This window comes from Eptatretus burgeri, chromosome 1, assembly GCF_056783735.1.
Source record: "Eptatretus burgeri isolate ZD-2024b chromosome 1, Ebu_testis_v1, whole genome shotgun sequence".
Taxonomy (NCBI): Eukaryota; Metazoa; Chordata; class Myxini; order Myxiniformes; family Myxinidae; genus Eptatretus; species Eptatretus burgeri.
In genome coordinates this window covers 140,176,760-140,240,143 of record NC_140961.1, presented here as the reverse complement: position 1 = coordinate 140,240,143, position 63,384 = coordinate 140,176,760, and the positions used below count along the sequence as shown (strand labels likewise).

Sequence of the window (63,384 nt, the reverse complement as noted above, 5' to 3'; positions counted from 1 at the left end):
CCTACCTTGCTAGACATGTCCCCTACCTTGCTATACATGTCCCCTTCCTTGCTATACATGTCCCCTTCCTTGCTATACATGTCCCCTTCCTTGCTATACATGTTCCCTTCCTTGCTATACATGTCCCCTTCCTTGCTATACATGTCCCCTACCTTGCTATACATGTCCCCTACCTTGCTATACATGTCCCCTACCTTGCTATACATGTCCCCTACCTTGCTATACATGTCCCCTTCCTTGCTATACATGTCCCCTTCCTTGCTATACATGTCCCCTTCCTTGCTATACATGTTCCCTTCCTTGTTATACATGTCCACTACCATGCAAAACATGTCCCCGACCTTGCAAAACATGTCCCTGACCTTGCTATACATGTCCCCTACCTTGCAAAACATGTCCCTGACCTTGCTATACATGTCCCCTACCTTGCTATACATGTCCCCTACCTTGCTATACATGTCCCCTACCTTGCTATACATGTCCCCTACCTTGCTATACATGTCCCCTACCTTGCTATGCATGTCCCCTACCTTGCTATACATGTCCCCTACCTTGCTATACATGTCCCCTACCTTGCTATACATGTCCCCTACCTTGCTATACATGTCCCCTGCCTTGCTATAAATGTCCCCTACCTATCCAAATTAATGTTCGGGAGATAAAAATTTGTTTGTGTTTAACGTACACTCAAGCCGACACCGGAACCATAATGAAGAAGAAGAAACCCTCTCACCCAACGTGCTTCATTCTTTTCGAGGCTTTGCTCATTTCATGTTAAAATAACCCGATGCACATACATGATGCAAAAACATACGTACATGTGCATCAAAAAATACATCATGGCGATATACTGTACCTGGGATCATTCCAATTGCACGAGGCCATGGACTTTTTTTTTGTTGTTTGTTCTTTTGCAAACCCCCCCCCCCCCGCAAAAAAAAAAAATCACATGAGTGTCAAGCTGCGCTTTGAAACGGCTGCACCGTTAAAAAGTCGCCCCATGGAGGACTGACTGTTACTTCCCCAACAGGCAGGGTGTCCTTACCATCCCGATCCAAGATAAACAATAATACAAAAAAACGAAACAACACAAGAAAAACGAAACAACAACAAATTAGAAACAAACAAAACACGGTGGGTTAAGGCCCAGTTACACCTTGACGTTTTTGCCAGCAATGTCAACGTATCAAAATGAATGTAAAATGCGGGCTTACGTTGAACTTTGATGTTTTTTTTTAAAGATTCGGACGTATTCATCACGAGTTGGTCATATGCATAACATATTAGTAACGGACACAGAACGTTTCGTTGTCTTCTAGATAATTTTACCAACGAATGCTTAGCCTGTTGTCGGCGTTCACAACCTCTGCCCAACGATAGTCTAACTTATGCATAGCGCGCTGCACGTTTCGCCGACGATGACGTGACGTAGCCTATTAAAAGGCTAACGCACAACGATTTAAATCATAACCGCCGGAGAAATGGAAGTGTCAACATCGCAGTCACACCTTGGCGATCTTGCCAGCGTATGCCGACCTCTGAATAATGCGTCTAAAACGCTGGCGCACGTCGAATACGGTATGGGTAAGTTTGGTGTTCGTGAATAGAACGCTAAAGTACGCTATGATACGTCATATTAAGTGGAGTACGTCTTTCAATTATAAACGTGTTAAACATTTTACGACATACTTGCCGTATAACACACGTTCCGCAAGCGATGGGAATAAGTTGTACGCACGATATACGAATGTTGGCACACGTCGACAAAAGTTACTTGTAAGGTACTCATAAGTCGAAACACGTCAAGGTAATGGTTCGCGTCAGTGTTCCAGACTCCCTGTTTTTTTATTTTCTTCAAAATGAAGGTGAAGTTGACACTTCGATTTCTAGTGCGGTTATGATTTAAATCGTTGAGCGGCAGCCTTTTAATTACATTATATTATAACTGCACAAGAAATCGAAGCGTCAACATCACCGTCATACCGAAAATAAAATTAAAAAAAAACCAGGGAGTCTGGAACACTGACGCTAACCATTACCTTGACGTGTTTCGACTTACGAGTCCCTTTCAAGTAACGTGTGTCGACGTGTCAACGATCGCGTAACGTGCCTACAACTTATGGCCAGCGTTATGCGGAACGTGTGACTCATGCGCTGGCATGAGTCTTAAATTTCAAGCATGGAAAATTTGAGGACAACCGAAAAGTACAACATTTAAAGCCAGCGTACTACAACGTATGGCAGTGTTTTTCAGCGTGCTCTCAATGTTATCAAAACTTACCCACAACGTATTCGACGCGTACCAGCGTTTTACACAAATTTTCCAAAAATCGGCATCAGCTGGCGAAAACGTCAAGGTGTGACTGGGCCTTGAGAAAGGTTCTTCATTTTTCATGGGCTAATGGAAGGAAGGACACGCCAAACATTGAAGTGGTTTGCACTGCTTAAAAATCCATGTCTTCATGTACGACTCAAACAGCATTCTTTGAATTGATCATTTTCCCAAGGTTGAAATTGAATTTTCGTCGCTTTTCATTGAATGGATCATTTTTCCAATGGAAATATTGAGTTTTTGAGCTTTTCATTGAATCAATCATTTTCCCAATGTCAATATTGAGTTTTTATAGCTTTTCATTGAATCTATCATTTCCCCAATTGTAGATATTGAGTTTTCAAAGCTTCTCATTGAATCTATCATTTCCACAATGTAGATATTGAGTTTTTATTGCTTTTCATTGAATCAATCATTTTCCCAATGTCAATATTGAGTTTTTATAGCTTTTCATTGAATCGATCATCTCCCCAATGTCGATATTGAGTTTTTATACCTTTTCATTGAATCGATCATCTCCCCAATGTCGATATTGAGTTTTTATACCTTTTCATTGAATCGATCATTTCCCCAATGTCGATATTGAATTTTCAAAAGCTTCTCATTGAATCGATCATTTCCCCAATGTTGATATTGAGTTTTTAATGCTTTTCATTGAATCGATCATTTTCCCAATTGGAGATATTGAGTTTAAAATCTTCTCATTGAATTGTTCACTTTCCCAATGTAGATATTGAGTTTTTAAAGCTTCTCATTGAATCTATCATTTCCCCAATGTAGATATTGAGTTTTTATCGCTCCTCATTGAATCAATCATATCCCCAATGAAGATAATGAGTTTTTGTCGCTTCTCATTAAATTGATCATTTCCGCGATGTCGATATTGAGTTTTTATAGCTTCTCATTGAATCGATCATTTCCTCAATGTAGATATTGAGTTTTTATAGCTTCTCATTGAATCGATTATTTCCGCAATGTAGATATTGAGTTTTTAAAGCTTCTCATTGAATCGATCATTTCCGCAATGTTGATGTTGAGTTTTTAAAGCTCCTCATTGAATCGATCATTTCCACAATGTCAATATTGAGTGTTTAAAACTTCTTTTTGAAACTATCATTTTCCCAATGTAGATATTGAGTTTTTAAAGCTTCTCATTGAATTGATCATTTACCCAATGTCGATGTTGAGTTTTTATAGCTTTTCATTGAATCAATCATTTTCCCAATTTCAATATTGAGTATTTAAAGCTTATCATTGAATCGATCATTTTCGCAATGTGGATATTGAGTTTTTATAGCTTCACATTGAATCGATCATCTCCCTAATGTCGATATTGAGTTTTTATTGCTTTTCATTGAATCGATCATTTTCCTAATGTCAATATTGAGTTTTTATAGGTTTTCATTGAATCTATCAGTTTCCCAATTGCAGTATTGAGTTTTCAAAGCTTCTCATTATATCGATCATTTTCCCAATGTAGATATTGAGTTTTTATCGCTTTTCATTGAATGGATCATTTTTCCAATGTAGATATTGAGTTTTTATAGCTTTTCATTGAATGGATCATTTCCCCAATGTAGATATTGAGTTTTTAAAGCTTCTCATTGAATCGATCATTTCCACGATGTCGCCATTGAGTTTTTATAGCTTCTCATTGAATCAATCATTTTCCCAATGTTAATATTGAGTTTTTATAGCTTTTCATTGAATCTCTCATTTCCACAATGTAGATATTGAGTTTTTATTGATTTTCATTGAATCGATCATTTTTCCAATGTCGACATTGAGTTTTTATCGCTTTTCATTGAATCGATCATTTGTCCAATGGAGATATTGAGTTTTTCTCGCTTTTCATTGAATCGATCATTTTCCCAATGTAGATAATGAGTTTTTAAAGCTTCTCATTGAATCGATCATTTCCACGATATCAACATTGAGTTTTTATAGCTTCTCATTTAATTGATCACTTCCGTCAATGTAGATCTTGAGTTTTCAAAGCTTCTCATTGAATCTATCATTTCCCCAATGGAGATATTGAGTTTTTATTGCTTTTCATTGAATCGATCATTTTCCCAATGTCAATATTGAGTTTTTATAGGTTTTCATTGAATCTATCAGTTTCCCAATTGTAGATATTGAGTTTTTAAAGCTTCTCATTATATCGATCATTTTCCCAATGTAGATATTGAGTTTTTATCGCTTTTCATTGAATGGATCATTTTTCCAATGCAGATATTGAGTTTTTATAGCTTTTCATTGAATGGATAATTTTTCCAATGTAGATATTGAGTTTTTAAAGCTTCTCATTGAATCGATCATTTTCCCAATGTAGATATTGAGTTTTTATCGCTTTTCATTGAATCGATCATTTTCCCAATGTAGATATTGAGTTTTTATAACTTTTCATTGAAGCGATCACTTTCCCAATGGAGATATTGAGTTTTTAAAGCTTCTCATTGAATTGTTCACTTTCCCAATGTAGATATTGAGTGTTTAAAGCTTCTTATTGAAACTATCATTTTCCCAATGTAGATATTGAGTTTTTAAAGCTTCTCATTAAATTGATCATTTCCGCGATGTCGATATTGAGTTTTTATAGCTTCTCATTGAATCGATCATTTCCTCAATGCAGATAATGAGTTTTCATAGCTTCTCATTGAATCGATTATTTCCACAATGTCAATATTGAGTGTTTAAAGCTTCTTATTGAAACTATCATTTTCCCAATGTAGATATTGAGTTTTTAAAGCTTCTCATTAAAGTGATCATTTCCACAATGTCGATATTGAGTTTTTATAGCTTCTCATTGAATCAATCATTTCCTCAATGCAGATATTGAGTTTTTATAGCTTCTCATTGAATCGATTATTTCCGCAATGTAGATTTGAGTTTTTAAAGCTTCTCATTGAATTGATAATTTACTCAATGTCGATGTTGAGTTTTTATAGCTTTTCATTGAATCAATCATTTTCCCAATTTCAATATTGAGTATTTAAAGCTTATCATTGAATCGATCATTTTCGCAATGTGGATATTGAGTTTTTTATAGCTTCACATTGAATCGATCATCTCCCTAATGTCGATATTGAGTTTTTATTGCTTTTCATCGAATCGATCATTTTCCTAATATCAATATTGAGTTTTTATAGGTTTTCATTGAATCTATCAGTTTCCCAATTGCAGTATTGAGTTTTTAAAGCTTCTCATTATATCGATCATTTTCCCAATGTAGATATTGAGTTTTTATCGCTTTTCATTGAATGGATCATTTTTCCAATGTAGATATTGAGTTTTTATAGCTTTTCATTGAATGGATCATTTCCCCAATGTAGATATTGAGTTTTTAAAGCTTCTCATTGAATCGATCATTTCCACGATGTCGCCATTGAGTTTTTATAGCTTCTCATTGAATCAATCATTTTCCCAATGTCAATATTGAGTTTTTATAGCTTTTCATTGAATCTCTCATTTCCCCAATTGCAGATATTGAGTTTTCAAAGCTTCTCATTGAATCTATCATTTCCACAATGTAGATATTGAGTTTTTATTGATTTTCATTGAATCGATCATTTTTCCAATGTCGACATTGAGTTTTTATTGCTTTTCATTGAATCGATCATTTGTCCAATGGAGATATTGAGTTTTTCTCGCTTTTCATTGAATCTATCAGTTTCCCAATTGTAGATATTGAGTTTTCAAAGCTTCTCATTGAATCTATCATTTCCACAATGTAGATATTGAGTTTTTATTGATTTTCATTGAATCTATCATTTCCCCAATGGAGATATTGAGTTTTTATTGCTTTTCATTGAATCGATCATTTTCCCAATGTCAATATTGAGTTTTTATAGGTTTTCATTGAATCTATCAGTTTCCCAATTGTAGATATTGAGTTTTTAAAGCTTCTCATTATATCGATCATTTTCCCAATGTAGATATTGAGTTTTTATCGCTTTTCATTGAATGGATCATTTTTCCAATGCAGATATTGAGTTTTTATAGCTTTTCATTGAATGGATAATTTTTCCAATGTAGATGTTGAGTTTTTAAAGCTTCTCATTGAATCGATCATTTTCCCAATGTAGATATTGAGTTTTTATCGCTTTTCATTGAATCGATCATTTTCCCAATGTAGATATTGAGTTTTTATAACTTTTCATTGAAGCGATCACTTTCCCAATGGAGATATTGAGTTTTTAAAGCTTCTCATTGAATTGTTCACTTTCCCAATGTAGATATTGAGTGTTTAAAGCTTCTTATTGAAACTATTATTTTCCCAATGTAGATATTGAGTTTTTAAAGCTTCTCATTAAATTGATCATTTCCGCGATGTCGATATTGAGTTTTTATAGCTTCTCATTGAATCGATCATTTCCTCAATGCAGATATTGAGTTTTTATAGCTTCTCATTGAATCGATTATTTCCGCAATGCAGATTTGAGTTTTTAAAGCTTCTCATTGAATCGATCATTTCCGCAATGTCGATGTTGAGTTTTTAAAGCTCCTAATTGAATCGATCATTTCCACAATGTCAATATTGAGTGTTTAAAGCTTCTTATTGAAACTATCATTTTCCCAATGTAGATATTGAGTTTTTAAAGCTTCTCATTAAAGTGATCATTTCCACGATGTCGATATTGAGTTTTTATAGCTTCTCATTGAATCAATCATTTCCTCAATGCAGATATTGAGTTTTTATAGCTTCTCATTGAATCGATTATTTCCGCAATGTAGATTTGAGTTTTTAAAGCTTCTCATTGAATCGATCATTTCCCCAATGTCAATGTTGAGTTTTTATAGCTTTTCATTGAATCAATCATTTTGCCAATTTCAATATTGAGTATTTGTTAGCTTTTCATTGAATCTATCATTTCCCCAATTGTAGACATTGAGTTTCCAAAGCTTCTCATTGAATCGATCATTTCCGCGATGTCGACATTGAGTTTTTATCGCTTCTCGTTGAATCGATCATTTCCGCGATGTCGATATTGAGTTTTTGAACCTTATCATTGAATCGATCATCTCCCCAATGTCGATATTGAGTTTTACTACTTTTCATTGAATCGATCATTTTCCCAATGTCAATATTGAGTTTTTATAGATTTTCATTCAATATATATCAGTTTCCCAATTGTAGTATTGAGTTTTTAAAGCTTCTCATTACATCGATCATTTTCCCAATGTAGATATTGAGTTTTTATCGCTTTTCATTGAATGGATCATTTTTCCAATGTAGATATTGAGTTTTTATAGCTTTTCATTGAATGGATAATTTTTCCAATGTCGATATTGAGTTTTTATAGCTTTTCATTGAATCGATCATTTTCCCAATGTAGATATTGAGTTTTTATAACTTTTCATTGAAGCGATCACTTTCCCAATGTAGATATTGTGTTTTTAAAGCTTCTCATTGAATCCATCATTTCCCCAATGGAGATATTGAGTTTTTAAAGCTTCTCATTGAATCGATCATTTCCACGATGTCGCCATTGAGTTTTTATAGCTTCTCATTGAATCAATCATTTTCCCAATGTCAATATTGAGTTTTTACAGCTTTTCATTGAATCTATCATTTCCCCAATTGTAGATATTGAGTTTTCAAAGCTTCTCATTGAATCTATCATTTCCACAATGCAGATATTGAGTTTTTGCTGCTTTTCATTGAATCAATCATTTTCCCAACGTCAATGTTAAGTTTTTCAGCTTCTCATTGAATCGATCATCTCCCCAATGTCGATATTGAGTTTTTAGTGCTTTTCATTGAATCGATCATCTCCCCAATGTCGATATTGAGTTTTTATTCCTTTTCATTGAATCGATCATTTCCCCAATGTCGATATTGAATTTTTAAAGCTTCTCATTGAATCGATCATTTCCCCAATGTTGATATTGAGTTTTTAAAGCTTCTCATTGAATCTATCATTTCCGTGATGTCGATATTCAGTTTTTATAGCTCCTCATTGAATCGATCTCATCCCCAATCTCAAAATTAAGTTTGTATAGCTTCAAACGAGCCGCAGCATCAAGAGCTGTTCTGTCCCCTTCTGTTAACTGCCGTTTTCCGTTTCCATGTGCGATCTTCGAGCAATACTGATCTGTGTCCATGTCTGTCAATGTGAGTTCCTTCACAACTGCTGCAGTAAAATTCAATACAGGCTTCCGATTGAAATGATGAAAAACACGTCTCGTTTTAAAACTTGCAAATTGTGCGAAGAATGTAGAATGTGGACAAATTGCGTGAACGCGACAAATCATTTTCAATATTCAAGCTTCATTTTTGAAGATACTTTTCATCTGTTTGCAAATTCAGACATGAACTCATGAATCCTGAAGCCATGGAATACGGGAACAGTTCTTGACGGGCGACACGCGCAATGTGATGTTTTCTCCGATTTCGCTCGAGGGCACTTGGACCAGGGAGCGCTGGCGAGTCCACATCCCACACAGATAAATCTGTGTATTAAATGTAGATCTGCAGATGTATAAAGAAGAATGGCAGAGTCAATCATTTTAACTTGCAAGAAGTGTGTAGTTTTTAAAAAAAATTCGCGATACATTTATTATATATTTGTTCAGCACTGTGCATTGTATCCTAAACAGGTTAGTGAGTGTGTGTGTGACGTGTCAGGCAAATGACCCACGTCATATTTGTTTGGAACGTGAGTCATGTAATTTTTATGAGGAGATAGTGAGGTAAAAAAAAAACTAAATGGCATGTTGGGAACATAATTTGTCCGGTACTAAAAGCCGGCGGGCATTTTGAAAAAAATAAATAATAACAAATAACAAATAAAAAGTGATTCTTCTTTTTTAAAAGAATTCCAGACGATCAACTGGTATTTTATTTTTATTTGGCCAAATTAGACTGTGTGTGTGTGTGTGTGTGTGTGTGTGTGTGTGTGTGTGTGTGTGTGTGTGTGGGTGTGTGTGTGTGTGTGTGTGTGTGTGTGTGTGTGTGTGTTTGTGTGTGTGTGTGACCAAAAGGTAGTGAGATCGCTGGATAATGAGCCAGCAGAGCTTATGTGATGTTCCATGTGTGAACCCACCATGCGTTTCACTCGAAACATTTCACTGGATGTCCCCAGCAGTGCATGTCATGTGAGCAACGTGCTTTTGGCATCATTAAATGAACACGATCTCCCTTAGGCCTTAGTTATTTTATAACTTGGTTTACACAGTTCTTCAGCGAAAATGTAGGGTCGGTTGGTCGAAATATAAATATAAATATAATTTCAATTTTTCGAAATCATATATTTTTATGATTTTTTTTCGGATGTTCCATGGAAAAGACAAGGGTCGGTGGGGGGGGGGGATATAAATCCCGGACCAGGAGGATCTAGGAAAACATTGAAGATGGTAGACCATTCAAATGCAGGATGCCCACGTTCACCGTATCATCTGATGTGAAAAACAATAAATAAGGACAAAAACTTGTTTTTACAATATGGTCTGGCATGTGTTTCCATAGAAACCTGTTCGATCATCAAACAAATGGAAACAATGCTGAGAAAATGACTGTCCAACGAGTAGATGTGTGCGTGCACACCAGTGCATAGTGCAGGATATGATTAAAAAAAGGTGTCTGCTCGGAGTCAACACGCTCAAAACGGTCAATCCAGCTTTTACTTTTCAGCAGGCGTCTGATCGTCCCGCCTCCCCCATCCCCATCAGAACATCAAAGGCTGATTTCTGGTCCGTTGAAGGCTGAATATCAGCATCTCGCAGGGAAACTTTGAGGTATATGGCACCAAAATCTTTCAATACGAACAGCGGTGTACAACTTTCGACGGAACCAAAATCGGCACCATCGAGAGTCGCCTGCGAATCATCCCTGCTGCTGCACTGAATTGATGCAATTGTTCGGCCAGAATATTCGTCGTGAAGATGTTGCGTGATTAAATCACCAATACAGTCACTCGAATTTATACCGCCGACATACTTCTCCACAATCACTTTCGCCCCAGAAACCACAGTCAATCTGAACCACGCTGGCCGCTGCTCAGATGCCATGACCGAAGACGACTGCACAGCTTGGTTAAAGGGGACTCAGCATTTTGGTGCGAGTGCAAAATTATATTTTGAAAATAAATGCCGACATTTACATTTCGGGTTTTGAAACTTTTGCACCTTCGGCGTGAAATTTATAAATATAAAAGGCTAAAAATTTGTTTTATATTTTTATTTCATTTTGGCAAATATAACGTCGGCGGATTTGTAAACCAAGTTATAAAATAACTAAGGCCTTACAAGGAATTTAAATCAAGCGGAGACCATTAGGCCGATCCATCCATCCATCCAATGGGACCATACTATGTGCAGGGCGTTGGTGCTGCCAAAGTAGATTCCTTGGCAATTGGACACAATCGTGGACGGGTCGCCACTCCGACACAGGATCCCAGCAAGCTTCCACTCCTTTTGCCGACCTCAGAAGGATGACAGACAGAGTCAACCCCACCTGGTATTAATTCAACAGCCGAGTGGGATTTGAACTTGGGACCCTCAGATCCCAAGCCCATCACTCCAACCATTAAGCCAACACCAAGCATATTCGGTCCATCAAGGCTGCGCTTTGATTGGATTGCCAACGTATGGTTGTTTGTCCGTGCTCTTTCGTTTTAATTGCAATTCCAAGTTCTTTTCACGGTGAGAATAAGAACTTGTTTTCTGGTTGTCATCGCGGTGTGTGCGAGTGAGGGTGTGGAAATATCAGTACGATGAGGGTGTGGAGACGTTTCTCTGCGTTTTCTGCTCCATTAATTCACAAATACGGTTGTTGGGGATTTTAACGACGATGATGAAAGATATTATTTCAATGTGTTTTGAAGTCCTTGGGAAGAAACTTTCCTTGAAAAAAATCACCAAACACAGGAGGAAAGTTTGTGTTTTCACAATTAAACCAGATTCAGGAGAATCACAAACTCACGTCTTTACCCAGTTATATAAACGTGAAGGGGAATGAAGAGAGTGTTTTGTTGCGATTAAAATAAAACGATTAATTGTCATTCGTGGATGAGGGAAAACAAAGGGTGACTCCCCCTGCAGGAGAAAAAGCCTACAACACCCGGTGTTCCCAGGCGGTCTCCCATCCAGGTACTAACCGGGCCCGAACCTGCTTAGCTTCCGAGATCGGACGAGATCGGGCGTATTCAGGGTGGTATGATCGTAGGCAACAACAACTCGTCATTCAAGCTTCATGAGGTTGAAAAATAGCAAAGTAAACACAAGGAGGGAAATCATTTTGGTTTTTCAGCTCCTTCACAGATGCCGTCATAATGAAAAATACATATTCACATGAAATAAAACCTGGAGAAGAAGAAGCGGCAACATCACAAGATGATTGACCAGTGAACAATCGTTTCGTTCCTTCCAACACTGCGGTTGTTCAGACGGAAATCTATTGGAGAGGAATTATTGCAAACACGAACAAATCAGGAGTTTCACTGCAAAACAGCACTCACTCCTTCTGGAACTCCAACATAACGTCAGTTTTTCTTACAATCCCATTGACGAGTTCAATGGAACAATATGTGGAAGATACAACGCTTATAAAAAATTTTTTTAAAAACACGCAATATAATGAGTTTTCTTTCAAGGAACTTCAACGCAGGAGGAGGTCTTTCGGACACATCAAGTCTGCACCATGTTTGTTTGTCTGTGCTGTATCTTTGTCACTACACATGTCCCCCAACATTGTTAGACATGTCCCCGACCTTGCAAAACATGTCCCCGACCTTGCTATACATGTTCCCTACCTTGTTATACATGTCCCCGACCTTGCAAAACATGTCCCCTGCCTTGCAAAACATATCCCCGACCTTGCTATACATGTTCCCGACCTTGCTATACATGTCCCCTACCTTGCTATACATGTCCCCTACCTTGCTATACCTGTCCCCTACCTTGCAATACATGTCCCCTACCTTGCTATACATGTCCCCTACCTTGCTATACATGTCCCCTACCTTGCTATACATGTCCCCTACCTTGCTATATATGTCCCCTACCTATCCAAATGAATGTTCGGGAGATAAAAATTTGTTTGTGTTTAACGTACGCTCAAGCCGACACCGGAACCATAATGAAGAAGAAGAAACCCTCTCACCCAACGTGTTTCATTCTTTTCGAGGCTTTGCTTATTTCATGTTAAAATCACCTGATGCACATACATAATGCAAAAACATACGTACATGTGCATCAAAAAATACATCATGGCGATATACTGTTCCTGGGATCATTCCAATTGCACTGGGCCATGGACTTTTTTTTGTTGTTTGTTCTTTTGCAAACCCCCCCCCCAAAAAAAAAAAAATCACATGAGTGTCAAGCTGCGCTTTGAAACGGCTGCACCGTTAAAAAGTCGCCCCATGGAGGACTGACTGTTACTTCCCCAACAGGCAGGGTGTCCTTACCATCCCGATCCAAGATAAACAATAATACAAAAAAACGAAACAACAACACAAGAAAAACGAAACAACAACAAATTAGAAACAAACAAAACACGGTGGGTTAAGGCCCAGTTACACCTTGACGTTTTAGCCAGCAATGTCAACGTATCAAAATGTATGTAAAATGCTGGCTTACGTTGAACTTTGATGTTTTTTTTTAAAGATTCGGACGTATTCATCACGAGTTGGTCATATGCATAACATATTCGTAACGGACACAGAACGTTTCGTTGTCTTATCGATAATTTTACCAACGAATGCTTCGCCTGTTGTCGGCGTTCACAACCTATGCCCAACGATAGTCTAACTTATGCAAAGCGCGCTGCACGTTTCGCCGACGATGACGTGACGTCGCCTATTAAAAGGCTAACGCACAACGATTTAAATCATACCCGCCGGAGAAATTGAAGTGTCAACATCGCAGTCACACCTTGGCGATCTTGCCAGCGTTTGCCGACCTCTGAAAAATGCGTCTAAAACGCTGGCGCACGTCGAATACGTTATGGGTAAATTTGGTATTCGTGAATAGAACGCTAAAGTACGCTATGATACGTCATATTAAGTGGAGTACGTCTTGTAATTATAAACGTGTTAAACATTTTACGACGTACTTGCCGTATGACACACGTTCCGCATGCGATGGGAATAAGTTGTACGCACGATATGCGAATGTTGGCACACGTCGACAAAAGTTACTTGTAAGGTACTCATCAGTCGAAACACGTCAAGGTAATGGTTCGCGTCAGTGTTCCAGACTCCCTGTTTTTTTTTTCTCCAAAATGAAGGTGAAGTTGACACTTCGATTTCTCGTGCGGTTATGATTTAAATCGTTGAGCGGCAGCCTTTTAATTACATTATATTATAACTGCACAAGAAATCGAAGCGTCAACATCACCGTCATACCGAAAATAAAAAATAAAATAAAAACCAGGGAGTCTGGAACACTGACGCAAACCATTACCTTGACATGTTTCGACTTATGAGTCCCTTTCAAGTTACGTGTGTTGACGTGTGTCAACGATTGCGTAACGTGCCGACAACACATTACTCATTGATTCGAAATGTTTCGGGTACGCTAAACATTACCTCGACGTGTTTCGACTTATGAGTAACTCACAAGTTACGTGTGTCGACGTGTGTCAACGATCGCGTAACGTGCCTACAACTTATGGCCAGCGTTATGCGGAACGTGTGACTCATGCGTTGGAATAAGTCTTAAAATTTCAAGCATGGAAAATTTGAGGACAACCGAAAAGTACAACATTTAAAGCCAGCGTACTACAACGTATGGCAGTGTTTTTCAGCGTGCTCTCAATGTTATCAAAACTTACCCATAATGTATTCGACGCGTACCAGCGTTTTACACAAATTTTCCAAAAATCGGCATAAGCTGGCGAAAACGTCAAGGTGTGACTGGGCCTTCAGAAAGGTTCTTCATTTTTCATGGGCTGATGGAAGGAAGGACACGCCAAACATTGAAGTGGTTTGCACTGCTTAAAAATATATGTCTTCATGTACGACTCAAACACCATTCTTTGAATTGATCATTTTCCCAAGGTTGAAATTGAATTTTCGTCGCTTTTCATTGAATGGATCATTTTTCCAATGTAAATATTGAGTTTTTGAGCTTTTCATTGAATCGATCATTTTTTTAATGTTGATATTGAGTTTTTATAGCTTTTCATTGAATAGATTATTTTTCCAATGTCGATATTGAGTTTTTATAGCTTTTCATTGAATGGATAATTTTTCCAATGTAGATATTGAGTTTTCATAGCTTTTCATTGAATCTATCATTACCCCAATTGTAGATATTGAGTTTTCAAAGCTTGTCATTGAATCTATCATTTCCACAATGTAGATATTGAGTTTTTATTGCTTTTCATTGAATCAATCATTTTCCCAATGTCAATGTTAAGTTTTTTAGCTTCTCATTGAATCAATCATTTTCCCAATGTCAATATTGAGTTTTTATAGCTTTTCATTGAATCTATCATTTCCCCAATTGTAGATATTGAGTTTTCAAATCTTCTCATTGAATCTATCATTTCCACAATGTAGATATTGAGTTTTTAACGCTTTTCATTGAATCGATCATTTTCCCAATTGGAGATATTGAGTTTAAAAGCTTCTCATTGAATTGTTCACTTTCCCAATGTAGATATTGAGTTTTTAAAGCTTCTCATTGAATCTATCATATCCCCAATGAAGATAATGAGTTTTTGTCGCTTCTCATTAAATTGATCATTTCCGCGATGTCGATATTGAGTTTTTATAGCTTCTCATTGAATCGATCATTTCCTCAATGCAGATATTGAGTTTTTATAGCTTCTCATTGAATCGATTATTTCCGCAATGTAGATATTGAGTTTTTAAAGCTTCTCATTGAATTGTTCATTTCCCCAATGTCGATGTTGAGTTTTTATAGCTTTTCATTGAATCAATCATTTTCCCAATTTCAATATTGAGTATTTAAAGCTTATCATTGAATCGATCATTTTCCCAATGTAGATATTGAGTTTTTACAGCTTCTCAATGAATCGATCATTTTCGCAATGTGGATATTGAGTTTTTTATAGCTTCACATTGAATCGATCATCTCCCTAATGTCGATATTGAGTTTTTATTGCTTTTCATTGAATCGATCATTTTCCTAATGTCAATATTGAGTTTTTATAGGTTTTCATTGAATCTATCAGTTTCCCAATTGCAGTATTGAGTTTTTAAAGCTTCTCATTATATCGATCATTTTCCCAATGTAGATATTGAGTTTTTATAGCTTTTCATTGAATGGATCATTTCCCCAATGTAGATATTGAGTTTTTAAAGCTTCTCATTGAATCGATCATTTCCACGATGTCGCCATTGAGTTTTTATAGCTTCTCATTGAATCAATCATTTTCCCAATGTCAATATTGAGTTTTTATAGCTTTTCATTGAATCTCTCATTTCCCCAATTGCAGATGTTGATTTTTCAAAGCTTCTCATTGAATCTATCATTTCCACAATGTAGATATTGAGTTTTTATTGATTTTCATTGAATCAATCATTTTCCCAATGTCAATATTGAGTTTTTATAGCTTTTCATTCAATCGATCATCTCCCCAATGTCGATATTGAGTTTGTCTAGCTTTTCATTGAATCTATCATTTCCCCAATGCAGAGATTGAGTTTTTATAGTTTTTCATTGAATCGATCATTTTTCCAATGTCGACATTGAGTTTTTATCGCTTTTCATTGAATCGATCATTTGTCCAATGGAGATATTGAGTTTTTCTCGCTTTTCATTGAATAGATCATTTTCCCAATGTGGATAATGAGTTTTTAAAGCTTCTCATTGAATCGATCATTTCCACGATATCAACATTGAGTTTTTATAGCTTCTCATTTAATTGATCACTTCCGCCAATGTAGATCTTGAGTTTTCAAAGCTTCTCATTGAATCTATCATTTCCCCAATGGAGATATTGAGTTTTTATTGCTTTTCATTGAATCGATCATTTTCCCAATGTCAATATTGAGTTTTTATAGGTTTTCATTGAATCTATCAGTTTCCCAATTGTAGATATTGAGTTTTTAAAGCTTCTCATTATATCGATCATTTTCCCAATGTAGATATTGAGTTTTTATCGCTTTTCATTGAATGGATCATTTTTCCAATGCAGATATTGAGTTTTTAAATCTTCTCATTGAATCGATCATTTTCCCAATGTAGATATTGAGTTTTTATCGCTTTTCATTGAATCGATCATTTGCCCAATGTCGATATTGAATTTTTAAAGCTTCTCATTGAATCGATCATTTCCCCAATGTTGATATTGAGTTTTTAAAGCTTCTCATTGAATCTATCATTTCCGTGATGTCGATATTCAGTTTTTATAGCTCCTCATTGAATCGATCTCATCCCCAATCTCAAAATTAAGTTTGTATAGCTTCAAACGAGCCGCAGCATCAAGAGCTGTTCTGTCCCCTTCTGTTAACTGCCGTTTTCCGTTTCCATGCGTGATCTTCGAGCAATACTGATCTGTGTCCATGTCTGTCAAAGTGAGTTCCTTCACAACTGCTGCAGTAAAATTCAGTACAGGCTTCCGATTGAAATGATGAAAAATACGTCTCGTTTTAAAACTTGCAAATTGTGCGAAGAATGTAGAATGTGGACAAATTGCGTGAACGCGACAAATCATTTTCAATATTCAAGCTTCATTTTTGAAGATACTTTTCATCTGTTTGCAAATTCAGACATGAACTCATGAATCCTGAAGCCGTGGAATACGGGAACAGTTCTTGACGGGCGACACGCGCAATGTGATGTTTTCTCCGATTTCGCTCGAGGGCACTTGGACCAGGGAGCGCTGGCGAGTCCACATCCCACACAGATAAATCTGTGTATGAAATGTAGATCTGCAGATGTATAAAGAAGAATGGCAGAGTCAATCATTTTAACTTGCAAGAAGTGTGTAGTTTTTTAAAAAAAATTCACGATACATTTATTATATATTTGTTCAGCACTGTGCATTGTATCCTAAACAGGTTAGTGAGTGTGTGTGTGACGTGTCAGGCAAATGACCCAAGTCATATTTGTTTGGAACCTGAGTCATGTAATTTTTATGAGGGGATAGTGAGGTAAAAAAAAACTAAATGGCATGTTGGGAACATAATTTGTCCGGTACTAAAAGCCGGCGGGCATTTTGAAAAAAATAAATAATAACAAATAACAAATAAAAAGTGATTCTTCTTTTTTAAAAGAATTCCAGACGATCAACTGGTATTTTACTTTTATTTGGCCAAATTAGACTGTGTGTGTGTGTGTGTGTGTGTGTGTGTGTGTGTGTGTGTGTGTGTGTGTGTGTGTGTGTGTGTGTGTGTGTGTGTGTGTGTGTGTGTGTGTGTGTGTGTGTGTGTGACCAAAAGGGAGTGAGATCGCTGGATAATGAGCCAGCAGAGCTTATGCGATGTTCCATGTGTGAACCCACCATGCGTTTCACTCGAAACATTTCACTGGATGTCCCCAGCAGTGCATGTCATGTGAGCAACGTGCTTTTGGCATCATTAAATGAACACGATCTCCCTTAGGCCTTAGTTATTTTATAACTTGGTTTACACAGTTCTTCAGCGAAAATGTAGGGTCGGTTGGTCGAAATATAAATATAAATATAATTTCAATTTTTCGAAATCATATATTTTTATGATTTTCTTTCGGATGTTCCATGGAAAAGACAAGGGTCGGTAGGGGGGGGGGGGAATATAAATCCCGGACCAGGAGGATCGAGGAAAACATTGAAGATGGTAGACCATTCAAATGCAGGATGCCCATGTTCACCGTATCATCTGATGTGAAAAACAATAAATAAGGGCAAAAACTTGTTTTTACAATATAGTCTGGCATGTGTTTCCATAGAAACCTGTTCGATCATCAAACAAATGGAAACAATGCTGAGAAAATGACTGTCCAACTCGTAGATGTGTGCGTGCACACCAGTGCATAGTGCAGGATATGATTAAAAAAAGGTGTCTGCTCGGAGTCAACACGCTCAAAACGGTCAATCCAGCTTTTACTTTTCAGCAGGCGTCTGATCGTCCCGCCTCCCCCATCCCCATCAGAACATCAAAGGCTGATTTCTGGTCCGTTGAAGGCTGAATATCAGCATCTCGCAGGGAAACTTTGAGGTATATGGCACCAAAATCTTTCAATATGAACAGCGGTGTACAACTTTCGACGGAACCAAAATCGGCACCATCGAGAGTCGCCTGCGACTCATCCCTGCTGCTGCACTGAATTGATGCAATTGTTCGGCCAGAATATTCGTCGTGAAGATGTTGCGTGATTAAATCACCAATACAGTCACTCGAATTTATACCGCCGACATACTTCTCCACAATCACTTTCGCCCCAGAAACCACAGTCAATCTGAACCACGCTGGCCGCTGCTCAGATGCCATGACCGAAGACGACTGCACAGCTTGGTTAAAGGGGACTCAGCATTTTGGTGCGAGTGCAAAATTATATTTTGAAAATAAATGCCGACATTTACATTTCGGGTTTTGAAACTTTTGCACCTTCGGCGTGAAATTTATAAATATAAAAGGCTAAAAATTTGTTTTATATTTTTATTTCATTTTGGCAAATATAACGTCGGCGGATTTGTAAACCAAGTTATAAAATAACTAAGGCCTTACAAGGAATTTAAATCAAGCGGAGACCATTAGGCCGATCCATCCATCCATCCAATGGGACCACACTGTGTGCAGGGCGTTGGTGCTGCCAAAGTAGATTCCTTGGCAATTGGACACAACCCTGGACGGGTCGCCACTCCGACACAGGATCCCAGCAAGCTTCCACTCCTTTTGCCGACCTCAGAAGGATGACAGACAGAGTCAACCCCATCTGGTATTAATTCAACAGCCAAGTGGGATTTGAACTTGGGACCCTCAGATCCCAAGCCCATCACTCCAACCATTAAGCCAACACCAGGCATATTCGGTCCATCAAGGCTGCGCTTTGATTGGATTGCCAACCTATGGTTGTTTGTCCGTGCTCTTTCGTTTTAATTGCAATTCCAAGTTCTTTTCACGGTGAGAATAAGAACTTGTTTTCTGGTTGTCATCGCGGTGTGTGCGAGTGAGGGTGTGGAAATATCAGTACGATGAGGGTGTGGAGACGTTTCTCTGCATTTTCTGCTCCATTAATTCACAAATACGGTTGTTGGGGATTTTAACGACGATGATGAAAGATATTATTTCAATGTGTTTTGAAGTCCTTGGGAAGAAACTTTCCTTGAAAAAAATCACCAAACACAGGAGGAAAGTTTGTGTTTTCACAATTAAACCAAATTCAGGAGAATCACAAACTCACGTCTTTACCCAGTTATATAAACGTGAAGGGGAATGAAGAGAGTGTTTTGTTGCGATTAAAATAAAACGATTAATTGTCATTCGTGGATGAGGGAAAACAAAGGGTGACTCCCCCTGCAGGACAAAAAGCCTACAACACCCGGTGTTCCCAGGCGGTCTCCCATCCAGGTACTAACCGGGCCCGAACCTGCTTAGCTTCCGAGATCGGACGAGATCGGGCGTATTCAGGGTGGTATGATCGTAGGCAACAACAACTCGTCATTCAAGCTTCATGAGGTTGAAAAATAGCAAAGTAAACACAAGGAGGGAAATCATTTTGGCTTTTCAGCTCCTTCACAGATGCCGTCATAATGAAAAATACATATTCACATGAAATAAAACCTGGAGAAGAAGAAACGGCAACATCACAAGATGATTGACAAGTGAACAATCGTTTCGTTCCTTCCAACACTGCGGTTGTTCAGACGGAAATCTATTGGAGAGGAATTATTGCAAACACGAACAAATCAGGAGTTTCACTGCAAAACAGCACTCACTCCTTCTGGAACTCCAACACAACGTCAGTTTTTCTTGCAATCCCATTGACGAGTTCAATGGAACAATATGTGGAAGATACAACACTTATAATTTTTTTTTAAAAAAACACGCAATATAATGAGTTTCCTTTCAAGGAACTTCAACGCAGGAGGAGGTCTTTCGGACACATCAAGTCTGCACCATGATTGTTTGTCTGTGCTGTATCTTTGTCACTACACATGTCCCCTAACATTGTTATACATGTCCCCGACCTTGCAAAACATGTCCCCGACCTTGCTATACATGTTCCCTACCTTGCTATACATGTCCCCGACCTTGCAAAACATGTCCCCGACCTTGCTATACATGTTCCCGACCTTGCTATACATGTCCCCTACCTTGCTATAAATGTCCCCTACCTATCCAAATGAATGTTCGGGAGATAAAAATTTGTTTGTGTTTAACGTACGCTCAAGCCGACACCGGAACCATAATGAAGAAGAAGAAACACTCTCACCCAACGTGTTTCATTCTTTTCGAGGCTTTGCTTATTTCATGTTAAAATAACCCGATGCACATACATGATGCAAAAACATACGTACATGTGCAACAAAAAATACATCATGGCGATATACTGTACCTGGGATCATTCCAATTGCAATGGGCCATGGACTTTTTTTTTGTTGTTTGTTCTTTTGCAACCCCCCCCCCCCCCAAAAAAAAAATCACATGAGTGTCAAGCTGCGCTTTGAAACGGCTGCACCGTTAAAAAGTCGCCCCATGGAGGACTGACTGTTACTTCCCCAACAGGCAGGGTGTCCTTTCCATCCCGATCAAAGATAAACAATAATACAAAAAAACGAAACAACAACACAAGAAAAACGAAACAACAACAAATTAGAAACAAACAAAACACGGTGGGTTAAGGCCCAGTTACACCTTGACGTTTTAGCCAGCAATGTCAACGTATCAAAATGTATGTAAAATGAGGGCTTACGTTGAACTTTGATGTTTTTTTTTAAAGATTCGGACGTATTCATCACGAGTTGGTCATATGCATAACATATTCGTAACGGACACAGAACGTTTCGTTGTCTTCCAGATAATTTTACCAACGAATGCTTCGCCTGTTGTCGGCGTTCACAACCTATGCCCAACGATAGTCTAACTTATGCAAAGCGCGCTGCACGTTTCGCCGACGATGACGTGACGTCGCCTATTAAAAGGCTAACGCACAACGATTTAAATCATACCCGCCGGAGAAATTGAAGTGTCAACATCGCAGTCACACCTTGGCGATCTTGCCAGCGTATGGCGACCTCTGAAAAATGCGTCTAAAACGCTGGCGCACGTCGAATACGGTATGGGTAAGTTTGGTATTCGTGAATAGAACGCTAAAGTACGCTATGATACGTCATATTAAGTGGAGTACGTCTTGTAATTATAAACGTGTTAAACATTTTACGACGTACTTGCCGTATGACACACGTTCCGCAAGCGATGGGAATAAGTTGTACGCACGATATGCGAATGTTGGCACACGTCGACAAAAGGTACTTGTAAGGTACTCATAAGTCGAAACACGTCAAGGTAATGGTTCGCGTCAGTGTTCCAGACTCCCTGTTTTTTTTATTTTCTTCAAAATGAAGGTGAAGTTGACACTTCGATTTCTAGTGCGGTTATGATTTAAATCGTTGAGCGGCAGCCTTTTAATTATATTATATTATAACTGCACAAGACATTGAAGCGTCAACATCACCGTCATACCGAAAATAAAATAAAAAAAAAAAACCAGGGAGTCTGGAACACTGACGCTAACCATTACCTTGACGTGTTTCGACTTACATGTAACGTGTGTCGACGTGTGTCAACGATCGCGTAACGTGCCTACAACTTATGGCCAGCGTTATGCGGAACGTGTGACTCATGCGCTGGCATGAGTCTTAAAATTTCAAGCATGGAAAATTTTAGGACAACCGAAAAGTCCAACATTTAAAGCCAGCGTACTACAACGTATGGCAGTGTTTTTCAGCGTGCTCTCAATGTTATCAAAATTTACCCATAACGTATTCGACGCGTACCAGCGTTTTACACAAATTTTCCAAAAATCGGCATAAGCTGGCGAAAACGTCAAGGTGTGACTGGGCCTTGAGAGAGGTTCTTCATTTTTCATGGGCTGATGGAAGGAAGGACACACCAAACAATGAAGTGGTTTGCACTGCTTAAAAATCCATGTCTTCATGTACGACTCAAACAGCATTCTTTGAATTGATCATTTTCCCAAGGTTGAAATTGAATTTTCGTCGCTTTTCATTGAATGGATCATTTTTCCAATGTAAATATTGGGTTTTTGAGCTTTTCATTGAATCAGTCATTTTCCCAATGTCAATATTGAGTTTTTATAGCTTTTCATTGAATCTATCATTTCCCCAATTGTAGATATTGAGTTTTCAAAGCTTCTCATTGAATCTATCATTTCCACAATGTAGATGCTGTGTTTTCATTGCTTTTCATTGAATCAATCATTTTCCCAATGTCAATGTTAAGTTTTTTAGCTTCTCATTGAATCAATCATTTTCTCAATGTCAATATTGAGTTTTTATAGCTTTTCATTGAATGGATCATCTCCCCAATGTCGATATTGAGTTTTTAGAGCTTTTCATTGAATCAATCATTTCCCCAATGTCGATATTGAATTTTCAAAAGCTTCTCATTGAATCGATCATTTCCCCAATGTTGATATTGAGTTTTTAACGCTTTTCATTGAATCGATCATTTTCCCAATTGGAGATATTGAGTTTAAAAGCTTCTCATTGAATTGTTCACTTTCCCAATGTAGATATTGAGTTTTTAAAGATTTTCATTGAATCTATCATTTCCCCAATGTAGATATTGAGTTTTTATAGCTCCTCATTGAATCAGTCATATCCCCAATGAAGATATTGAGTTTTTGTCGCTTCTCATTAAATTGATCATTTAAGCGATGTCGATATTGAGTTTTTATAGCTTCTCATTGAATCGATCATTTCCTCAATGCAGATATTGAGTTTTTATAGCTTCTCATTGAATCGATTATTTCCGCAATGTAGATATTGAGTTTTTAAAGCTTCTCATTGAATCGATCATTTCCGCAATGTAGATGTTAAGTTTTTAAAGCTCCTAATTGAATCGATCATTTCCACAATGTCAATATTGAGTGCTTAAAACTTCTTATTGAAACTATCACTTTCCCAATGTAGATATTGAGTTTTTAAAGCTTCTCATTGAATCGATCATTTCCCCAATGTCGATGTTGAGTTTTTATAGCTTTTCATTGAATCAATCATTTTCCCAATTTCAATATTGAGTATTTAAAGCTTATCATTGAATCGATCATTTTCCCAATGTAGATATTGAGTTTTTACAGCTTCTCAATGAATCGATCATTTTTCCAATGTGGATATTGAGTTTTTTTTATAGCTTCACATTGAATCGATCATCTCCCCAATGTCGATATTGAGTTTTTATTGCTTTTCATTGAATCGATCATTTTCCTAATGTCAATATTGAGTTTTTATCGGTTTTCATTGAATCTATCAGTTTCCCAATTGTAGTATTGAGTTTTTAAAGCTTCTCATTATATCGATCATTTTCCCAATATAGATATTGAGTTTTTATCGCTTTTCATTGAATGGATCATTTTTCCAATGTAGATATTGAGTTTTTATAGCTTTTCATTGAATGGATCATTTCCCCAATGTAGATATTGAGTTTTTATAGCTTCTCATTGAATCAATCATTTCCACGATGTCGCCATTGAATTTTTATAGCTTCTCATTGAATCAATCATTTTCCCAATGTCAATATTGAGTTTTTATAGCTTTTCATTGAATCTCTCATTTCCCCAATTGCAGATATTGAGTTTTCAGAGCTTCTCATTGAACCTATCATTTCCACAATGTAGATATTGAGTTTTTATTGATTTTCATTGAATCAATCATTTTCCCAATGTCAATGTTAAGTTTATCAGCTTCTCATTGAATCAATCATTTTCCCGATGTCAATATTGAGTTTTTATAGCTTTTCATTGAATCGATCATCTCCCCAATGTCGATATTGAGTTTGTCTAGCTTTTCATTGAATCTATCATTTCCCCAATGCAGAGATTGAGTTTTTATAGTTTTTCATTGAATCGATCATTTTTCCAATGTCGACATTGAGTTTTTATCGCTTTTCATTGAATGGATCATTTGTCCAATGAAGATATTGAGTTTTTTATTGCTTTTCATTGAATCGATCATTTTCCCAATGTCAACATTGAGTTTTTATAGGTTTTCATTGAATCTATCAGTTTCCCAATTGTAGATATTGAGTTTTTAAAGCTTCTCATTATATCGATCATTTTCCCAATGTAGATATTGAGTTTTTATCGCTTTTCATTGAATGGATCATTTTTCCAAGCAGATATTGAGTTTTTATAGCTTTTCATTGAATGGAAAATTTTTCCAATGGAGATATTGAGTTTTTAAAGCTTCTCATTGAATCGATCATTTTCCCAATGTAGATATTGAGTTTTTATCGCTTTTCATTGAATCGATCATTTTCCAATGTAGATATTGAGTTTTTATAACTTTTCATTGAAGCGATCACTTTCCCAATGGAGATATTGAGTTTTTAAAGATTCTCATTGAATTGTTCACTTTCCCAATGTAGATATTGAGTTTTTAAAGCTTCTCATTGAATCTATCATTTCACCAATGTAGATATTGAGTTTTTATTGCTCCTCATTAAATCGATCATTTCCCCGATGTCGATATTGAGTTTTTATAGCTTCTCATTGAATCGATCATTTCCTCAATGCAGATATTGAGTTTTTATAGCTTCTCATTGAATCGATTATTTCCGCAATGTAGATTTGAGTTTTTAAAGCTTCTCATTGAATCAATCATTTCCGCAATGTCGATGTTGAGTTTTTAAAGCTTCTCATTGAATCTATCATTTCACCAATGTAGATATTGAGTTTTTATTGCTCCTCATTAAATCGATCATTTCCCCGATGTCGATATTGAGTTTTTATAGCTTCTCATTGAATCGATCATTTCCTCAATGCAGATATTGAGTTTTTATAGCTTCTCATTGAATCGATTATTTCCGCAATGTAGATTTGAGTTTTTAAAGCTTCTCATTGAGTCAATCATTTCCGCAATGTCGATGTTGAGTTTTTAAAGCTCCTCATTGAATCGATCATTTCCACAATGTCAATATTGAGTGTTTAAAGCTTCTTATTGAAACTATCATTTTCCCAATGTAGATATTGAGTTTTTATAGCTTTTCATTGAATGGATAATTTTTCCAATGTCGATATTGAGTTTTATAGCTTTTCATTGAATCGATCATTTTCCCAATGTAGATATTGAGTTTTTATAACTTTTCATTGAAGCGATCACTTTCCCAATGTAGATATTGTGTTTTTAAAGATTCTCATTGAATCCATCATTTCCCCAATTGTAGATATTGAGTTTTTACAGCTTTTCATTGAATCTATCATTTCCCCAATTGTAGATATTGAGTTTTCAAAGCTTCTCATTGAATCTATCATTTCCACAATGTAGATATTGAGTTTTTGTTGCTTTTCATTGAATCAATCATTTTCCCAACGTCAATATTGAGTTTTTATAGGTTTTCATGGAATCTATCAGTTTCCCAATTGTAGTATTGAGTTTTTAAAGCTTCTCATTATATCGATCATTTTCCCAATGTAGATATTGAGTTTTTATCGCTTTTCATTGAATGGATCATTTTTCCAATGGAGATATTGAGTTTTTATAGCTTTTCATTGAATGGATCATTTTGCCAATGTAGATATTGAGTTTTTATTACTTTTCATTGAAGCGATCACTTTCCCAATGTAGATATTGAGTTTTTAAAGCTTCTCATTGAATCGATCATTTCCACGATGTCGCCATTGAGTTTTTATAGCTTCTCATTGAATCAATCATTTTCCCAATGTCAATATTGAGTTTTTATAGCTTTTCATTGAATCTCTCATTTCCCCAATTGCAGATATTGAGTTTTCAAAGCTTCTCATTGAATCTATCATTTCCACAATGTAGATATTGAGTTTTTACTGATTTTCATTGAATCAATCATTTTCGCAATGTCAATATTGAGTTTTTATAGCTTTTCATTGAATCGATCATCTCCCCAATGTCGATATTGAGTTTGTATAGCTTTTCATTGAATCTATCATTTCCCCAATGCAGAGATTGAGTTTTTATAGTTTTTCATTGAATCGATCATTTTTCCAATGTCGACATTGAGTTTTTAATCGCTTTTCATTGAATGGATCATTTGTCCAATGGAGATATTGAGTTTTTCTCGCTTTTCATTGAATCGATCATTTTCCCAATTGGAGATATTGACTTTTAAAGCTTCTCATTGAATTGTTCACTTTCCCAATGTAGATATTGAGTTTTTAAAGCTTCTCATTGAATCTATCATTTCCGCAATGGAGATATTGAGTTTTTAAAGCTTCTCATTAAATCGATCATTTCCGCGATGTCGATATTGAGTTTTTATAGCTTCTCATTGAATCGATTATTTCCGCAATATAGATATTGAGTTTTTAAAGCTTCTCATTGAATCGATCATTTCCGCAATGTTGATGTTGAGTTTTTAAAGCTCCTAATTGAATCGATCATTTCCACAATGTCAATATTGAGTGTTTAAAGCTTCTTATTGAAACTATCATTTTCCAAATGTAGATATTGAATTTTTAAAGCTTCTCAATGAATCGATCATTTCACCAATGTCGATGTTGAGTTTTTATAGCTTTTCATTGAATCAATCATTTTGCCAATTTCAATACTGAGTATTTGTTAGCTTTTCATTGAATCTATCATTTCCAAAATTGTAGATATTGAGTTTCTAAAGCTTCTCATTGAATTGATCATTTCCCCAATGAAGATATTGAGTTTTTAAAGCTTCTCATTGAATCGATCATTTCTGCGATGTCGACATTGAGTTTTTGTCGCTTCTCGTTGAATCGATCATTTCCGCGATGTCGATATTGAGTTTTTAAAGCTTATCATTGAATCGATCATTTTCCCAATATCAATATTGAGTTTTTATAGCTTTTCATTGAATCGATCATTTTCCCAATTGGAGGTATTGAGTTTTTAAGCTACTCATTGAATTGTTCACTTTCCCAATGTGGATATTGAGTTTTTTTATCGCTTCACATTGAATCGATCATCTCCCCAATGTCGATATTGAGTTTTATTGCTTTTCATTGAATCGATCATTTTCCCAATGTCAATATTGAGTTTTTATAGGTTTTCATTGAATCTATCAGTTTCCCAATTGTAGTATTGAGTTTTTAAAGCTTCTCATTACATCGATCATTTTCCCAATGTAGACATTGAGTTTTTATCGCTTTTCATTGAATGGATCATTTTTCCAATGGAGATGTTGAGTTTTTATAGCTTTTCATTGAATGCATAATTTTTCCAATGTCGATATTGAGTTTTTGTAGCTTTTCATTGAATCGATCATTTTCCCAATGTAGATATTGAGTTTTTATAGCTTTTCATTGAATGGATAATTTTTCCAATGTCGATATTGAGTCTTTATAGCTTTTCATTGAAGCGATCACTTTCCCAATGTAGATATTGTGTTTTTAAAGCTTCTCATTGAATCCATCATTTCCCCAATGTAGATATTGAGTTTTTAAAGCTTCTCATTGAATCGATCATTTCCACGATGTCGCCATTGAGGTTTTATAGCTTCTCATTGAATCAATCATTTTCCCAATGTCAATAATGAGTTTTTACAGCTTTTCATTGAATCTATCATTTCCCCAATTGTAGATATTGAGTTTTCAAAGCTTCTCATTGAATCTATTATTTCCACAATGTAGATATTGAGTTTTTATTGCTTTTCATTGAATCAATCATTTTCTCAATGTCAATATTGAGTTTTTATAGCTTTTCATTGAATCGATCATCTCCCCAATGTCGATATTGAGTTTTTAGAGCTTTTCCTTGAATTGATCATCTCCCCAATGTCGATATTGAGTTTTTATACCTTTTCATTGAATCGATCATTTCCCCAATGTCGATATTGAATTTTTAAAGCTTCTCATTGAATCGATCATTTCCCCAATGTTGATATTGAGTTTTTAAAGCTTCTCATTGAATCTATCATTTCCGTGATGTCGATATTCAGTTTTTATAGCTCCTCATTGAATCGATCTCATCCCCAATCTCAAAATTAAGTTTGTATAGCTTCAAACGAGCCGCAGCATCAAGAGCTGTTCTGTCCCCTTCTGTTAACTGCCGTTTTCCGTTTCCATGCGTGATCTTCGAGCAATACTGATCTGTGTCCATGTCTGTCAATGTGAGTTCCTTCACAACTGCTGCAGTAAAATTCAGTACAGGCTTCCTATTGAAATGATGAAAAATACGTCTCGTTTTAAAACTTGCAAATTGTGCGAAGAATGTAGAATGTGGACAAATTGCGTGAACGCGACAAATCATTTTCAATATTTAAGCTTCATTTTTGAAGATACTTTTCATCTGTTTGCAAATTCAGACATGAACTCATGAATCCTGAAGCCGTGGAATACGGGAACAGTTCTTGACGGGCGACACGCGCAATGTGATGTTTTCTCCGATTTCGCTCGAGGGCACTTGGACCAGGGAGCGCTGGCGAGTCCACATCCCACACAGATAAATCTGTGTATTAAATGTAGATCTGCAGATGTATAAAGAAGGATGGCAGAGTCAATCATTTTAACTTGCAAGAAGTGTGTAGTTTTAAAAAAAAAATTCGCGATACATTTATTATATATTTGTTCAGCACTGTGCATTGTATCCGAAACAGGTTAGCGAGTGTGTGTGTGACGTGTCAGGCAAATGACCCAAGTCATATTTGTTTGGAACCTGAGTCATGTAATTTTTATGAGGGGATAGTGAGGTAAAAAAAAACTAAATGGCATGTTGGGAACATAATTTGTCCGGTACTAAAAGCCGGCGGGCATTTTGAAAAAAAAAAATAAAAACAAATAACAAATAAAAAGTGATTCTTCTTTTTTAAAAGAATTCCAGACGATCAACTGGTATTTTACTTTTATTTGGCCATTTTAGACTGTGTGTGTGTGTGTGTGTGTGTGTGTGTGTGTGTGTGTGTGTGTGTGTGTGTGTGTGTGTGTGTGTGTGTGTGTGTGTGTGTGTGTGTGTGTGTGTGTGTGTGACCAAAAGGGAGTGAGATCGCTGGATAATGAGCCAGCAGAGCTTATGCGATGTTCCATGTGTGAACCCACCATGCGTTTCACTCAAAACATTTCACTGGATGTGCCCAGCAGTGCATGGCATGTGAGCAACGTGCCTTTGGCATCATTAAATGAACACGATCTCCCTTAGGCCTTAGTTATTTTATAACTTGGTTTACACAGTTCTTCAGCGAAAATGTAGGGTCGGTTGGTCGATATATAAATATAAATATAATTTCAATTTTTCGAAATCATATATTTTTATGATATTTTTTCTGATGTTCCATGGAAAAGACAAGGGTCGGTGGGGGGGGGGGGATATAAATCCTGGACCAGGAGGATCTAAGAAAACATTGAAGATGGTAGACCATTCAAATGCAGGATGCCCACGTTCACCGTATCATCTGATGTGAAAAACAATAAATAAGGACAAAAACTTGTTTTTACAATATAGTCTGGCATGTGTTTCCATAGAAACCTGTTCGATCATCAAACAAATGGAAACAATGCTGAGAAAATGACTGTCCAACTAGTAGATGTGTGCGTGCACACCAGTGCATAGTGCAGGATATGATTAAAAAAGGTGTCTGCTCGGAGTCAACACGCTCAAAACGGTCAATCCAGCTTTTACTTTTCAGCAGGCGTCTGATCGTCCCGCCTCCCCCATCCCCATCAGAACATCAAAGGCTGATTTCTGGTCCATTGAAGGCTGAATATCAGCTTCTCGCAGGGAAACTTTGAGGTATATGGCACCAAAATCTTTCAATACGAACAGCGGTGTACAACTTTCGATGGAACCAAAATCGGCACAATGGAGAGTCGCCTGCGAATCATCCCTGCTGCTGCACTGAATTGATGCAATTGTTCGGCCAGAATATTCGTCGTGAAGATGTTGCGTGATTAAATCACCAATACAGTCACTCGAATTTATACCGCCGACATACTTCTCAACAATCACTTTTGCCCCAGAAACCACAGTCAATCTGAACCACGCTGGCCGCTGCTCAGATGCCATGACCGAAGACGACTGCACAGCTTGGTTAAAGGGGACTCAGCATTTTGGTGCGAGTGCAAAATTATATTTTGAAAATAAATGCCGACATTTACATTTCGGGTTTTGAAACTTTTGCACCTTCGGCGTGAAATTTATAAATATAAAAGGCTAAAAATTTGTTTTATATTTTTATTTCATTTTGGCAAATATAACGTCGGCGGATTTGTAAACCAAGTTATAAAATAACTAAGGCCTTACAAGGAATTTAAATCAAGCGGAGACCATTAGGCCGATCCATCCATCCATCCAATGGGACCATACTATGTGCAGGGCGTTGGTGCTGCCGAAGTAGATTCCTTGGCAATTGGACACAATCGTGGACGGGTCGCCACTCCGACACAGGATCCCAGCAAGCTTCCACTCCTTTTGCCGACCTCAGAAGGATGACAGACAGAGTCAACCCCACCTGGTATGAATTCAACAGCCGAGTGGGATTTGAACTTGGGACCCTCAGATCCCAAGCCCATCACTCCAACCATTAAGCCAACACCAAGCATATTCGGTCCATCAAGGCTGCGCTTTGATTGGATTGCCAACCTATGGTTGTTTGTCCGTGCTCTTTCGTTTTAATTGCAATTCCAAGTTCTTTTCACGGTGAGAATAAGAACTTGTTTTCTGGTTGTCATCGCGGTGTGTGCGAGTGAGGGTGTGGAAATATCAGTACGATGAGGGTGTGGAGACGTTTCTCTGCGTTTTCTGCTCCATTAATTCACAAATACGGTTGTTGGGGATTTTAACGACGATGATGAAAGATATTATTTCAATGTGTTTTGAAGTCCTTGGGAAGAAACTTTCCTTGAAAAAAATCACCAAACACAGGAGGAAAGTTTGTGTTTTCACAATTAAACCAGATTCAGGAGAATCACAAACTCACGTCTTTACCCAGTTATATAAACGTGAAGGGGGAATGAAGAGAGTGTTTTGTTGCGATTAAAATAAAACGATTAATTGTCATTCGTGGATGAGGGAAAACAAAGGGTGACTCCCCCTGCAGGACAAAAAGCCTACAACACCCGGTGTTCCCAGGCGGTCTCCCATCCAGGTACTAACCGGGCCCGAACCTGCTTAGCTTCCGAGATCGGACGAGATCGGGCGTATTCAGGGTGGTATGATCGTAGGCAACAACAACTCGTCATTCAAGCTTCATGAGGTTGAAAAATAGCAAAGTAAACACAAGGAGGGAAATCATTTTGGCTTTTCAGCTCCTTCACAGATGCCGTCATAATGAAAAATACATATTCACATGAAATAAAACCTGGAGAAGAAGAAGCGGCAACATCACAAGATGATTGACCAGTGAACAATCGTTTCGTTCCTTCCAACACTGCGGTTGTTCAGACGGAAATCTATTGGAGAGGAATTATTGCAAACACGAACAAATCAGGAGTTTCACTGCAAAACAGCACTCACTCCTTCTGGAACTCCAACATAACGTCAGTTTTTCTGACAATCCCATTGACGAGTTCAATGGAACAATATGTGGAAGATACAACGCTTATAAAATTTTTTTTTAAAAACACACAATGTAATGAGTTTTCTTTCAAGGAACTTCAACGCAGGAGGAGGTCTTTCGGACACATCAAGTCTGCACCATGTTTGTTTGTCTGTGCTGTATCTTTGTCACTACACATGTCCCCCAACATTGTTAGACATGTCCCCGACCTTGCAAAACATGTCCCCGACCTTGCAAAACATGTCCCCGACCTTGCTATACATGTTCCCTACCTTGTTATACATGTCCCCGACCTTGCAAAACATGTCCCCTACCTTGCAAAACATATCCCCGACCTTGCTATACATGTTCCCGACCTTGCTATACATGTCCCCTACCTTGCTATACATGTCCCCTACCTTGCTATACCTGTCCCCTACCTTGCAATACATGTCCCCTACCTTGCAATACATGTCCCCTACCTTGCTATACATGTCCCCTACCTTGCTATACATGTCCCCTACCTTGCTATACATGTCCCCTACCTTGCTATACATGTCCCCTACCTTGCTATACATGTCCCCTACCTATCCAAATGAATGTTCGGGAGATAAAAATTTGTTTGTGTTTAACGTACGCTCAAGCCGACACCGGAACCATAATGAAGAAGAAGAAACCCTCTCACCCAACGTGTTTCATTCTTTTCGAGGCTTAGCTTATTTCATGTTAAAATCACCTGATGCACATACATAATGCAAAAACATACGTACATGTGCATCAAAAAATACATCATGGCGATATACTGTTCCTGGGATCATTCCAATTGCACTGGGCCATGGACTTTTTTTTGTTGTTTGTTCTTTTGCAAACCCCCCCCCCCCCTCCAAAAAAAAAATCACATGAGTGTCAAGCTGCGCTTTGAAACGGCTGCACCGTTAAAAAGTCGCCCCATGGAGGACTGACTGTTACTTCCCCAACAGGCAGGGTGTCCTTACCATCCCGATCCAAGATAAACAATAATGCAAAAAAACGAAACAACAACACAAGAAAAACGAAACAACAACAAATTAGAAACAAACAAAACACGGTGGGTTAAGGCCCAGTTACACCTTGACGTTTTAGCCAGCAATGTCAACGTATCAAAATGTATGTAAAATGCTGGCTTACGTTGAACTTTGATGTTTTTTTTTAAAGATTCGGACGTATTCATCACGAGTTGGTCATATGCATAACATATTAATAACGGACACAGAACGTTTCGTTGTCTTATCGATAATTTTACCAACGAATGCTTCGCCTGTTGTCGGCGTTCACAACCTATGCCCAACGATAGTCTAACTTATGCATAGCGCGCTGCACGTTTCGCCGACGATGACGTGACGTCGCCTATTAAAAGGCTAACGCACAACGATTTAAATCATACCCGCCGGAGAAATTGAAGTGTCAACATCGCAGTCACACCTTGGCGATCTTGCCAGCGTATGCCGACCTCTGAAAAATGCGTCTAAAACGCTGGCGCACGTCGAATACGTTATGGGTAAATTTGGTATTCGTGAATAGAACGCTAAAGTACGCTATGATACGTCATATTTAGTGGAGTACGTCTTGTAATTATAAACGTGTTAAACATTTTACGACGTACTTGCCGTATGACACACGTTCCGCATGCGATGGGAATAAGTTGTACGCACGATATGCGAATGTTGGCACACGTCGACAAAAGTTACTTGTAAGGTACTCATCAGTCGAAACACGTCAAGGTAATGGTTCGCGTCAGTGTTCCAGACTCCCTGTTTTTTTTTTCTCCAAAATGAAGGTGAAGTTGACACTTCGATTTCTCGTGCGGTTATGATTTAAATCGTTGAGCGGCAGCCTTTTAATTACAATATATTATAACTGCACAAGAAATCGAAGCGTCAACATCACCGTCATACCGAAAATAAAAAATAAAATAAAAACCAGGGAGTCTGGAACACTGACGCTAACCATTACCTTGACATGTTTCGACTTATGAGTCCCTTTCAAGTAACGTGTGTCGACGTGTGTCAACGATTGCGTAACGTGCCGACAACACATTACTCATTGATTCGAAATGTTTCGGGTACGCTAAACATTACCTCGACGTGTTTCGACTTATGAGTAACTCACAAGTTACGTGTGTCGACGTGTGTCAACGATCGCGTAACGTGCCTATAACTTATGGCCAGCGTTATGCGGAACGTGTGACTCATGCGTTGGAATAAGTCTTAAAATTTCAAGCATGGAAAATTTGAGGACAACCGAAAAGTACAACATTTAAAGCCAGCATACTACAACGTATAGCAGTGTTTTTCAGCGTGCTCTCAATGTTATCAAAACTTACCCATAATGTATTCGACGCGTACCAGCGTTTTACACAAATTTTCCAAAAATCGGCATAAGCTGGCGAAAACGTCAAGGTGTGACTGGGCCTTCAGAAAGGTTCTTCATTTTTCATGGGCTGATGGAAGGAAGGACACGCCAAACATTGAAGTGGTTTGCACTGCTTAAAAATATATGTCTTCATGTACGACTCAAACACCATTCTTTGAATTGATCATTTTCCCAAGGTTGAAATTGAATTTTCGTCGCTTTTCATTGAATGGATCATTTTTCCAATGTAAATATTGAGTTTTTGAGCTTTTCATTGAATCGATCATTTTTTTAATGTTGATATTGAGTTTTTATAGCTTTTCATTGAATAGATTATTTTTCCAATGTCGATATTGAGTTTTTATAGCTTTTCATTGAATGGATAATTTTTCCAATGTAGATATTGAGTTTTCATAGCTTTTCATTGAATCTATCATTACCCCAATTGTAGATATTGAGTTTTCAAAGCTTGTCATTGAATCTATCATTTCCACAATGTAGATATTGAGTTTTTATTGCTTTTCATTGAATCAATCATTTTCCCAATGTCAATGTTAAGTTTTTTAGCTTCTCATTGAATCAATCATTTTCCCAATGTCAATATTGAGTTTTTATAGCTTTTCATTGAATCTATCATTTCCCCAATTGTAGATATTGAGTTTTTATAGCTCCTCATTGAATCAATCATATCCCCAATGAAGATAATGAGTTTTTGTCGCTTCTCATTAAATTGATCATTTCCGCGATGTCGATATTGAGTTTTTATAGCTTCTCATTGAATCGATCATTTCCTCAATGCAGATATTGACTTTTTATAGCTTCTCATTGAATCGATTATTTCCGCAATGTAGATATTGAGTTTTTAAGCTTCTCATTGAATCGATCATTTCCGCAATGTTGATGTTGAGTTTTTAAAGCTCCTCATTGAATCGATCATTTCCCCAATGTCGATGTTGAGTTTTTATAGCTTTTCATTGAATCAATCATTTTCCCAATTTCAATATTGAGTATTCAAAGCTTATCATTGAATCGATCATTTTCCCAATGTAGATATTGAGTTTTTACAGCTTCTCAATGAATCGATCATTTTCGCAATGTGGATATTGAGTTTTTTATAGCTTCACATTGAATCGATCATCTCCCTAATGTCGATATTGAGTTTTTATAGGTTTTCATTGAATCTATCAGTTTCCCAATTACAGTATTGAGTTTTTAAAGCTTCTCATTATATCGATCATTTTCCCAATGTAGATATTGAGTTTTTATCGCTTTTCATTGAATGGATCATTTTTCCAATGTAGATATTGAGTTTTTAAAGCTTCTCATTGAATCGATCATTTCCACGATGTCGCCATTGAGTTTTTATAGCTTCTCATTGAATCTATCATTTCCGTGATGTCGATATTCAGTTTTTATAGCTTTTCATTGAATCTCTCATTTCCCCAATTGCAGATGTTGAGTTTTCAAAGCTTCTCATTGAATCTATCATTTCCACAATGTAGATATTGAGTTTTTATTGATTTTCATTGAATCAATCATTTTCCCAATGTCAATATTGAGTTTTTATAGCTTTTCATTGAATCGATCATCTCCCCAATGTCGATATTGAGTTTGTCTAGCTTTTCATTGAATCTATCATTTCCCCAATGCAGAGATTGAGTTTTTATAGTTTTTCATTGAATCGATCATTTTTCCAATGTCGACATTGAGTTTTTATCGCTTTTCATTGAATCGATCATTTGTCCAATGGAGATATTGAGTTTTTCTCGCTTTTCATTGAATCGATCATTTTCCCAATGTAGATAATGAGTTTTTAAAGATTCTCATTGAATCGATCATTTCCACGATATCAACATTGAGTTTTTATAGCTTCTCATTTAATTGATCACTTCCGCCAATGTAGATCTTGAGTTTTCAAAGCTTCTCATTGAATCTATCATTTCCACAATGTAGATATTGAGTTTTTGTTGCTTTTCATTGAATCAATCATTTTCCCAACGTCAATGTTAAGTTTTTCAGCTTCTCATTGAATCAATCATTTTCCCAATGTCAATATTGAGTTTTTATAGCTTTTCATTGAATCGATCATCTCTCAAATGTCGATATTGAGTTTTTAGTGCTTTTCATTGAATCGATCATCTCCCCAATGTCGATATTGAATTTTTATACCTTTTCATTGAATCGATCATTTCCCCAATGTCGATATTGAATTTTTAAAGCTTCTCATTGAATCCATCATTTCCCCAATGTTGATATTGAGTTTTTAAAGCTTCTCATTGAATTGATCTCATCCCCAATCTCAAAATTAAGTTTGTATAGCTTCAAACGAGCCGCAGCATCAAGAGCTGTTCTGTCCCCTTCTGTTAACTGCCGTTTTCCGTTTCCATGTGCGATCTTCGAGCAATACTGATCTGTGTCCATGTCTGTCAATGTGAGTTCCTTCACAACTGCTGCAGTAAAATTCAGTACAGGCTTCCGATTGAAATGATGAAAAATACGTCTCGTTTTAAAACTTGCAAATTGTGTGAAGAATGTAGAATGTGGACAAATTGCCTGAACGCGACAAATCATTTTCAATATTTAAGCTTCATTTTTGAAGATACTTTTCATCTGTTTGCAAATTCAGACATGAACTCATGAATCCTGAAGCCGTGGAATACGGGAACAGTTCTTGACGGGCGACACGCGCAATGTGATGTTTTCTCCGATTTCTCTCGAGGGCACTTGGACCAGGGAGCGCTGGCGAGTCCACATCCCACACAGATAAATCTGTGTATTAAATGTAGATCTTCAGATGTATAAAGAAGGATGGCAGAGTCAATCATTTTAACTTGCAAGAAGTGTGCAGTTTTTAAAAAAAAATTCGCGATACATTTATTATATATTTGTTCAGCACTGTGCATTGTATCCTAAACAGGTTAGTGAGTGTGTGTGTGACGTGTCAGGCAAATGACCCAAGTCATATTTGTTTGGAACGTGAGTCATGTAATTTTTATGAGGGGATAGTGAGGTAAAAAAAAACTAAATGGCATGTTGGGTACATAATTTGTCCGGTACTAAAAGCCGGCGGGCATTTTGAAAAAAATAAATAAAAACAAATAACAAATAAAAAGTGATTCTTCTTTTTTAAAAGAATTCCAGACGATCAACTGGTATTTTACTTTTATTTGGCCAAATTAGACTGTGTGTGTGTGTGTATGTGTATGTGTATGTGTATGTGTATGTGTATGTGTATGTGTATGTGTATGTGTATGTGTATGTGTATGTGTATGTGTATGTGTATGTGTATGTGTATGTGTATGTGTATGTGTATGTGTATGTGTATGTGTATGTGTATGTGTATGTGTGTGTGTGTGTGTGTGTGTGTGTGTGTGTGTGTGTGTGTGTGTGTGTGTGTGTGTGTGTGTGTGTGTGTGTGTGTGTGTGTGTGTGTGTGTGACCAAAAGGTGGTGAGATCGCTGGATAATGAGCCAGCAGAGCTTATGCGATGTTCCATGTGTGAACCCACCATGCGTTTCACTCGAAACATTTCACTGGATGTCCCCAGCAGTGCATGTCATGTGAGCAACGTGCTTTTGGCATCATTAAATGAACACGATCTCCCTTAGGCCTTAGTTATTTTATAACTTGGTTTACACAGTTCTTCAGCGAAAATGTAGGGTCGGTTGGTCGAAATATAAATATAAATATAATTTCAATTTTTCGAAATCATATATTTTTATGATATTTTTTCGGATGTTCCATGGAAAAGACAAGGGTCGGTGGGGGGGGGGGATATAAATCCCGGTCCAGGAGGATCTAAGAAAACATTGAAGATGGTCGACCATTCAAATGCAGGATGCCCACATTCACCGTATCATCTGATGTGAAAAACAATAAATAAGGACAAAAACTTGTTTTTACAATATAGTCTGGCATGTGTTTCCATAGAAACCTGTTCGATCATCAAACAAATGGAAACAATGCTGAGAAAATGACTGTCCAACTAGTAGATGTGTGCGTGCACACCAGTGCATAGTGCAGGATATGATTAAAAAAAGGTGTCTGCTCGGAGTCAACACGCTCAAAACGGTCAATCCAGCTTTTACTTTTCAGCAGGCGTCTGATCGTCCCGCCTCCCCCATCCCCATCAGCACATCAAAGGCTGATTTCTGGTCCGTTGAAGGCTGAATATCAGCATCTCGCAGGGAAACTTTGAGGTATATGGCACCAAAATCTTTCAATACGAACAGCGGTGTACAACTTTCGACGGAACCAAAATCGGCACCATCGAGAGTCGCCTGCGACTCATCCCTGCTGCTGCACTGAATTGATGCAATTGTTCGGCCAGAATATTCGTCGTGAAGATGTTGCGTGATTAAATCACCAATACAGTCACTCGAATTTATACCGCCGACATACTTCTCCACAATCACTTTCGCCCCAGATACCACAGTCAATCTGAACCACGCTAGCCGCTGCTCAGATGCCATGACCGAAGACGACTGCACAGCTTGGTTAAAGGGGACTCAGCATTTTGGTGCGAGTGCAAAATTATATTTTGAAAATAAATGCCGACATTTACATTTCGGGTTTTGAAACTTTTGCACCTTCGGCGTGAAATTTATAAATATAAAAGGCTAAAAATTTGTTTTATATTTCATTTTGGCAAATATAACGTCGGCGGATTTGTAAACCAAGTTTTAAAATAACTAAGGCCTTACAAGGAATTTAAATCAAGCGGAGACCATTAGGCCGATCCATCCATCCATCCAATGGGACCATACTCTGTGCAGGGCGTTGGTGCTGCCGAAGTAGATTCCTTGGCAATTGGACACAATCCTGGACGGGTCGCCACTCCGACACAGGATCCCAGCAAGCTTCCACTCCTTTTGCCGACCTCAGAAGGATGACAGACAGAGTCAACCCCACCTGGTATTAATTCAACAGCCGAGGGGGATTTGAACTTGGGACCCTCAGATCCCAAGCCCATCACTCCAACCATTAAGCCAACACCAAGCATATTCGGTCCATCAAGGCTGCGCTTTGATTGGATTGCCAACGTATGGTTGTTTGTCCGTGCTCTTTCGTTTTAATTGCAATTCCAAGTTCTTTCCACGGTGAGAATAAGAACTTGTTTTCTGGTTGTCATCGCGGTGTGTGCGAGTGAGGGTGTGGAAATATCAGTACGATGAGGGTGTGGAGACGTTTCTCTGCGTTTTCTGCTCCATTAATTCACAAACACGGTTGTTGGGGATTTTAACGACGATGATGAAAGATATTATTTCAATGTGTTTTGAAGTCCTTGGGAAGAAACTTTCCTTGAAAAAAATCACCAAACACAGGAGGAAAGTTTGTGTTTTCACAATTAAACCAGATTCAGGAGAATCACAAACTCACGTCTTTCCCCAGTCATATAAACGTGAAGGGGAATGAAGAGTGTTTTGTTGCGATTAAAATAAAACGATTAATTGTCATTCGTGGATGAGGGAAAACAAAGGGTGACTCCCCCTGCAGGACAAAAAGCCTACAACACCCGGTGTTCCCAGGCGGTCTCCCATCCAGGTACTAACCGGGCCCGAACCTGCTTAGCTTCCGAGATCGGACGAGATCGGGCGTATTCAGGGTGGTATGATCGTAGGCAACAACAACTCGTCATTCAAGCTTCATGAGGTTGAAAAATAGCAAAGTAAACACAAGGAGGGAAATCATTTTGGCTTTTCAGCTCCTTCACAGATGCCGTCATAATGAAAAATACATATTCACATGAAATAAAACCTGAAGAAGAAGAAGCGGCAACATCACAATCCCATTGACGAGTTCAATGGAACAATATGTGGATGATACAACACTTATAAAAAAAAAATTTAAAAACACGCAATATAATGAGTTTCCTTTCAAGGAACTTCAACGCAGGAGGAGGTCCTTCGGCCCATCAAGTCTGCACCATGATTGTTTGTCTGTGCTGTATCTTTGTCACTACACATTGCAAAACATGTCCCCGACCTTGCTATACATTTTCCCTACCTTGCTATACATGTCCCCGACCTTGCTATACATGTCCCCTACCTTGCTATACATGTTCCCTACCTTGCTATACATGTCCCCTACCTTGCTATACATGTCCCCTGCCTTGCTATAAATGTCCCCTCCCTATCCAAATGAATGTTCGGGAGATAAAAATTTGTTTGTGTTTTCCGTACACTCAAGCCGACACGGGTACCATAATGAAGAAGAAGAAACCCTCTCACCCAACGTGTTTCATTCTTTTCGAGGCTTTGCTTATTTCATGTTAAAATAACCCGATGCACATACATGATGCAAAAACATACGTACATGTGCATCAAAAAATACATCATGGCGATATACTGTACCTGGGATCATTCCAATTGCACTGGGCCATGGACTTTTTTTTTTGTTGTTTGTTCTTTTGCAAACCCCCCCCCCCCCGCCCCCCAAAAAAAATCACATGAGTGTCAAGCTGCGCTTTGAAACGGCTGCACCGTTAAAAAGTCGCCCCATGGAGGACTGACTGTTACTTCCCCAACAGGCAGGGTGTCCTTACCATCCCGATCCAAGATGAACAATAATACAAAAAAACGAAACAACAACACAAGAAAAACGAAACAACAACAAATTAGAAACAAACAAAACACGGTGGGTTAAGGCCCAGTTACACCTTGACGTTTTAGCCAGCAATGTCAACGTATCAAAATGTATGTAAAATGCTGGCTTACGTTGAACTTTGATGTTTTTTTTTTTAAAGATTCGGACGTATTCATCACGAGTTGGTCATATGCATAACATATTCGTAACGGACACAGAACGTTTCGTTGTCTTCTAGATAATTTTACCAACGAATGCTTAGCCTGTTGTCGGCGTTCACAACCTCTGCCCAACGATAGTCTAACTTATGCAAAGCGCGCTGCACGTTTCGCCGACGATGACGTGACGTCGCTTATTAAAAGGCTAACGCACAACGATTTAAATAATAACCGCCGGAGAAATTGAAGTGTCAACATCGCAGTCACACCTTGGCGATCTTGCCAGCGTATGGCGATCTCTGAAAAATGCGTCTAAAACGCTGGCGCACGTCGAATACGGTATGGGTAGGTTTGGTATTCGTGAATAGAACGCTAAAGTACGCTATGATACGTCATATTAAGTTCAGTACGTCTTGTAATTATAAACGTGTTAAACATTTTACGACGTACTTGCCGTATGACACACGTTCCGCAAGCGATGGGAATAAGTTGTACGCACGATATGCGAATGTTGGCACACGTCGACAAAAGTTACTTGGAAGGTACTCATAAGTCAAAACACGTCAAAGTAATGGTTCGCGTCAGTGTTCCAGACTCCCTGTTTTTTTTATTCTCTTCAAAATGAAGGTGAAGTTGACACTTCAATTTCTAGTGCGGTTATGATTTAAATCGTTGAGGGGCAGCCTTTTAATTATATTATTGTTACGTTTGAGGGGGGGTATGCATTCAAAGGGTAATTAGGATGTTTAATTAGGTATGCCATGCTGTTCGAGTTTACCAAGATCTCGATGTAATAAGTAGCAATTCAGTGGTGATAAGTTGTCTAGTAAATGTTCATTTCTTCAAGGGGGGAAATGATAATTGTCACGTAATTAGATAAGGACACGGGATAGGGTAAGTGTGTCTGCGTAAACCCCTTTTGGTATTCTCTGGAGACTGGCCGTGACGTCACAAGACAGTGCAGCGGATGGCTCCGCCCCGTGATCACGATTGGCAGAAGGCGATGGCGGTGGGCCAATAAACGGCTCGATTGGAAGTGACGAGGACCAAGGATAAAAAGGTTCTGTTCGGGGTCGAAAAGGAAGAGGAAGAAGATTACAACCAAAAGATCGTGGTTTTTTTTGGTGTGGAGGCTGTTGCGCGGGGAGCATCCTTGTTGTTGTGTTGATTCGATCGTGTTCTTGATCGTGTCTTGGAGCCTTGCTGAGCCTCGTGCCTCACCTTGGTTGGCTCTGGGGTTCTGCTGACTCGGAGTACGGGGTCAAACGGTGGGCGGACCTGCCTCCCTCTCCTGCTCGCAACTTGGCGCCAGAACTGGTTCCCTGGCAGCTGTGAGCGGACTTGGGCCAAGACCAGGAGGTCGACAGCACCACAGTTTCTCCTGCCCCCCTGACGAGAGCAAGGCCAGCTCGTCCGACGCCGATCCAGGGACAGTTGCGTCCACACCACGGTCCAGCCTGACCACCAGAAATAGCTGCGTGTGTGTGTGTGTGTGTGTGTGTGTGTGTGTGTGTGTGTGTGTGTGTGTGTGTGTGTGTGTGTGTGTGTGTGTGTGTGTGTGTGTGTGTGTGTGTGTGTGTGTGTGTGTGTGTGTGTGTGTGTGTGTGCTTGGCACCTTAGAGGGATTGAGAACTGTATATTCATTGGAATTGTCTGTTTTTCCCCACGCCCGATCCCACACCATCCCGTCGAATCGCCCCGGATCCCTCTTCTTGCCGAGTCTTGTTATTTCTGGTAATAATAAAAACAAATAAACATCATCAACTCAGTGAAAAGTGACTCGTGCCACCTTCCTCGTCCCGTTTGCGGTAGAGCGATTAGAACCGCCATGTTTGGGTTATAAATAAATAAACCGCCTCCATCGTTTCGGCTCATTCTACGTTGGCGGGACTGTTCAAGTTCCGTGGACGTCACATTGGTGTCAGGGTGTTGGATGTTCGAACCCCTCTAAATTATATTTGGTATCGGGAGAATATACCAAGATTAAAATCTCGCCACGAATTGGAATATAAAATTATTACAGAAAAGCGCGCGAGCGCGGGAAAATTTTGACGGGATTTTTCAAATTTAAATTAATTGGCGGCAAACGGGACTTCTGCATCATGGCGGATGTGCAGATGTTTGAGGAGGAAGGCCATGTGTCTGGCAGCGAGTCGGGGGAAGAAGGGAGAGACGGGGGTAGGGTTGGAACCTCCCCCATTCCGAGCGTGGACCGTGCTTCATCGCCCGTAACGGGGCCGGCAGCGCCGGAAACCGGTGCGATGACGATCCAGACACTGTTGGAACGTTTTATAGCGGACATGACGGTACAAATAGCAAATCAATTCGTGACACAGAGGGCAGAAATGACGGCACAAATGGCAAATCAATTCGTGACACAGAGGGCAGAAATGACGGCACAGGGGGCAGAAATGACGGCACAAATGGAAAATCAATTCGTGAAACAGAGGGCAGAAATGACGGCACAGAGGGCAGAAATGACGGCACAGAGGGCAGAAATGACGGCACAGAGGGCAGAAATGACAGATCAATTGGGGGTAATGGGGGAACAGTTGGGTGCACGGATTGATTTAATGAGGGATGAATTGGGGGAAAAGATGGAGAAAGTGAAAACTGAGATGCAGGAGTGTGTGGATGTTAAATTGGGAGAAATACAAAGCAAATTCGAGGATAGATTGGAGGAAACAAAGGTAGAAATTACATTGGTGGGGGAAAATATACGAAAAAAATTGGTAGATAAAATTGATGCAACGAACATTCGGGTTGATAAAGTGGATGAAAGCCTGGAACGTCATCGTGCCTGTGTGGATGCTCGTATGCAGCTGCAAGTTGAAGAGTGGGGAGAGCTGAGGAAGCAAGGGATGAATTTGGCGGAGGAGGTAAAAGGATTGGAGGCTCGTTTGGACGAACAAGATAAAATTATGAGCCAAGATGAAGTCTTGGATAAAGGCCTGGTAGAGCCGTCTTTTGTAAGTAGAGTGTCCGGGTTGGTTGAGGAGCAGCTACAAACTCGCGACGGAGCTTTGGAGGAGGTTGTGCGGGCCCAGAAGATCCTGCGGGAAGAGGTTAATCGGTCCATTCAACGTTTGGAACAGGAGGCAAAATTGACCCATGAGACCCTCACCACAAAACATTTTTGGCCACAGTGGGCTCCGAAATTGGATACGCAGCCACAAGGGTGTTTGATCCCTGGGCCGGATTCGGACAAGGGAGAAACTGAGAAGCGGGCCACCGTAAAAGTGATCCCCTGGTAAATTTCGACGGGTCAGGGAGCGTTGAAGCTTTTCTGACGCAATTTGAGTGCATTTCCCGACTAAACGGGTGGAATGAGCGGGAACGTACAGGGAATTTGGTGGCAACGTTGCGGGGACCAGCCGCAGATGTGTTAAACGTGATCGCGGAGGGGATGTTGACCAGCTCCCACATTTGCGAGGCGTTGAGCCGTCGGTTTGGGTTTGCAGCGAACTGTGATCTGGTGCGGGCCCAGCTCCAGCACCGCAGATTAAAGCCGGGTGTGACAGTGCAGGAGCTGGCACAGGACATTTACCAATCAGTCAGGATCGCGTATCGGGACCTTACAGTGGAGGCATGGGACAGACTGGCACTGGAGAAATTTTTAGCTGCTCTTCCTGACCCTGAGGTCCGAGCGCTAGTGGAGTTACAGGATCCACCCACCGTTCACCGAGCGGCCGAGTGCGCGGCCAGGCTGGCCTCGTGGAGGCGGCCGGGTCGGGTGCCCGAGAGGCCATCGGTGACGATCCGATAGGCGGAGATCCAGGATCAGGGAGGGGGGCTGGGAGAAATTGGCATTACCCAAATGTTTCAGGAAATTTGCCAGAAACTGTCAAGTTTAATAAAGGGTAATTCGGCAGTAGGTGCGCTAAACCGGCGGGGTCCAACCCAGCCAATAGAGCAATTTGATTATGGCCGAGGGGGTCTGGAACCAGAAGAGACATTTCACCGATACTCACGGGGGCCTTTTATGGGGAGTTGTTTCCGGTGTGGGCGAAGAGGACACATGCAACGATATTGCCGGTACCCGGCGATGGAGGGACCCTCCAATAGACCTTTAGACTCGGAGAGGGTGAATCCTCCTGCTGAACCGCCAGGTCTATCCGAGATGCCCTTTCATAGGTCGGGTCCGGAGATCACTGTCGGGGGTCGGGGAGACTAGATTGGGCTGAGCATATACGGCCATGCTCGGCTGCTGAGATTGTGGCGAAGTGCCCTCCTTTGGTGGAAAAAAATGAATTGTGGGAAAATTGGCATGGGTTTGTAAGTTCTGCTGGGTTTTAGAGTGACAATCGGGACAGTGGGTAATTGGAAACAAAGCGGGCACGAGTGGCTGTCCAATGGCTGGTGCGTGGATCGGGTGAGAAGTGCTGTGTGAGTTGTTTTAAGTGAAGAAGTGAAATGTATGGAGCACACATTGTTTTTTTATTGGGCATGGTGTGGTAACAGGGAAGGTCATGGTCGGTGAAGTGTTAGAAATGCAGGTGTCACATGTAAGGCCGATGGGGTGGGGGAGTCATGTGGGTTTTGTGGGTGGGGATGATGTGCTTGTCCACAGGGATTGCTGAAGCTCACGGTGAGCGTGAATTGCGACCCCCTTCAAGGAGATTCACCACCTGGTGGCTAATGGTGACAGTGTCTGGAGGCAACTGGGAGAGGGTCTGGTTGGGCGACCAAGGTGGGTAGGACCTTGGCGACCCAGGAAGGCCAGAGGAGCCAGTGAGACCCCTTCCAGAGTGTTGTACGGGATTAGAGCTGATGGCTACCAGGGGGGAGGGAATCAAAGGGAGCGGGGCGGAGAAACGTCCGGGTTGGACTAAAGCTTACCTGTGGGCATGGTTGCACCTGAGATGCCCCCATCATCTTGTGGTAACCCACCCCACGGCCACGACGGGATTCAACCTGCATGATTAAAATGAGGACCATGACCTAGAAATGTGATGATGACCATGGTGTGAGTGTTGTGAAGATGTAAGAGTCCCACTCGATCCCGCACAACTTGACATGTGCAGCAAGGGCATGATGTCCGCATAATTTTGGGGCAAGCAATTTTGAAAATTGGCTCCCCAGGTAACGCTGGGTCTATTAGCATCCACTGGGGGAGGCGGTCAAGTGTAAATACCCTGTGAATAGTGTCGTTAAGGCTTAGAGTAGGAATGTAAAGTACAAGTGTTGTGTTTTTGTGGAACCTTTTGTTTCCCCTCCCCAGATCACTGGAAGAATGCTGGGCAAGAGCGATGATCCAGAAGATGGAGTGCAACTTCGCTCAGTGCTCTCATGTGATAAAATTAAAAAATTAAAAAACGAATGATTGTTTAGGCGAGGATAAGGCCAGAAGGGGGTAGTACATTAAGCAGGATAGGTAAGTCAGCTGCGACTCGCTGCCAATTGCCCCTCCTACTTTATTTCGTTAGGTTAATTAGGTGTGAGTCAGTAAGTGTTAAGGCTGGTACGGTAGCGCCTGTGATATACCTTGCAGGAGCTGCGGTACCAGAGGAGGGGGCAGTGTTACGTTTGAGGGGGGGGTATGCATTCAAAGGGTAATTAGGATGTTTAATTAGGTATGCCATGCTGTTCGAGTTTACCAGGATCTCGATGTAATAAGTAGCAATTCAGTGGTGATAAGTTGTCTAGTAAATGTTCATTTCTTCAAGGGGGGAAATGATAATTGTCACGTAATTAGATAGGGACACGGGATAGGGTAAGTGTGTCTGCGTAAACCCCTTTTGGTATTCTCTGGAGACTGGCCGTGACGTCACAGAACAGTGCAGCGGATGGCTCCGCCCTGTGATCACGATTGGCAGAAGGCGATGGCGGTAGGCCAATAAACGGCTCGATTGGAAGTGACGAGGACCAAGGATAAAAAGGTTCTGTTCGGGGTCGAAAAGGAAGAGGAAGAAGATTACAACCAAAAGATCGTGTTTTTTTTGGTGGGGAGGCTGTTGCGCGGCGAGCATCCTTGTTGTTGTGCTGATTCGATCGTGTTCTTGATCGTGTCTTGGAGCCTTGCTGAGCCTCGTGCCTCACCTTGGTTGGCTCTGGGGTTCTGCTGACTCGGAGTACGTAGTCGAACGGCGGGCGGACCTGCCTCCCTCTCCTGCTCGCAACTTGGCGCCAGAACTGGTTCCCTGGCGGCTGTGAGCGGACTTGGGCCAAGACCAGGAGGTCGACCTTTTTAACCGCCATGTTTGGGTTATAAATAAATAAACCGCCTCCATCATTTCGGCTCATTCTCCGTTGGCGGGAGTGTTCAAGTCCCGTGGACGTCACATTATATTATAACTGCACAAGAAATCGAAGCGTCAACATCACCGTCATACCGAAAATAAAAAAATAAAAAAAAAACCAGGGAGTCTGCAACACTGGCTAACCATTACCTTGACGTGTGTCGACGTGTGTCAACGATCGCATAACGTGCCGACAACACATTACTCATTGATTAGAAATGTTTCGGGTACGCTAGACATTACCTCGACGTGTTTCGACTTATGAGTAACTCACAAGTTACGTGTGTCGATGTGTGTCAACGATCGCGTAACGTGCCTACAACTTATGGCCAGCGTTATGCGGAACGTGTGACTCATGCACTGGCATAAGTCTTAAAATTTCAAGCATGGAAAATTTGAGGACAACGGAAAAGTACAACATTTAAAGCCAGCGTACTACAACGTATGGCAGTGTTTTTCAGCATGCTCTCAATGTTATCAAAACTTACCCATAACGTATTCAACGCGTACCGGCGTTTTACACAAATTTTCCAAAAATCGGCATAAGCTTGCGAAAACGTCAAGGTGTGACTGGGCCTTTAGAAAGGTTCTTCATTTTTCATGGGCTGATGGAAGGAAGGACACGCCAAACATTGAAGTGGTTTGCACTGCTTAAAAATCCATGTCTTCATGTACGACTCAAACACCATTCTTTGAATTGATCATTTTCCCAAGGTTGAAATTGAATTTTCGTCGCTTTTCATTGAATGGATCATTTTTCCAATGTAAATATTGAGTTTTTGAGCTTTTCATTGAATCGATCATTTTTTAATCATGATATTGAGTTTTTATAGCTTTTCATTGAATCGATCATTTTTCCAATGTCGATATTGAGTTTTTATAGCTTTTCATTGAATGGATAATTTTTCCAATGTAGATATTGAGTTTTCATAGCTTTTCGTTGAATCTATCATTTTTACAATTGTTGATATTGAGTTTCTAAAGCTTTTCATTGAATCGATCATTTTCCCAATGTAGATATTGAGTTTTTAAAGCTTCTCATTGAATCTATCATTTCCTCAATGTAGATATTGAGTTTATATAGCTTCTCATTGAAGCGATCATTTTTCCAATGTAGAAATTGAATTTTTATAGCTTCTCATTGATTCGATCATTTTCCCAATTGTAGATATTGAGTTTTTAAAGCTTCTCATTGAATCGATCATTTCCCCAATGTCGATATTGAGTTTTTAAAGCTTCTCATTGAATCGATCAGTTCCGCGATGTCGATATTGAGTTTTTATAGCTTCTCATTGAATCAATCATTTCCCCAATGTAGATATTGAGTTTTTCTAGTTTTTCATTGAATCGATCATTTTTCCAATGTCGACATTGAGTTTTTATCGCTTTTCATTGAATGGATCATTTTTCCAATGTCGATATTGAGTTTTTATAGCTTTTCATTGAATCGATCATTTTACCAATGCAGATATTGAGATTTTATAGCTGTTCATTGAAGCAATCATTTTCCCAATGTAGACAATGAGTTTTTAAAGCTTCTCATTGAATCGATCATTTCCACGATATCAACATTGAGTTTTTATAGCTTCTCATTTAATTGATCATTTCCGCCAATGTAGATATTGAGTTTTTGTCACTTCTCATTGAATCGATCATTTCCCCAATGTAGATATTGAGTTTTTAAAGCTTTTCATTGAATCGATCATTTCCGCGATGTCGATATTGAGTTTTTATAGCTTCTCATTGAATCGATCATTTCCTCAATGCAGATGTTGAGTTTTCATAGCTTCTCATTGAATTGATTATTTCCGCAATGTGGATATTGAGTTTTTAAAGCTTCTCATTGAATCGATCATTTCCGCAATGTAGATGTTGAGTTTTTAAAGCTCCTAATTGAATCTATCATTTCCACAATGTCAATATTGAGTATTTAAAGCTTCTTATTGAAACGATCATTTTCCCAATGTTGATATTGAGTTTTTAGAGCTTCTCATTGAATCGATCATTTTCCCAATGTCGATATTGAGTTTTTATTGCTTTTCATTGAATAGATCATTTTCCCAATGTCAATATTGAGTTTTTATAGCTTTTCATTGAATCTATCATTTTCCCAATTGTAGATATTGAGTTTTTAAAGCTTCTCAATGAATCGATCATTTTCCCAATGTCGATATTGAGTTTTTATTGCTTTTCATTGAATAGATCATTTTCTCAATGTCAATATTGAGTTTTTATAGCTTTTCATTGAATCTATCATTTTCCCAATTGTAGATATTGAGTTTTTAAAGCTTCTCATTATATCGATCATTTTCCCAATGTAGATGTAGTTGCCGTATTGAGTTTTTATAGCTTTTCATTGAATCGATCATTTTTCCAATGTCGATATTGAGTTTTTATAGCTTTTCATTGAAACGATCATTTCCCCAATGTAGATATTGAGTTTTTAAAGCCACTCATTGAATCAATCATTTCCCCAAAGTTGGTATTGAGTTTTTAAAGCTTCTCATTGAATCGATCATTTCCGCGATGTCGATATTGAGTTTTTATAGCTTCTCATTGAATCAATCATTTCCCCAATGTAGATATTGAGTTTTTAAAGCTTCTTATTGAATCGATCATTTCTGCAATGTCGATATTGAGTTTTTATAGCTTTTCATTGAATCTATCATTTCCCCAATGCAGATATTGAGTTTTTATAGTTTTTCATTGAATCGATTATTTTTCCAATGTCTACATTGAGTTTTTATCGCTTTTCATTGAATGGATCATTTTTCCAATGTCGATATTGAGTTTTTATAGCTTTTCATTGGATCGATCATTTTACCAATGCAGATATTGAGATTTTATAGCTTTTCATTGAAGCAATCATTTTCCCAATGTAGATAATGAGTTTTTAAAGCTTCTCATTGAATCGATCATTTCCACGATATCAACATTGAGTTTTTATAGCTTCTCATTTAATTGATCATTTCCGCCAATGTAGATATTGAGTTTTCAAAGCTTCTCATTGAATCTATCATTTCCCCAATGTAGATATTGAGTTTTTAAAGCTTCTCATTGAATCTTTCATTTTCCCAATGTAGAAATTGAGTTTTTGTCACTTCTCATTGAATCGATCATTTCCCCAATGAACATATTGAGTTTTTGTTGCTTTTCATTGAATCGATCATTTCCGCGATGTCGATATTGAGTTTTTATAGCTTCTCATTGAATCGATCATTTCCTCAATGCAGATGTTGAGTTTTCATAGCTTCTCATTGAATTGATTATTTCCGCAATGTGGATATTGAGTTTTTAAAGCTTCTCATTGAATCGATCATTTCCGCAATGTAGATGTTGAGTTTTTAAAGCTCCTAATTGAATCGATCATTTCCACAATGTCAATATTGAGTGTTTAAAGCTTCTTATTGAAACGATCATTTTCCCAATGTTGATATTGAGTTTTTAGAGCTTCTCATTGAATCGATCATTTTCCCAATGTCGATATTGAGTTTTTATTGCTTTTCATTGAATAGATCATTTTCCCAATGTCAATATTGAGTTTTTATAGCTTTTCATTGAATCTATCATTTTCCCAATTGTAGATATTGAGTTTTTAAAGCTTCTCATTGAATCGATCATTTTCCCAATGTCGATATTGAGTTTTTATTGCTTTTCATTGAATAGATCATTTTCCCAATGTCAATATTGAGTTTTTATAGCTTTTCATTGAATCTATCATTTTCCCAATTGTAGATATTGAGTTTTTAAAGCTTCTCATTATATCGATCATTTTCCCAATGTAGATGAAGTTGCCGTATTGAGTTTTTATAGCTTTTCATTGAATCGATCATTTTTCCAATGTCGATATTGAGTTTTTTTGCTTCTCATTGAATCGATCATTTCCCCAATGTAGATATTGAGTTTTTATAGCTTTTCATTGAATCGATCATTTTCCCAATTGTAGATATTGAGTTTTTAAAGCTTCTCATTATATCGATCATTTTCCCAATGTCGATATTGAGTTTTTATTGCTTTTCATTGAATAGATCATTTTCCCAATGTCAATATTGAGTTTTTATAGCTTTTCATTGAATCTATCATTTTCCCAATTGTAGATATTGAGTTTTTAAAGCTTCTCATTGAATCGATCATTTTCCCAATGTCGATATTGAGTTTTTATTGCTTTTCATTGAATAGATCATTTTCCCAATGTCAATATTGAGTTTTTATAGCTTTTCATTGAATCTATCATTTTCCCAATTGTAGATATTGAGTTTTTAAAGCTTCTCATTATATCGATCATTTTCCCAATGTAGATGAAGTTGCCGTATTGAGTTTTTATAGCTTTTCATTGAATCGATCATTTTTCCAATGTCGATATTGAGTTTTTTTGCTTCTCATTGAATCGATCATTTCCCCAATGTAGATATTGAGTTTTTATAGCTTTTCATTGAATCGATCATTTTCCAAATTGTAGATATTGAGTTTTTAAAGCTTCTCATTATATCGATCATTTTCCCAATGTAGATATTGAGTTTTTATTGCTTTTCATTGAATGGATCATTTTTCCAATGCAGATATTGAGTTTTACAGCTTTTCATTGAATCGATCATTTCCCCAATGTCGATATTGCGTTTTTATAGCTTTTCATTGAATGGATCATTTTTCCAATGTCGATATTGAGTTTTTAGTGCTTTTCATTGAATGGATCATTTTTCCAATGTCGATATTGAGTTTTTATTGCTTTTCATTGAATGGATCATTTTTCCAATGTAGATATTGAGTTTTTATAGCTTTTCATTGAATGGATCATTTTTCCAATGTAGATATTGAGTTTTTATAGCTTTTCATTGAATGGATCATTTTTCCAATGTAGATATTGAGTTTTTATTGCTTTTCATTGAATCGATAATTTTCCCAATGTCGATGAAGTTGCCGTATTGAGTTTTTATAGCTTTTCATTGAATCGATCATTTTTCCAATGTCGATATTGAGTTTTTTTGCTTTTCATTGAATCGATCATTTCCCCAATGTAGATATTGAGTTTTTATAGCTTTTCATTGAATCTATCATTTTCCCAATTGTAGATATTGAGTTTTTAAAGCTTCTCATTATATCGATCATTTTCCCAATGTAGATGTACTTGCCGTATTGAGTTTTTATCGCTTTTCATTGAATGGATCATTTTTCCAATGCAGATATTGAGTTTTACAGCTTTTCATTGAAGCGATCGTTTTCCCAATGTCGCTATTGAGTTTTAGTAGATTTTCATTGAATGGATCATTTCCCCAATGTAGATATTGTGTTTTTATAGCTTTTCATTGAATGGATCATTTTTCCAATGTCGATATTGAGTTTTTATTGCTTTTCATTGAATGGATCATTTTTCCAATGTAGATATTGAGTTTTTATTGCTTTTCATTGAATCGATTATTTTCCCAATGTCAATATTGAGTTTTTATAGCTTTTCATCAAATCGATAATTTTCCCAATGTCAATATTGAGTTTTTATAGCTTTTCATTGAATCGATCATTTTCCCAATGTAGATTTTGAGTTTTTAAAACTTCTCAATCAATCGATCATTTTTCCAATGTAAATGTTGAGTTTTTGAGCTTTTCATTGAATCGGTCATATATCCAATGTAGATATTGAGTTTTTATAGCTTTTCAATGAATGGATCATTTTTCCAATGTAAATGTTTAGTTTTTATAGCTTTTCATTGTATCGATCATTTTCCCAATGTAGATATTGAGTTTTAGTAGATTTTCATTGAATGGATCAGTTTTCCAATGTAGATATTGAGTTTTTAGAGCTTCTCATTGAATCGATCATTTCCCCAATGTAGATATTGAGTTTTTATTGCTTTTCATTGAATTGATCATTTTCCCAATTGGAGATATTGAGTTTTAAAGCTTCTCATTGAATTGTTCACTTTCCCAATGTAGATATTGAGTTTTTAAAGATTCTCATTGAATCTATCATTTCCCCAATTTCGATATTGAGTTTTTGTTGCTTCTCATTGAATCGATCATTTCCCCATTGAAGATATTGAGTTTTTGTCGCTTCTCATTGAATCGATCATTTCCGCGATGTCGATATTGAGTTTTTATAGCTTCTCATTGAATCGATCATTTCCTCCATGCAGATATTGAGTTTTCATAGCTTCTCATTGAATTGATTATTTCCGCAATGTGGATATTGAGTTTTTGGAGCTTCTCATTGAATCGATCATTTTCCCAATGTCGATATTGAGTTTTTATTGCTTTTCATTGAATAGATCATTTTCCCAATGTCAATATTGAGTTTTTATAGCTTTTCATTGAATCTATCATTTTCCCAATTGTAGATATTGAGTTTTTAAAGCTTCTCATTGAATCGATCATTTTCCCAATGTCGATATTGAGTTTTTATTGCTTTTCATTGAATATATCATTTTCCCAATGTCAATATTGAGTTTTTATAGCTTTTCATTGAATCTATCATTTTCCCAATTGTAGATATTGAGTTTTTAAAGCTTCTCATTATATCGATCATTTTCCCAATGTAGATGAAGTTGCCGTATTGAGTTTTTATAGCTTTTCATTGAATCGATCATTTTTCCAATGTCGATATTGAGTTTTTTTGCTTCTCATTGAATCGATCATTTCCCCAATGTAGATATTGAGTTTTTATAGCTTTTCATTGAATCGATCATTTTCCCAATTGTAGATATTGAGTTTTTAAAGCTTCTCATTATATCGATCATTTTCCCAATGTAGATATTGAGTTTTTATTGCTTTTCATTGAATGGATCATTTTTCCAATGCAGATATTGAGTTTTACAGCTTTTCATTGAATCGATCATTTCCCCAATGTCGACATTGCGTTTTTATAGCTTTTCATTGAATGGATCATTTTTCCAATGTCGATATTGAGTTTTTAGTGCTTTTCATTGAATGGATCATTTTTCCAATGTCGATATTGAGTTTTTATTGCTTTTCATTGAATGGATCATTTTTCCAATGTAGATATTGAGTTTTTATAGCTTTTCATTGAATGGATCATTTTTCCAATGTAGATATTGAGTTTTTATAGCTTTTCATTGAATGGATCATTTTCCCAATGTAGATGTACTTGCCGTATTGAGTTTTTATCGCTTTTCATTGAATGGATCATTTTTCCAATGCAGATATTGAGTTTTACAGCTTTTCATTGAAGCGATCGTTTTCCCAATGTCGCTATTGAGTTTTAGTAGATTTTCATTGAATGGATCATTTCCCCAATGTAGATATTGTGTTTTTATAGCTTTTCATTGAATGGATCATTTTTCCAATGTCGATATTGAGTTTTTATTGCTTTTCATTGAATGGATCATTTTTCCAATGTAGATATTGAGTTTTTATTGCTTTTCATTGAATCGATCATTTTCCCAATGTCAATATTGAGTTTTTATAGCTTTTCATCAAATCGATAATTTTCCCAATGTCAATATTGAGTTTTTATAGCTTTTCATTGAATCGATCATTTTCCCAATGTAGATTTTGAGTTTTTAAAACTTCTCAATCAATCGATCATTTTTCCAATGTAAATGTTGAGTTTTTGAGCTTTTCATTGAATCGGTCATATATCCAATGTAGATATTGAGTTTTTATAGCTTTTCAATGAATGGATCATTTTTCCAATGTAAATGTTTAGTTTTTATAGCTTTTCATTGTATCGATCATTTTCCCAATGTAGATATTGAGTTTTAGTAGATTTTCATTGAATGGATCAGTTTTCCAATGTAGATATTGAGTTTTTAGAGCTTCTCATTGAATCGATCATTTCCCCAATGTAGATATTGAGTTTTTATTGCTTTTCATTGAATCGATCATTTTCCCAATTGGAGATATTGAGTTTTAAAGCTTCTCATTGAATTGTTCACTTTCCCAATGTAGATATTGAGTTTTTAAAGATTCTCATTGAATCTATCATTTCCCCAATTTCGATATTGAGTTTTTGTTGCTTCTCATTGAATCGATCATTTCCCCATTGAAGATATTGAGTTTTTGTCGCTTCTCATTGAATCGATCATTTCCGCGATGTCGATATTGAGTTTTTATAGCTTCTCATTGAATCGATCATTTCCTCCATGCAGATATTGAGTTTTCATAGCTTCTCATTGAATTGATTATTTCTGCAATGTGGATATTGAGTTTTTGGAGCTTCTCATTGAATCGATCATTTCCGCAATGCAGATGTTGAGTTTTTAAAGCTCCTAATTGAATCGATCATTTCCACAATGTCAATATTGAGTGTTTAAAGCTTCTTATTGAAACGATCATTTTCCCAATGTTGATATTGAGTTTTTAGAGCTTCTCATTGAATCGATCATTTTCCCAATGTTGATATTGAGTTTTTAGAGCTTCTCATTGAATCGATCATTTTCCCAATGTCGATATTGAGTTTTTATTGCTTTTCATTGAATAGATCATTTTCCCAATGTTAATATTGAGTTTTTATAGCTTCTCATTGAATCGATCATTTTCCCAATGTCGATATTGAGTTCTTAAAGCTTCACATTGAATCGATCCTCTCCCCACCCAGCAGGCACATGACGTCAGTATGAAAGACTCTCGACGTCGGGAATCGGCCGCTTGGTTGTGCAACCATATCACGACGGTACAGCCACAGCGCGATTATCTGAAACTGCTTCTTCTGCCTCATGTGTTCACAGGGTGAGCTATTTTCCATCTCGTGACATGTGGTTGTGTTTGCCTTTCACTGGAGGAGAGATCTGATTGGCTAATTCCTATTTCCGCATCACGAGCAGCCATTTGTAGAGTTCGGTTAAACTTGTAAACTTTAAGCTGTTTCAGTGTGGCAGAGACAATCCGCTTTAATCTGCAGAAGACTTCCACTTTTTTAGTTAAAATTATCTTCCGCCGTGATCATTTTTGGTAAGTATAATATTATAAGTCGATTTCAGTGCCTTTGCTTTTGTTTTTGCACGTTTTTAAGATCACAGAATCCATGATGTTGTGTTACTGTTACTGTTGTGCTGGAATCTACATCGTTACATTCAATGGAAACTCTCCCAGGCCCTTCGGGGCCCTCGAGTGGTTCAAGCGTTGGACTTGAACGTGCATCTGATGATTAAATCCTCCGGCACCCGATTTCCTCGTCCGTTTATCACGTTCCGCTGTCGCTGATATGGCCCTGATCGTGTGGAGAAATCGACGGTAAATAATCGATTCATTTTTTCCGCGGGCCTGGTGAAAAAAAAAAAACACCGGTCTGTGGTCAATAAAGGGGATTGTTAAAATTACTTTGGACAAGTTTAATTGGTTCAGAACTTTTTAAAATATTTTTCTGGTATGGATAATGCTTCGGCCGTTCGGGTCCGACGAATTACCACATTGTTCCGCAATGTAACAAATTTAAAGTTCCACTGCCCTTAAAAAAGCCTCAATTAATATTATTTTTTTATAACAAATTATTTTTTATGTCCTCTTTTAACGAGTTAGGCCTAACCAAAGGCAAAAGGAAAACAATTGTCAGTTATTGTTCGCCGAAAAATGTGAAGTTTTGTCATAAAAAAATATTAACCCTTTGGCCGCCGACAAACTGCCGCTTGTAACAATGAAGCCTCCATTGTGGTAGTTTGTCACCATAAGGGAATTGTTCAAGTTTTTCGGTGCACAATTGTTTTCCTTTGGTAAAATGGTTCTCAAAAGACATGAAAATAACTTTATATTATTAAGAATAATATTAATTGAGGCTTTTTAAGAGCATTGGAACTTAAAACTTGTTACAAGCTGCTTCGAACACTGGTGTACTAAATTGTTTTTATTTTCTAAAATAAGGGTGATGTGCAATGCTGTGATGTCCACGTACAATCTGTGTGGAAAGAATGGGAAGAGACCTTTCCAGAACCTGAATTTTTATAAAGTTGTCAGAGGTAATAAATTCTGCTAAATGACAGTTTATAATGTGCATGACTTGAGCGTAATTCACATTGCAAGTCTTGTTTGATGATCATAAAGCCCAATATATACGAAGTGGAAATTCTTATTATTTTTCAGACAGTACCATGGCCAGTCAGCCAACAACAAAGGAGGCGGCTGTGGACACTGCCATATCACAACATTTGAAATATGCCCCTAATCGGCATGGAGGTGCGGGCAGGAACAAGCCCTCATCTATCTATAATTCCAGCAGTGTGTGTGTGTATGTGTGTGCGTGTGCGTGCGTGCGCCTTTGACCGCTGTTTCTCAACAACCACTGGTCCAATCTAATTGAAACTTGCCAGGTATATTGCTGGGGACCTCCTGAGTGTGTGCCTTTTCAAGGTTTGATATTAATCGGACAAGTGCTTCTCAAGTTATGGCCATTTATTTACCAAACCAACTGCGTAGGCGTGGCCGATGGGGAAAAGATCCTCAGCCACGTTCCCCATTACGGGTTACAACGTCCAGACTCCCGGATCGTGATGACTTACTATATTCTAATAATTTCTCGATTTCTTATGCGCATTCATAGATAAACACAATGCCCCAATCCAGCCGTCATTTACAAGAGTGAAGGAACGGCCTGTGTGTTTGTTTGAAAGATTTATTTTTTTTTTGCACGTACGGCCACGCACGTACAGGCACGTACTAGTGTAATAATAACGAGTAACAGTAACACGCTGTGCCAGCCGTCCACGTCCTTGATTATTAAGAATTTACAGCCCAGTTAATTGTAATGTTGTATGTTGGAAACCCAGCCTAAGTTTACATCATGAAAATATTTACATGTACTTTTATGCATAATGAAATTATTTTATTTTCTTGTGAAATTAAGATTGAAAACACCCAACAAATTAAATTTTTTTTGCTTTGGAATTATTTATACGAGATGCATTCAAAATTATGTTTTCATACTTAATGATGTTGGATTTATATATTTTTTCTTTGTACTAGTGCGTGCACGTACATGCGTGGCCGTACGTGCAAAAAAAGAAATAAAACTTTCAAACCGCGAGCCACAAACAACCACACAGGCCGTTCTTTCGCTCTCGCGTGCCCGTACATGCGTGGCCGTATGTGCGTGCGTGCCCTCTGCAGTGTGATGCCATTTTCTGGGGAAAAAAAGTACCAAAACAGCAACAAAAAACATCTAAAAGGTACCCAAAAAAACACCCGTTGTTTAAATTTTGTCTCCTACTTGCTTATTTTCGATTGTAAGTTATTGCGTGTTTAAAATTTACTTCTTGGTTCGGAGCATACCAGCTCACTCTGATGTTACTGAAATGTATGCACCGTCTAATATGAAAACGATCATAACTTGAGGCATTGTGTTTATCTATAAATGCGCATAAGAAATCGAGAAATTATTAGAATACACGAAGTCATCACTATTCGGAAGTCCGAATGTTGTTACCCGTAATGGAGCGGCTGAGGTTCTCTTCCCCATCGGCCATGCCTACGCAGCAACGTGTCCTGTCATTGGTTGGCAAAGAAATGGCCATAACTTGGGAAGCACTTGTCCGATTAATATTGTTGCGGATTTGGAAAGCTATTGCACTCAACATTCAGGTTCCTATAGATTAGTTATATCGGTAAGTATATGTTGTATAGATAGCTCCCGTCCCTGGTCTAATGGGTAAATCAAATGTGAATGCACTACAATTGTATTAGAGTTTCAACAATGCCACAACGGCGCCATTCTGGAACTGGAATGTTCAACATGGAACTGGCACTGCTTCATTCTTCAGGCGCGCACGTGGGCGGAGTCTAACACAGACATGCCGTCCCTCTATGGCCAATCGGCGGGGAGCGGGTGTCTTCCACGCTCTGCCTCCAACCCAGCACCGTCGCCATTAAACACGCGGTCTGAGGTGAAGCCGTAGGCGGAGCCACAAACGCCCCCCGCTGTAGACTCCACCCAAGGGATGGAGTTCCCCGCCCACCGCGCGCCTGTCCAATCGGGAGCGGACGAGGAGTCACATGGGACCTCCCGTCCAATGGGAAGGCGAATGGAGAAGAGAGAAGCATTCGTTGAGCGGGAGGGGGCCGATATATGGTGTGTCCTGAGGAGATTATCGGGGTCGGCTCTCTTGGAGTTGTTCTGGTTCTTTCCTGCTTCTCTTCTCCCGCTTCTTCTCTGCCCGGCTCATCACCTTGGCTTCTCCTGCAACGACCTCGTCCCGGTTCCAGAGCTTTGTGTCGTCGCCTTCCGCCTGGCTGGTACGGCGACACCAGTCCCAAGACCAGGGGACGTCCAGCCGCGCGCTCATGGCCAGGTAGTCATCCACGCCTGGCTCACAGCCGGTCTGTCCTCGGCTGGAGAGTCGCAATAAAGGCCGTTGAGGTCCACTTCTGTCTGGGTGTGCGTGTGTCTGTTTGTGGCGCCAGTCTGACAAGTAGTGAATTGTACAAGTGTTTTGCCTGTACATACGTGCATTGCCTGATATTCGGGATAAATCTTCTCTTGCGTGCTCCCCTAGTCCACTATCATTGGTAAATAAATACCCAATTGCTTGAATGTACTGTTTGTCGTGTCATTTCTCCATTGACTGGGTGTGTCGTGCGTGTGGGAAAGCGAGCAGTCATTGCCGCTATAACGGAGAAACAGGATAATCGGGCCGGTGGAATTCGGCGATTACAAAACCACTCGGCATCGCACACGGAACGGGCTCGCTTAAGCGGCTCGCTTCCCTACGAGTTCCATCGAGGGTAAAATACCCCGGTAGCTGGATCACGTGGGTACTTAGGTAAATTGAAGTTGGCAATCGACCCTACCCCACGTGGTCTCCCCATTGGCGTATTTCAGTCCAAAATAACCAGGACCCGCCGACCTCAGACTTCTCCGGGCCGGCAATCAGTAATTCCGGGCGGTCGAGCCGAGACGGACCCACTGCTCCATCGAGGGTCGTGCTCGTGGCGACGCGCCGGTGAAGCCACAACAATATAAAACCTTGAAAAGGCACATACTCAGGTCCCCAGCAATATATGTGGCAAATTTCAATTAGATCGGACCAGTGGTTCTCGAGAAACAGTGGTCTCTCTCTCACACACACACACACACACACACACACACCTGGAATTATAGATAGATGAATACATATATATATATATATATATATATATATATATATATATATATATATATATATATATATATATATATATATATATATATATATATTTGGTCTCATTGATTTGCCTGATTGTAATTCAGTTTTATATAATTTTATGCACTGTTCATATCATGTCAAGTATCATCTGTTTAAGTCTTTTTGCACCTCATTATATTGATGCCCGCTGTGGGGCATAACAAGTAAAAATATTTCTAAATTATATACATATATCATGGAGAAATTCTATCAGAAAGGTGCTTGACTTCCCAAGTAGGACCCATATTGTACTCTTTTACCAGTCATTGCTGAATTTCTACCTATTGAATGTCAACTATCATGTCGTAGAGCAAAATTTATATGTGGTTCTTCGTCTTCTCATAATTCTTACCTGAGGTTGCTTAATTATGAATCTTGTAACAATGGGTAATATGTCATCAGTAGCTAAAACTTTTAATTACATTTTATATAAATGCAAGTTATCGGTCAATACCTTTTATGCTCCAAATGCCCATAATGTATGCAAGCATAGAATTATCAGCAGTTTTACTATATCTCTATCTCTATCTCTATCTCTCTCTCTCGAGTGCAGCCTGTGGCTGCTCATTGCATCATTGGTTGGGACATGGCTATACCGCTGATGCAGTGTCCCCCTTACCAGTACACTGGTACTCATTTTGCCGACCTCAGAAGGATGACAGGCTGAGTCAACCTCCTGGTGTATTTTAATTCAGCAGCCAACGGGGCTTGAACTCAGGACCCTAGGATTCCAAGCCACCACCCTCACCACTAAGCCAACACCAGGCTTGAGTTTTACTAACACTGCATGATGATGTTGTTCTACTTAAAGGTGCCTTTGTGTAGTCAATTATATTTGAGAGAGAAGCTCCACAGTTCCTCTCTGGAGCAAAACTTTCTGAATTTGAATTGTTAACTGTGCTTTGCACAAAGTGAATTTGTCAAAAAGGTATTTACAACTTTTACCCATGTGGTATTTTTTTTATTCCCCATTTTTAGTACGTTTCTCAATTGCAATGGTATCTACTTTTATTTATTGTACGTTTGTATTTGAGTGTGCTTTTTTGGTACGAATGAAGATGTTATTATTGTTAATACTGCTTGTATATTTTTGCCGCAATCATGCTCTGCGCGATACATGATAATAAATGATTATGAGTTACAGTTGTTTTCAAGTTGTGGTCATTATGTGTTACTGTGTGCAACGTATAATGATGTTGCAATACAACTTGAATGTTTTGATAATGGCACCGGTGGAACAGCGGTGCTCCGCTGACCCCAGACCTACGGGTCGAGGGTTCCGTCAAGCTGGAAGCTGAAGGGTGTCATGTACTGCAATGTTCGTTTCTTTGGCGTGCAAAGAAAAGGGTAAAAACAAAAACTCCATTTTATGAACATTGTGATAAAGTTGAAATATAACGTCATGCTTCAATGTTGTGACAACGTTGAAATCTGACGTCATGGGTGTTGCAAATACAACTTCCCACTGACCCAATTCTGACGTCAGAATAGAACCAGAACACGACGCTGCAACGTCAGATTTCAACGTTGTGACAACGTTGAAATCTGACGTCATGGGTGTTGCAAAAACAACTTCCCACTGACCCAATTCTGACGTCAGGATAGAACCAGAACACGACGCTGCAACAACGTTGTGTGCCCGCTGGGATGATGCAAAAACATGTGTACATGTGCATCAAAAAATACGCCATGGCGATATACTGTACCTGGGATCATTCCAATTTCACTGGGCCATGGACTAACACCCAAGGTTAAGGCCTGCCAAACTGTGCACGAGATTTGATTGGGGGCGGAGTCAGGCCAGCTGTCTAGCCAATGGGTGCAAAGCAGTGGGGCAGAGTCGGGGCATCTGAACACTGACCCGTGTGTAACAAGTGATATTTTCGAGTCTAAAAAGGGCATAACTGTGAAAATCGAAGAAACACTCTAAAATTTGAAATGCTTCTGCAACCTATCATAGTGAAGCCATGTACCAAGTTTCAGTTGAATATTTCAATGGGTATGGTGAAAAAGTCTGAAAAACCACAAGTGGGACAAGGAAGGAAAGGACAGACGGAAAGCAAACCAATCGTATTCTCCGGTGAAACGGGAAAGGGAATAATAATCACGATGCTTTACAATATGGTGGTTAGTATGGACAAGTGGTTCCCAAGTTACGGCTATTTATTTACCAAACCAATGACAGGACACTGTGCTATGACATCACAATTGACGTCAGAATTCTTTTTTTTTTTGCGCACTTTTGGGCATCGTATGATACCTCTAAACGTTGCATTCCGAGGACTTGCCAAGCATTCAAAAGGCTCTGATGAAAACTGGGGAGCTGAGACATGTCAACGTGTTGCAGGTCGATGAGGAAAAGTCCATGGTCATATTTCAGACCTTCCACTTTCTGCAAACAGGCGTTTGTGAGAGGTCGCCAAGGAACACACTCACTGTACAGTAGGCGCTTTATCGTGGAAATTCGGAAAGCCATTATCTGACTTGGGATATGCATCAGATTTTGACCACCTGCATTTCGGGGTCTGCAGACCACGTCTGGGCCCAGCGATTGGTGGCCACCCCAGAAAAAAAAAATCAGTCAGAACACTCTGAACCCTGGGTCAGATTGCGGGAGAGTGTGTCGGAGTGGTGATGAGGTGTCGTCCACCAGACGGCGGTCTCCTTGGGTTAACCTGAGGCGGTCCCTTCGGGTGGGTGCCTGGAATGTCCTATCCCTAAGAGAGGATGATCACCTGTCTCTGTTATCATCTGAGCTCAAGCGTTTGGACATCGGGATTGCAGCTCTCTCTGAGGTTCGGAGACCGGATTGCGGCGAGATAATGGTGGGTGGTTACACCTACTATTGGTCTGGTCGCTCTGATGGTTACCATACCCAAGGAGTTGCTGTAGCTGTGTCCAATAAGCTGACACCAATGATAATTGAGGTAACACCGGTCAACGAGCGTATTATGAGATTAAGGATTCGTCACTCCTTAGGTGTCATTTCCCTGGTCTCTGTTTATGCTCCGACTGAGGCGAGTGATCTCA

The 63,384-nt window shown here is 38.6% G+C and overlaps 4 non-coding genes across 4 annotated transcripts; all 4 read right to left on the bottom strand.

Annotated features, from left to right (window-relative positions):
* Nucleotides 1-11,381: 11,381 nt before the first annotated feature.
* Nucleotides 11,382-11,500, bottom strand: LOC147035618 (5S ribosomal RNA). Its single transcript, XR_015050076.1, has one exon. It is a non-coding gene; the product is annotated as a 5S ribosomal RNA (ribosomal RNA).
* Nucleotides 11,501-19,756: 8,256 nt separating this feature from the next.
* LOC147035617 (5S ribosomal RNA) lies at nucleotides 19,757-19,875 on the bottom strand. Its single transcript, XR_015050075.1, has one exon. It is a non-coding gene; the product is annotated as a 5S ribosomal RNA (ribosomal RNA).
* An 11,575-nt stretch (nucleotides 19,876-31,450) lies between these two features.
* On the bottom strand, nucleotides 31,451-31,569 carry LOC147035616 (5S ribosomal RNA). The gene has a single exon (XR_015050072.1). It is a non-coding gene; the product is annotated as a 5S ribosomal RNA (ribosomal RNA).
* An 8,206-nt stretch (nucleotides 31,570-39,775) lies between these two features.
* Nucleotides 39,776-39,894, bottom strand: LOC147035615 (5S ribosomal RNA). The gene has a single exon (XR_015050068.1). It is a non-coding gene; the product is annotated as a 5S ribosomal RNA (ribosomal RNA).
* Between the last annotated feature and the right edge of the window lie 23,490 nt (nucleotides 39,895-63,384).